The sequence below is a fragment of the Cannabis sativa genome, chromosome 1 (genome assembly GCF_029168945.1).
Source record: "Cannabis sativa cultivar Pink pepper isolate KNU-18-1 chromosome 1, ASM2916894v1, whole genome shotgun sequence".
Classification (NCBI taxonomy): domain Eukaryota; kingdom Viridiplantae; phylum Streptophyta; class Magnoliopsida; order Rosales; family Cannabaceae; genus Cannabis; species Cannabis sativa.
The window spans coordinates 34,535,101-34,606,455 of NC_083601.1; the positions used below are offsets into that span (position 1 = coordinate 34,535,101).

General features: G+C 31.1%; 6 protein-coding genes and 2 non-coding genes across 14 annotated transcripts in view; 4 read left to right on the forward strand and 4 right to left on the reverse strand.

Moving 5' to 3' along the window:
* Window positions 1-5,634: 5,634 nt before the first annotated feature.
* LOC115705996 (ubiquitin-conjugating enzyme E2-17 kDa) lies at window positions 5,635-8,519 on the reverse strand. Its single transcript, XM_030633490.2, has 4 exons — window positions 8,033-8,519; window positions 7,366-7,493; window positions 6,613-6,717; window positions 5,635-6,014 (listed from the first exon to the last, which is right to left on the reverse strand). Exons 1-4 carry the CDS (start codon window positions 8,100-8,102, stop codon window positions 5,871-5,873), a joined length of 447 nt encoding a protein of 148 aa, XP_030489350.1. The 5' UTR covers window positions 8,103-8,519; the 3' UTR covers window positions 5,635-5,870.
* A 2,520-nt stretch (window positions 8,520-11,039) lies between these two features.
* LOC115706401 (NDR1/HIN1-like protein 6) lies at window positions 11,040-12,978 on the reverse strand. Of its 2 annotated transcripts, XM_030634041.2 has the most exons (3): window positions 12,697-12,977; window positions 11,807-12,566; window positions 11,040-11,353 (listed from the first exon to the last, which is right to left on the reverse strand). In XM_030634041.2, the coding sequence occupies exons 2-3, from the start codon at window positions 12,532-12,534 to the stop codon at window positions 11,335-11,337; spliced, it is 747 nt and encodes a 248-aa protein (XP_030489901.1). In that variant the 5' UTR covers window positions 12,535-12,566; window positions 12,697-12,977; the 3' UTR covers window positions 11,040-11,334. The 2 variants fall into 2 exon arrangements, with proteins under 2 accessions (XP_030489901.1, XP_030489902.1); XM_030634042.2 differs by having other exon boundaries at window positions 11,807-12,978.
* Window positions 12,979-27,156: 14,178 nt separating this feature from the next.
* LOC115708113 (exosome complex component RRP41 homolog) lies at window positions 27,157-31,758 on the forward strand. The gene is made up of 13 exons (XM_030636309.2): window positions 27,157-27,352; window positions 28,992-29,200; window positions 29,321-29,367; window positions 29,460-29,520; window positions 29,619-29,657; window positions 29,906-29,973; window positions 30,059-30,137; window positions 30,249-30,285; window positions 30,478-30,594; window positions 30,739-30,824; window positions 31,136-31,225; window positions 31,340-31,400; window positions 31,483-31,758. Exons 2-12 carry the CDS (start codon window positions 29,147-29,149, stop codon window positions 31,385-31,387), a joined length of 726 nt encoding a protein of 241 aa, XP_030492169.1. The 5' UTR covers window positions 27,157-27,352; window positions 28,992-29,146; the 3' UTR covers window positions 31,388-31,400; window positions 31,483-31,758.
* Window positions 31,759-31,917: 159 nt separating this feature from the next.
* TRNAM-CAU (transfer RNA methionine (anticodon CAU)) lies at window positions 31,918-31,989 on the forward strand. Its single transcript has one exon. It is a non-coding gene; the product is annotated as a tRNA-Met (tRNA).
* Window positions 31,990-32,321: 332 nt separating this feature from the next.
* On the forward strand, window positions 32,322-32,393 carry TRNAM-CAU (transfer RNA methionine (anticodon CAU)). Its single transcript has one exon. It is a non-coding gene; the product is annotated as a tRNA-Met (tRNA).
* An 817-nt stretch (window positions 32,394-33,210) lies between these two features.
* On the reverse strand, window positions 33,211-36,878 carry LOC115706473 (putative glucose-6-phosphate 1-epimerase). Of its 2 annotated transcripts, XM_030634130.2 has the most exons (9): window positions 36,339-36,878; window positions 35,616-35,775; window positions 35,362-35,436; window positions 34,948-35,004; window positions 34,697-34,860; window positions 34,393-34,527; window positions 34,102-34,204; window positions 33,917-34,016; window positions 33,211-33,733 (listed from the first exon to the last, which is right to left on the reverse strand). In XM_030634130.2, the coding sequence occupies exons 2-9, from the start codon at window positions 35,727-35,729 to the stop codon at window positions 33,540-33,542; spliced, it is 942 nt and encodes a 313-aa protein (XP_030489990.1). In that variant the 5' UTR covers window positions 35,730-35,775; window positions 36,339-36,878; the 3' UTR covers window positions 33,211-33,539. The 2 variants fall into 2 exon arrangements, with proteins under 2 accessions (XP_030489990.1, XP_060969341.1); XM_061113358.1 differs by lacking the exon at window positions 36,339-36,878 and having other exon boundaries at window positions 35,616-36,193.
* Window positions 36,879-42,576: 5,698 nt separating this feature from the next.
* Window positions 42,577-48,151, reverse strand: LOC115705908 (common plant regulatory factor 1). Of its 4 annotated transcripts, none has more exons than XM_030633374.2 (13): window positions 47,891-48,151; window positions 46,064-46,236; window positions 45,856-45,918; window positions 45,664-45,759; window positions 45,480-45,560; window positions 45,101-45,136; window positions 44,852-45,012; window positions 44,615-44,663; window positions 44,442-44,490; window positions 43,865-44,085; window positions 43,689-43,766; window positions 43,345-43,470; window positions 42,577-43,244 (listed from the first exon to the last, which is right to left on the reverse strand). In XM_030633374.2, exons 2-13 carry the CDS (start codon window positions 46,124-46,126, stop codon window positions 43,008-43,010), a joined length of 1,260 nt encoding a protein of 419 aa, XP_030489234.2. In that variant the 5' UTR covers window positions 46,127-46,236; window positions 47,891-48,151; the 3' UTR covers window positions 42,577-43,007. The 4 variants fall into 4 exon arrangements, with proteins under 4 accessions (XP_030489234.2, XP_030489232.2, XP_030489233.2 ...); XM_030633372.2 differs by having other exon boundaries at window positions 44,442-44,493; window positions 47,891-48,146; XM_030633373.2 differs by having other exon boundaries at window positions 44,442-44,493; window positions 47,610-48,099.
* A 21,469-nt stretch (window positions 48,152-69,620) lies between these two features.
* The window catches only part of LOC115705905 (GDSL esterase/lipase At4g01130), a 4,088-nt gene continuing 2,353 nt past the window's right edge, over window positions 69,621-71,355 (forward strand). The window contains exons 1-2 of one of the 2 annotated variants that reach the window (XM_061113373.1): window positions 69,848-70,265; window positions 70,353-70,658. In XM_061113373.1, coding sequence (XP_060969356.1) covers window positions 70,385-70,658 — 274 coding nt within the window. In that variant the 5' untranslated portion in view covers window positions 69,848-70,265; window positions 70,353-70,384. Of the gene's footprint in view, window positions 70,659-71,355 lie in introns of both variants that reach the window. The other variant, XM_030633368.2, reaches the window with a different exon arrangement.

A 71,355-nucleotide genomic window follows, 5' to 3' on the forward strand; every position in this document is an offset into this window, starting at 1 on the left:
ATTTATGTATATTGATCCTATTTGTCATTTGTGATATTGATTTGCCATTTTGGCTTATCAAAATTTGTATTGGATTTGGTCCTTCAGTCAATAATGAAAATTTCACTTTGTAGTTTGTATACTCAAAAATAAATAAAATTATTGATAGATATATTATAAGTTATAACTACGTACACTACATCAAATATTAATTAACACAAATAAGATAATTTTTTATTTATTAGAAAATAATAATAATTAGGTAGTCTAAGATTGTTTGTATTTCATCAGCAGTAATACTTTGGTATTCTCGTTAGTAATTCACTTATTAAAAGTTGAAGCACTAACAACATATAAAGACCCATAAATGTAAGCAAATAAATTAAGGGCTGTAACGTAGTATACGTTTCCATGTAGTTAATCATGTTTGAGTAATAGATTTATATATACCCACGTCAGTATATTTTAATTAATGGAAAGGAAAGGAAGTCATATGACTTTGTAACAATCTTTAATTAAAAAAAAAAAGAGTATCTTTTGAATTAAGAAAAAAAATTAAAAAAAAAAAAAGAGTAAGTAATTCTCAACAAAATTGTACAGGGCCGCGAGCGAGCAACAGCGTGATTGATTGGACCGTAATTCGGTCTGATAAAAAAGAAATGGTCTGGACTGGACTGGACTGAAAGGTGTGGCTAGGGAAGATGAGAAGTTAGGTGGGAAATGGAAAAGAAACCTTCTCACACTCACACTCACTTTATTTGCTGTGACTCTTTTCTCATTTATTTCACCTGACTTTCCCAATTTTATATATTTTATGCTTCATTTCTTATTCCTAATTTTATAAATAGAAGAAAAAAATCCTTACAAGTTCATAGAAATGGTATGGCAATGGTAGAGTAGAAACCATTAGAAGGTGTCTGATCTTCAGTTAATGCTATATGACTCTACATTCACAAGGCAGTGGGCCTTATAATTGTATCATTTTTCAAAACTAATACATACAAGCAACGGGTGCTTATATATATTGTCGTTATTAATTGATCAGAAATATGTTTTTTTTTTCCTTACAATTATTCAATAGTATATTAAATTTTTTATTCCGTAGTGGGGTTTGGTTCAAAGTAAGTTACAGTTGATATGAACAGATCATACTTCTTTACATGCAATTGGCAACTTGCAACACTTGCTTTTTTGACCAAACTCCAAAGAGCAAATATTTGGGGCCCTGTTATAACGTCTAGTGTTACGTGATAAACTACTAGATTGTATAGGTATAAAATTTAAGCTGGGTGAACTAACTTTTTATAAGTAAGGGAAGAAAAAAAGAAGATAATTCAGCCTTATGCATGGGTTATTCTTCATGTCGTCAAAAAATAAAAATGGTAATATCAAAAAGCAATAAAAGAGAGAGCTACTTTTGCATTTCAATTTTGAGTTTATATTTCATCAAAAAAAAAAAAAAAATACACAAATTATGTTATGTTACTATTAATGTTTCTCATAGTCACAATTGAATTGCTATTTGAAAGTTGAACAGTTAACTTTACAACTACCACATTTTCTTTTTTTTTTTTTATAAGGATATACCATTTTCTTTACTACATATAAAAAAATTAACAAATAAATCACATTTCTATATTTCTTTTGGTTAACTAGTAATATCTTCGTATTCGTAAGCATAATTTAATACCTGAATTCACATATTTTCACAAAGAGGAGATCTCAAGTTTGATTCTCCTCTCTTTTATTATTACAAAAAAAAAAAAAAATTTACATAGTATACCAACTTTTGCTAATTTTTTTAAAAAATACTGCCAGATGGTATTATTTACTTTTTTACTGTGTTTTTTTATAAGTTTCATACTGCAGTATACTGTGTTAACTGTTAAGTTTTCACTGGTGTTCTACTGGTGTTTTGTAGTTGTTCTACTGTTGTTTTGAGTTGTTCTGCTTTGTGTTTTACTGGTGTTTTATAAAAACACAGTATTTTAGAAAACTTTGTCATGTGACAGTATTTTTGTAAAAGTTAACCCAAATTACAGTATTTTTATAAATTTCCCAAAAAAGAACCTAGTAAAATGGCCTACTAATAAACTTTAGGCTAATTAGGAATCTTTCCCCCCGAATTTTGACGTGTACCAAATCATGTTCCCTGAACTTTTTTTACCGTTAAAAATTCCCTCTGAACTATTGAGGTTGTTAGATTTAAGGACTTTTGTCTAATTTCATTCAATTTTATTATTTCAGTGATTGTTTATGTACGAAACCATGCTCCCCGGACTTTGATATCTATCAAATCATGTCCCTCAAACTTTGATACGTACTAAATCATGGCCCCTAAACTTTCATCCATGTTATAATTTTTTTACTAAAATTAGACAAAAGTCCTTAAATCTAACAATCTTAATAGTTCAGGGGGAATTTTTAACGGCCAAAAAAGTTCAAGGGGTATGATTTAGTACATGTCAAAGTTCGAGAGAAAAAATTGCTAATTAGCCTAAACTATGATGGTGCAGTTACCTTTTAGTTTATTGTCGTGTTTTCTCTAATTATTTTAGTTTAGTAAGTAGTTGTTTTATTATTATTATTATTATTATTATTATTATTATTATTATTATTATTATTGAAGCTTTTTATTACTAAAATGTTTAAACATTAAATGACAATTGTGCAGATGAGAAGCAGTTTTTTAAGGGAAATTTGAATTAATATGCTTAAATTATCTAATAATTTTTCCCCTAAATGTAAAGTTAATAAAATTGGTCATATATGACCACTTTACCAATTTTCCTAAACTACCCCTCTCATTTGAAACCCTCTCTCTTCCTCTCTCTCAACCGAACAAACCCAACACCCAAAACAACCCAGCCACCACGATTAGCACACAACCCACGCAACCCACTCCGACGAACTCGCAACCCATCTCAGCCCCCTTCTCTCTTCATCTCTCTAACCGAAAGAAAAAAAAAAAAAAAAAAAAAAACCCACTGTGCCCGATGGTCGGACCATTGGGTCCGATGGGGTCCGACCCAATCGGACCCATCGGACCCCAAGGTCCGACCATCGGCCTCTCTCGAAATCCGAAGAAAAAAAAAAAAAAAAAAAAAAAAAAAAAAAAACCCACGGCCCATGGTCGGACCTTGGGGTCCGATGGTCGGACCCTATCGGACCCCAAGGTCCGACCATCGAGCCTCTCCCCGAAATACCGAAGAAAAAAAAAAAAAAAAAAAACCCCACGGCCCATGGTCGGACCTTGGGGTCCGATGGTCGGACCCCATCGGACCCCAAGGTCCGACCATCGGCCTCTCTTCCTCCCTCCGAAATCCGAAGAAAAAAAAAAAAAAAAACCCACAGCAGATATTGGTCGGACATTTTTGCAACAAAGTTTCACAAACAAAAAACACATCTAAATCAATCTTTTAACACTTAAAAAAAAAAAAACAAAAGAAGAAAACCAAACACACCTTCGACATTTTTGCTTCGGGTTCGCCTGAGATTGGTCGCCGTGGTTGGTCGGGGTTGAGCTTCGACGGCGGTGGGTAGGTCGGGTTGAGCGTCGACGGAGATGGGTGGTTGTGAGAGGGATGGGTTGAACAATTTTTGGCTGTGATAGATGGGTATCGTGGGGGAGGGGGTTCGGCTGAGAGAGATGAAGAGAGAGGAAGAGAGAGGCTGATTCAAATGAGGGGGGTAGTTTAGGAAAATGAAAAAAGTTGGCATATAGAAACAATTTTAATAACTATACATTTAGGAAAAAAATAAAATGGCATTTTAAGCATAGAATTTCAAATTTCCCTTTTTTAATTACTATACCCCCATAGGTTACCCGCCCCATTGGCGTAGTTATTAACTATTAATTAATTGAGAATAATTATGATTATCTGTAACTATTTATAAAGCTGTTTTGAAGGGGTATCTCAGTGTGTCTCACACCCTCTTACAATTCTGAAGTTTCGAGCCTCAAATTGACTAGCAAACTAGTGTAGGATTTTCCAACCAATTTTGTGTAAATTTACTTATTATTTTATTGTAATTTAATTAAACCTCATTTCTTATAAAATAAGAGCTCCCCTAGTTTATTTTACACACTTTACTTTCTTTCTACAATGTTAGAGTTTCTCTCTCTTTACACTTTTTCTTTTTAAAAATTGTAGAGCGAAACTAGACTTAATCATTTTTTTCTTGAATTTTCTTGTAAGGCAATTAACATTTAGTAATAATAAAAGCTCTAAGTGTACTTATCTTCATTACTTTCGTGATACAGAGAATGAACTACTATAATTTTGGTGCTCTCTTTTTTATTTTCTGTCCATATATTCATTGGCCGCAATTGTTTATCAGATGTTATAGAGTTGATCGCTTTTTGTATCAACATGCATAATTGTAAATTAGATCCAATTAAAGGTGTTAGATGTAAAATGTCCAATTATTTATTAATGTGAGTTTGAATGTAAATATATAATTACTATGATATTAATTATTTAATTATATTATCTAATAATTATATTATATTTTAAAATGCATCATTTATTTAGATATAAAGATTACAATTACATTATTTGACAAAATAATTGGTTATTACATAGAAAAATCATATTATATGGGTGACTATTCAATGGTTATATTAAAAATGTAACTATGATGGTTACATTTTTTAATGACCTGCCAGGTTACTAACGGATAAAAATTCCATTTTTAAACTCAAATTAATTATATATTTAAAATAAATTAATTTTTTAATAAGATTTTTCATAACTAATTTTTATAAATATTTTTTATTTTTTATTTATAAAGAAATAAATAAAATCAGGTTAGTATCAGGTTACAGGTAATTTATTAATTATTTTTATTTAATTTTTAAATTAATCACAACCTTTTAGATCCAATGATTGAAAATAAATGTAACCAAAGTGGTTACAGATTTGATGTAATCATTAAAACCTCCTTCATATATTTATTATTCGAATTATAACATAAAGTTGTACAATAACAATTTCTTTAAAGTGAATATTAATGATTCAAAGATACCTTATACTTATATATAACTCCACTTTTATTATTAATCCAGTTTTTTGAAATTGAATGGAGCCATAGCCACTCCAACCAAAAGAGTACTTCCACGCCCTGCCCTGGGTCAATCCCTCAGTTGTAAGATCTGCTATTCAGAGAGACTTGCTTTTTTCTTTGTAATTTCTAGTTTGTTGAATGAAATCCACTTTAAAAAATAAATAAAAAGAAAAAATGGTAGGTAATAAATAACCTTCAAAATATATGTGTAATATAGTATTTAGGTTATGTAAATGTAAAAATTAACTGACCACGTAAAAGTGACATCGTTGGGGAAAAAAAAGTAATATAATTTTACTCACCTACTCTTGTAATAAACAATAATGGTAGAAGTGTCCTAAAATGAATTCTGCAGTTTAGTTTTAAGTTTAAGTGTTTCTTCTAAAATTGCCAAACAATGTAGAACATTTTGCACTACTCTTGTGAAAGAAAGACTGCCTAAGATTTGATCCAACAAAACGTAATTAATTACAAAGAAAGAATCGTAACAGTCAACTGTCAACAAAATTCAAGGCTAATTCCCCAACCTTCAAAGCAGTACTACCTGGTCTTGGAGTGGGACTACGAATAAGTCAAACTTGTACATAATTGAAAACCAAAAGGCTAAATATATGATAACATAAAGAAAAATACATCACTTGGTATATCAAACAACATTGAGAGAGGTCTACATAGACGTTCATAATTAAGAATACAGATAATAGTCTTAATTTCAAGAGAGCAAATATAAATCTATTGCAATATTAAAAGGTACAAACCACACTTCATTTTTATACATAACAAGGTATTATTCAACCTCCTAAATGCCCTCACCACTAAGCACGTTAGCCCATGGCATACTTCTGGGTCCAGCTTCTAGCAGTAGTCTCGTACTTGGCCCTATCCGTCTTGTACATATGTGCGATCTCTGGCACTAGCGGATCGTCTGGGTTTGGGTCCGTCAACAGGGAACAAATGGAAAGCAACACCTAAAATAGAAACAAGAACCCTTCCCACCCACTTAAAAACTACCATAAATGAAAAGACAGAAAGAATGGTGCAAAGCAACTGTGCATGAGACTGGAAGACTAAATTCTCTCTAAAGCTTTTTCCAGCAGTAGTTCAAAAGCTACTCAAGGAATATAAATTCCTTGATAGAATCTAGATGATATGCACATGATGACATTTACAATACAATATAATATACAGCAGTTCATTTGTCAACTCAAGTCAAAAAAATAGCAAGATTATGCACGCACAGACTATATAATTAGAGAAATAAACAACCCGATAGGACATTTTCTGAGCATGTTTGAATTGGACAGAAGGATTTCTTCTCAAGTAGATAACTGAAAGAAATTCACTATAAAAGGGAAACCTAAATCATGGTCGCATTATACCATTCCCAATTTGCAATACATGCTAATTGGCAGAGTAGTACTAAGACTTCTCAAGTAACTTCCAACATAGTACTCACTAATAGCCAATTCTCATGACTAAGCAAACTACAACCCTCCTGTGGTTATCTGGTTTGCAGAAATTTAAAACCCACGACATCCATAAATAAAGTCATTAAGAGATCATGACCTTGGATATTGTCAAGGCAGGGCTCCACTGTTCTTTCAAAATGTCAAGACAGATACTGCCATTGCTGTTGATATTTGGGTGAAAAACTTTAGTTCTGAATGCAACCTGCAAAAATTATATAAATGGATGATCAGAATTCAGAATACACCTTTATACTGCATTAAAGTTCTTTTAGTTTCATTACTGCCAAGAACAAGTACACAGTAACATGCCATGCTCCACAAACACAGAAACTACTGACAATATAACATAAATAATCCAATTTGAAATTTCAAGGTCAGAAACCTTGAAACGAAATGTGCCTACATGACATGGCATCCAATCATAATGGATCCAAATCTTTTCAAAACTATCTCCTGAGCAAAATAGATTATAGATAAACTTATTCAGATACCCTACGACAGCTACCAAGTGCCAACCCATTATAGCAAACTAAATGCCACATACAAAACTACACCAGGCCACTTTTATAAACTAAGCCTAATAACCACATCAGTCAAACCTAAAGTACGCCACTTGCCATGCATCAATAACAACATCATTTTCAACAAACCCAATTCCCATGACATCAGTATTATACCCAAAATTTTCTTGCCCAAACGAGATTCTTTTGAACTTCTTAACACGAGAGAAAATGAGAGGAACCACAAAAAGGAATTCCAAATTAAATTAACAGGACTCATCAGACTAATCAATCAAGAAACATAATAAATTCTTGAAATGGATAATAAATAATGGCACATGAACCCATACCTTTGGTGGTTTAAATGGATAATCAGGAGGGAAATGAATGGTCACTAGAAAGACTCCCCCTGCATAAGGACTATCCGGGGGACCCATTATCGTCGCTTGCCAGTGAAACATGTCTTCAGCTACAGGACCTGTCACCAAAACCAAGCTTATCTCAAACCAATTCATGTAGGAGTGCACATGACTAAAGTGTTAAGCAAATTTATATATGTAAGTATAACTGCTACTATATTGCACCAAAAAATTCACATGGCATTTCAAGCATTTACACAACCCCGTAAAAATAGCTCCCTTCAAGCAACAAATTTGTTTGCAGGTCTTACAAAAATTGTACGTAAATTATACAAAATATTACATAATCATCATGAATGCTCGTACAACTTCCAAAAAAATATATATATAAAATATCTCCTTAAATAAATAATTAAACAAGACCCATTTGAGCTAACCCTTTGCACCAAACCTAGTAAGGAACCATAACACCGTCGTCATTCCTCATACGGCATATACAAAAATCCCGCAAAAATATAAAGCACATATATTTACACTTACATCCAGAATACACGACTTTTTATGAATACCCAGATGCTCAAAAGAACAAAAAACTACAGATCATGTATTGGAAAGGGCTAGGAAAACAAAGAGCAAAGGTAAAGACTCAAGAAAATACCAGCGCTGCAAGATGTAGGCGGGTCTTTCTGGAGATCCTTGAGCTCCTTCAAGATCCGCTTTGATGCCATGGTTGAACGTCAAAGATCGTTACGGATCTAAAAGAAAGAACTTTCGAGGGATAGGAGGGAGACACAGGGAAAAAGAAAGAAGAAGAAGGAAATCTGAGGAAGCAAACAAAAAAGAAAAGAGGAGAGGAGCAAAGGAAAATAATTTCGCTTTTCCTTTTTATGTGAACCTGGTTCTGCAAGACTGAGATGAATTCTTAACCCTTGATTTTAATGACATATTTCAGTCAATCAGCATACGGTTCTGATGAGAGTTGAGTGGTGAAGAATTTCGACCGGTGATTGGTAGGTTTGTGGGGCCCTGTTGTACTTTTGAATATTCTGTATGTATATTATACTCCTACCATTTGACCACTTGAGCTTGAGCACTTCCCTCCTCCTAACTTTATAATTTCTTACCTTATAAAAAAACTTTATAATCTTTTTCTTTTTTTGATATAAAGTTATGAATATGTAACATTTTAGCTTTTATATTTTGTCCCATTTTTTATTGGTTCATGTATTTTGTCCATCTGAATTTATTCTATGTAACGCTTATTATATCAGTTGGTTTGTTCTTCTCAATTTATTTTATGCAAATTATAAAAAAAATTCAATAGTTGGCGTTCAAAATTGATGGCATGGTTCAAATTTTTTTTGAAGGAACTAGAAAGAGAACCGTGATTTGTTCTCAAAACGTGGGATAAACTTTGCCTCCTCAAGTCTCACAAGAGCTAGGCTTTCGAAAAACTATAAAGATGAATTGAGCATTTTTAATAAAATAGGGATAGAAATTCATTAATAAAGATCAATTCTTATGTTGCAACTGTCAAATACCTTAAGAGTACTTATTTTTTTCATTGCAACTACAAGAACTCTGATTCTTAGTTTTGTAAGAATGTGGTAGGCAAAAGAGGTTCTAAGGAAGGGTGTTTGCTATTTGTTGATGGGAGAGATATTAATGTCTGGAAAGATTCGTCGGTGGCTCATGGTACTGTTTTTTGCCCAACTTTGAATGAGGTTCTTACTCCAAGCTCTTTGACTATGGCAAATTTACTACTATAGACAATGGGGAGTGGGAGCTTCGCAAGCTGAATAGGTTGTATTATCAGGACACGGACACAGTTGAAAAGCCATTTTGAAAGTAGGAAAGCCTTCAGGGCAATGATTCGAATGGTAAAATTTCAATTGTATCTGCTTACCTGTTACAGGCTCTTAGAAACTAACACTGTTATGTCGTTCCTTCTTTGTGAAACAACTTTTGGAATAGAAAAACTCATGCCTCTCAGCCCAAAAGGCCCCTTATTTTTTGGGATAAATTAAAAAATAATTATTTTTTATATCCATTGATAAAAAATACTCTTATATTATATTTTATTATAATATACCCACTTTTATGAGTGGGTTGCCTAATACACTCCTACTATCTACTTAAGTCTAGTATATAATTTACATTAATTTAAGGGGTTTAATGGAGACATCATCTATAAAAGTGGATATATCTTAAAAAATACGAAAATAGAAGTAAAAATTAAAACAAATAAAGTAAAATGAGTCTACATTGTAATTTTCTCATTTTTTTTATACTCCCAATTATTTTGGCTTTTTCACTCCATTTTCATTTAGGAGGGGAGGCCTCAGGTAGTGTGTCTAATGAACAACCCAACAAAAAAATAATAATGGAACTTTAGTTAGACCCAACCTAACCTTAAAAGTCCTATTATGTTTAATGTTTAAATATTTATTAAATTTTTTTTAATGTCTTATTTTGAAATTTTGCCTTAGGCTTCTAATAGGCTTGAGACGATACTCGGAGGTGCCACAATAGTTAAAGACATTTTAAAAATAAAATAAATAATAATTTTTAAGAATTTTTTTATTTTTATACTTTAAATAGTTTTTATTATATGTTTACGGAAATTTACATAGTAACTAATAAAGTATTAGCCTAAATCTATATAACAACTCATATAACACAAATCGAACATTTAAAAAGAAAAATAAAATAAAAAATAATATATGAAGTAATTTTTTTTTTACATGTATATGGCCACCTCTTAGCTATACATAGGTTTGCCCCTGCTTCCCTTCATTTTGGTGACATATTCCATGTCTAACTTTTGAAATTGAGGGCCATTTAACACCTTTAATTGGCATTGCTTAAATTTTATAAGTTTGACAGAAAATAAGACACCAAATTGTAAGAGGAGATGATGAGCCTCCTATCCTATCCTACATCCAATACTAATTATTCTCTATCATAACTAACTATTACATTGCTATCTTTTCACATTAACTCAAGCTAACGCTAAACTCTACCCTAACACAATGTAAATCATCGACATGACATGAAGATGAACAAAACCATTATCGCATCAAATAGAGGAAAATAAATAAAGGTAATGACAAAATAGTTGGGAGACATCACATCAAAGCACACATGCATGCATGGTCCAATTTAATTATTTTTCATTATGAATTGCGAGTCTGTGATAAGATTTTCAGTTAAAATCAAAAGCATATGATTAAATTAAAAAGCCTTTGCTATTTTGCATATATAATAGAATGGATAAGTTAAGAAGATCCTTTCAAAGATCTCCTAATTAATCTATTCTACAAAGCAAAGTTCACTGTCCACCGACTCTTTTTTCTTTACGAGGCAGACACTCTTGGTAATCACCCCACTTCATTTCCAACCCAACGAATAATATGTAACACCTTATTCTACAAAAGAATTTTTTTAATAAAATAAAATAAAATAATTGTGTATTTAAACATAGTAATGAGATGTTACATTACATCTAATTTCTCACTAATTTAAGATTCGTATAATTAATTATCTTTCCCTCTTGTCTAAAGATATGTCAAGCTGGCAAGATCTAAGAGCCCCACTTAAAACCTCACAACCACTATAAGAATCTTACACTTACTATGTTAAAGAAAAAAAAAAACCTATAATAATTTACCAATTCAAGTTCAACCACCAAAATTCAATACATAAACAAATCCAATCCCACTTTTAATTACAATATATTTTTATCCTTTTGATTTTCCCAAGTGAAGAATATGTTGTATAGGTTTATAACATAAATATTTGTAATAAAACTAGCAACAACCCGGGGTTTGCATAGGTACAAATGCCAGCCGAAAATTGAAGCTCCAAAACAAAATGATATATATAATTATGTACTTTATACATTATACTCTTCTTCTATTAACAGCCTCCATATGTGAATGTGAACCATAATGCCATATATCAATAATGTAAGTTGATCCTGCATTCAAAATAACTTTTTATATTAAATAAATAGAAAGCAACCCCATTTATATATGACTCACAAGGCAATAGACTATTTAAATTATTAATCATTATAATATGAAAGATAACTATGTGTAGATTATATGTAAAAGCCAAAGTTTTCAGATCTTAATGTGAACACTACACATATTAGTTTTAAATGGTTATGATTACCCAAGAGTGTAATAATGATTACCCTTATGTTTTAAGCGTAATTGATTATTTTATAAGAAATCATTTAACCATGATTGATTATTTTTAAACAAAAGCACTACTTGATATAATTAACATTAAATTCTTAAACCCAAATCACAAATAAAAAGAGAGGTAAAAAAAAAGTAGAGAAAAGAATCAACACCAATAAATTAATATAATATTAAAAAGTAAAATTTAAGAAAAGTTTTGGTGTTTTTGTTTTGGTTAATAATACCATTTGAACAAATTGATAGAGCACTTGGGCATGTCACCGCTGTCAAGCTTCTTCAAGCTCACTCCACCACACAATGCATCCACTTCCACAGTCCCAACCTTCAATCCTTGAACGATAAACCCGACCCGAGTTCGAGCTTCCACGTCCACCACCAAACCCTTGTGTTTGAAACCATTTTTAAGCTTCGTCCCTAACCCATCGTCCACCAATTGGTTCTTCACCGCCGTCTCAATCTTCAAACTCGTCGTGTTCTTCTTCCCCTGAAGGAACCCACTAACTTGTTGCGACCCAAACAAGGTGTCCTCTCCCCCTGCCGTAACACTCACCTGGGTTTTACCATAGAAAATCTCCAATTTACTATTTGGGTTCTTCACCTCGATCCGAGTCACGGTATGTGCGTCGAGATAAGTCCCGTCGGACTTGACCGTGACATTGAATTTGGGTACCCGAAACGACTGGAGGTGGAAGACGGGTAGCTTCGGGTCGAACCAGAGGTAGAAGAGCCCACCGGCCATGGCGAGGACTAAGATTAGGAGAAGTAGGAAAACAAAGAAGAAGCAACAGCAAGTACGACACCAATTCCGACGCCGTTTCGTGTGGTGAAAAGAAGCCGGTAACACTGGTTTTCGAGGCGGCGGTCTGCTCATCGGGGGCTTTCCCGGCGTCGTAGTTGGGTCTCTATAGCCCGGTGGTTTCTGTAGCGGTGGCTTTTGAGGTTGATCTGCCATTGATATATCCTCAAATCGAACTCAGCGGTGCTCTGTTTTTTATTTTTATGAAACCAAAAGGAAGAAGAGATAGTTATTAAATGAACAAAGAATTAGAGAATTAAATGAAAAAATTTCCGTAAAGGTTTGAACTGATTTGAAGGAGAGAAACATGAATGCTACCTCAGAAAGAGAATTTTACCACAAACGACATTACAATGATTAATGTCGTAGAAAGGGGATAGGGCTTGATCCAAAATTATGTGGCTTGATTGGAGAAGAAGAAGAAGGAAAAAAGAAAAGAAAATGGATTGAAAGATAGGAGGAAAAAGAATAAATAAAATAAAAGAAAAAGAAAATGTGAAGAAATGGGATCACGAGGAGAAAGGTCATTCCATTTATGAAGAAGATAGAAAAGGGAAGAGAGAGAGAGAGAGAGAGAGTGGGTGTTGTTGTCTCTTATGGAAGGAAATGGTGGAGGGTATGTATTTACCGGTGGCACACAATTGAAGCGCGAGATTCACGCGCGGGGTTTTTGTGCTGACGTGGATCCAAGGTTTTTGACACCTACTCTTTACTTTTTTATTTTAATTTAATTACTTCACTTTTTGTAATTTCTTTTTGGAACTTTTTTCTTTTTACATTTTAACACATTTTTCTATTTTTACAAAATTCGATGTAAAAATTTCTGTAGCAACTAATAAAACAATTAAAATCCGTAAAGAAATTATGAAAGTAATTTAAAAAATAATATATAAAATAATTTTTCTTTACTTTTTAATACAATACTATTAAAGAAAACTAACTGAACACAAATTTTACAAAACAAATGATTAAACAAAACATTATGCTGATTACAACATAAAATAAAGTCCTCTTACCAAGGAACAGTACAGGATATTAATTAGTGTCATTAGCTTACCCTACAAAATTAAGCTAGCATTTGAGAAAATTTACAAGATGACACTCTAAACCATTGGTCACACATAGCAAATTAAGACACCAAAGAAAGGACGCAACACATGAACACATTGATTTAAATTTTCACGACATAGCATATGGTGACACAAACGAGATACATGTAAATACAAAATATAGTTCATTTTGTTAAAATTTTACTCCAACAGTAAAATTGTGATATAAATATGTCAGATAATATAAAATAATTCAAATTTAGATCAAAATAAATTTACATCAGAATAAATATTATATATTTACTATTATATCATTTATAGTATTTTATTAATAATTTTAGTTAACAAGTTCTTTTATATTAAATAATTTATATTATTATTATTAAATTTTATATTTATCTTTATATTATTAGTATTATTTTATATTTTTTAACAAATTATTAAGTAGACATTAAATAATATATTAAATTTTACATTAAAATTTATAATTATACATTGGAATACAATAGTAAAAATTAATTTAAAAATATCACAAAACGGTGAAATATAGCTTAATTTTTAGAGATGGTCTTAAAACTTTAAATAAAGTAGAAAGCAATTATACATATATATTAACTTTATAATAATAATAAACTTTATTTTCTAAAAAATACTTTATTTAAATAATAATCAAATATAATATATAAATTGAAATATACTATAAGTTAAGCTCCATCTTTATAAATACGAAATATTTGTTAGTTTTGTAATATAACTTCTAAAGTGTATAATTATTTTTTTTATTTTTTTACAATGGATGAATTATATATAATCTTAATTAATTTTTTTATATAATAGTTTTCATTGTAATTATTTAACATAATTTACATGTTTCCCAAAATTAAAATATATATACAATTAAGATATATATGCACAAGTGCTACCAAATATTTAAATTTTGATTTTGATATATTCAAAGCAATTTAAAATTCTATAAAATCTTCTAGATAATTATAATATGAGCTCGATATAATTTTGTTGGATTAAAAGTTTGTTAGGTACCAAAATAGTAAAAGATGCATTAATATATTTTTTTTAGAAGTTGCATGGAATTTTTTTTTTTTTTTTTTTTGAATTAGCATGGAATTTTTTTTTAATTTGGTGGTCATAAATATAGTTTCACACTTTTCTTCACCAATTAAAAAAAAGATTCTAAGTTCAAATTCCTCGTTTCAAAGTCAACAAAAAAAAAATTGTTTATTACTTTTTGTTTCCAAGTCTTTACATTTATTTCTAAAACAATTTTCATAGTGTACTAATTAAATTTACAGAGTAGATAAATTTGAATAATACTATTAATAATAAGAATTAATAATAATTTTTTTTATTGGTGAAATAATAGTAATCTAACAACATTGAAATAATAATATTTCATAATAATGTTTCTTAGTACTTATTTTTCATAATAATGTTTCATAAGTTTTATTTTTCTTATTTTTCTTAATCTAACGCACCCTTATTATTTTATTTTTTTAAGTTTTTTCCTATTGACTCAACAGTATTCGATGAGGTTTTTTTTTAAAAAAGAAAAAAATAAAAAATAATAGATATCACTATTTCATTGATACATCGAAAAAGGTGATATGTATACATGTTAGCAAGTATAGAATGACTGGTCTTCAACTATACATAATACATGTTACCAAGTTAGTGCATTACCATGTTTCAATTAATCCAAATACGTGTCTAATAATTATATAAAAAAAATAATAATAAAAATAAAAGAAGAGGAAAGAATGAATATTTGTCGTTTTCATATAGTAGCAATGCAGATTTGGCATTATTCCTGGTTAAATCCAGGTGTCCTCGTGAATGTTGCATGTTCGTCCACGTGGGCCTAAACCCTCTCACTGCCGTTATCCGATAACTTTGTCTTCTCTCTTCTCCCACCGAAGACAACCACCAGAAAGTGGCGCGCCATCTTATGGCCACGAAAATACTATTATACCCTTCTAAATTCTTAATGACAGTTTTGGTCTTCAGTGATCTCAGTTACTTGGTCATGTACAGTTACAAAATGCAGTTTACATAAATACGTACGTCTAGGAGTGTCTAACGACCGACGTGGGACTGGAACTTCCAACTCCAATGGACTACTTATATTATTGGTACATACTATTTAATTTACTCTCCACTATTTTACTCATAGTGTGTAGATTTTTTTTTTTTAGATCCAATCGATGCACAATAGTTCAAATTTAATTTAATTTAGTCTATAAAAATACAGATTAAATTGATTATTTTAAATTTGTTACTTTTTAATATTAAATTATTTAATATTTATGAAAAAAAATATTTTTTTTACATAAGTAACAATAAAATAAGATAAATTATAATTATTGTATGTCTCCAAGAGCACATTATAAAATAATAAATTCAAAAAAAGAATGAAAAAAATATGTATAAAGAAATATTTATTTTTATTATAAATTGTATGTAAAAAAAATTATATATGAAAATAGAATATACATTTAATTTATTAAATTTTGAAATATAATTGTATTATATGCATTAGACTTTTAAATTACTATTTTTTTTACATTAAAATATTACTTATACATATATAATTTTTTAATTTTTTTTACAAAAATGTATAGATTGGATTAGATCGTTTATTTTTACATGTCAATCAACATTCAGTCAGCATAATTACAAATTTTAAATTTTCTAATCTAATCCAATCCATACAAGTACAAATATTTACACTTTACGAATTAAATCGTGCAAATTGGATTAAATCGATTATTTTATAAACCTCCTAGTACATACCTATAAATTGATTTTGGTAAGTGGTGCTTTTATAGCAAATGGGTGGGTGAGATGTTCATATGTGTAGTGTATAATGAAAATAGTAGCTTGCACATAGTAAATGCCGCACCTAAGATTATTTTAATATTACAGTTGGTGTACTTTAGTTAATCAAAAAAAAAAAAGTTGGTGTACTTTGTAAATGATAAACTAAATGGAATTCACCACCTACCATTAAACGCCATAATTTATATGCTTTCCTTTTTTTTTTTTTAATAAGGAAATATGGGTTTATTTTGTCAAAAACTACAGGCATACGAATAAGATTTGTCACTAATTAATTTATAGAATACTAGAGTTAGATGCAAATTTTTACTGATCTAATCTCATCTTTTACTCTAATAAAAGTTGATAAAAAATTGTATGGTAAAAAATTTAGTTATATAAATCTTTACATTTATTTTTTATAATTTTATCTAATAAATTTATTATTTTTTATATTTTTAATAAAAAAAATTAAATTTTGCATTCTATTATTTTTTTTTACAAAATATAAGAGAAATTTAAATGGTAATAAATTGATACCGTATATTTATAAATTCAAAGGCTTTCCATTTAAAAGTTTGTCACAATTTATATCAAAATATTCTACAAAATTAGGTGATAATTTTAATATTAACCATATTGATATATAAGATTATGACAATTAATATGACCATATATAATGATTTTTTTTTTTATTATTATTGTTTTTATAAAAAGAGAACAAAAAAAACGAAATTTAATTAAAATAAATAGTATATGATAATTTTAATTAATTTTCGAATATATTTTCTTTAATTGAACACTAAGTACCCATTAACTTAAGTAAAGCTATGCATGAAATGAAATACATTTCTCCTTTAATAATAATAATAAAAAAATAGGTCATGAGTCAAATTTTAATGGAAAAATGAGGTCTATTAGACTAAATGTGGAGCAATATGAGCTTTATAGGTTAACCAATATGGGACGTTCCACCACTCGACTCGACTCGTTTTGTATTAAGGATAAGTCATTAATGACAAGTGCTTTTGCTTTGCTTTTTATTTTTCAAGGAGGGTGCTTAGTAGTAATTAGTTCTTTTGCGTCCAACACTCAAACTTTTTTGTTTGCTACTTCATCCATAATTAAGGAGACATGTAATATAAACAATCCAAGATGGTCAATACTCGAACGTTCACCAAAATCTTATCCTGCAAATTTTTTCCAATAACTTTTATTACTATTCTCAAATAAATAAGAATAATGACATGATACATTTTTGATAAATCAACTTAAAATGTACATAATAATTTTACAAACATCTTAAATTAATTAGTTTATTTAGGGCGAGTTCTGTTATTTTTATGCATGTTCATTTTAAGAGACATATTGTTTTATCATATGCATTTTGAATGAATAAAATAAATGTAACGTTAACATTGCTCACTCTTCGAGCTTCATATATAATCATAGGTTAAATAGAATTACCCTTGTTTACATCTTTGACTAAAATAAGTATTGTTATACTGCGAAATTTTCACCTAAAAACTCGAGATCAGTCTCTTATGAAATTGACACGTGTATTCAATCTTTGAGGGATGGATGAGCTGTTAATTAAAGACTCCTCGAGAGTTGACCTTGCTTAACCCAAATTCGCGAGATGATGTGACTTTGATAGCGTCTAGTCACATACTATGTCTCGCATAGAATAAAATAAGCAGGACTAAGAGGGGTTTATACAAATCGCACATATATCAAAATATATGCGATGATTAGGTAGCCTTCTCTTGCGATTGAGTAAAGATCGCTTCATTACATAATGAACTTGTTCAAACGACAAAGCGTATTCGATGACTCGATAAGGACTCTCATATCTCATGTTGTCAATGCGTATGAGGTGTCCATATATATGTGACTCAAACAAAACGCAGATACCTTAACATGAGGCTCGTTAGCCCTCCCAAGATAAGACACACCCAAAGTGTTGAGAATCATGGGGTTCCATCTCAAAACTAATTGGCAATGAGTGGAGTAGCCCATGTTCTTTATATATGGCTCAATACTATTACATTTAATCCATGTGGGACAATGTTCTCCAATACAAAGCCTGCGAGCTTGTGTGAGAATATGAACATGCAACTCGCACCCTACAGGTCGCATACGTTGCTATACTTATTGAAACACATTTAAAATTGTTCTTCATTTATTCTTATTACGTTTATTTTAATTTAATGTTGTTAGGAGACTTGTATCTCCTTGACATTGTTGCAGAATGAAGAGAAGCATAACCAAAAGAAGTAAAAGAAACAGAGCAACAAAGAACAGAGAGAGAAAAGATAGAGAAAAGATGAAGAAGACAAAGAAGTGTCTTATTGATTATACTGGGAATCAAGTACAGAATATATACACATGATACAAAGCATGGAAGAGAGTTAGTTAAGATCAAACAGAAATAACAGAATGTGACAGCTAATCTAACTAACTCTAACAACCATAACCGATTCCCTTAACACCTCCCCTCAAACTTAGAGTTGGAGCTATCGACAATGGTGAGTTTGGACCGAAATTGAGGGAAGTGTTGACTTGAAATTGCCTTGGTAAAACCATCTGCAAGCTGATCAATAGCAGGAACATGTTTGACAGCAACTTTGTGTTGCTGAACTTTTTCTCGCACGAAGTACAAGTCCACCTCAATGTGTTTTGTACGAGCATGAAGAACCGGGTTCGCAGTGAGCAGGACTGTACTGAGATTATCGCACCAAACAACAGGAGGTTGGGGCAGCTCAATGTGTAATTCGAAGAACAAGGATTGAAGCCAAGCTAACTCAGCCACAACATTGGCAAGGCTCTATTCAGCCTCCGTACTTGAGCGAGAAATTGTATGTTGTTTCTGCGATTTCCAGGCAATTAAATTTGACCCAAAAAATATGGTAAAGCCAGATGTGGATCTACGATCATCAATGTCAGTGGCCCAATCCGCATCACAGAAGGCCTTGACTTCAAAACTTGGAGACTTTTGCATGTGTAAGCCATAGTGTATTGTTCCAGCAACATATCATAGGATGCGCTTGACAGCAAGCCAATGAGATTGAAGAGGCTTTTGCATGAATTGACATACCTTATTGACACTATATGATAGCTCAGGTCTTGTTATTGTAAGGTATTGTAAAGCCCCTACAATCGATCTGTACATTTGAGGATTATCAAAGGCTTCACTGCCATATGCTGAGATCTTCTGGCCACTGATCATGGGAGTGTGAATAGGCTTTGCATCCTGCATCTGGGCACGAGACAGTAAGTCTCTTGCATACTTACTTTGACTTAGCAGTAGACCATTGGTTGTGGATTACACTTCGATACCAAGAAAGTATTTGAGTGTACCAAGGTCTTTGAGGGAGAAGTTTTGATGCAGGGACTGAATTAGAGAGGACACAACTTGAGAATCACTGCCTGTTACCAATATATCGTCGACATATACCAAAACCATTGTAACAGAGGTTGTGGTATGATGGATGAACAATGAGTAATCTGACTTTGATGAGACAAAACTGAAGGAGAGGAGGCAGTTATGTAGTTTGTCAAACCATGCCCTGGGTGCCTGTTTTAAACCATAGAGAGCTTTGTGCAACTTGCAAACAAGGTGAGGTTGTGTTGGATCTTCAAAGCCAGGTGGCTGTGTCATATATACTTCTTCAGTCAAATCCCCATTTAAAAATGCATTATTGACATCTAGTTGCCTTATTTGCCATCCCTTGGATATTGCTAGAGTGAGAACAACTCGGATTGTTACAGGTTTAATAACTGGACTAAATGTCTCAGTGTAGTCAAAACCAGGTTGTTGGTGAAAACCTTTTGCTACTAACCTGGCTTTGTACCTATTAAGAGAGCCATCACTGTTTTCTTTAATGTGAAGCACCCATTTGCATCCAATAGGTTCTCTTCCAGCAGGCAATGGAACCAAAGTATATGTTTTGTTTCTCACAAGAGCAAGAATCTCATCTCACATGGCTTGTCTCCATTTCTCATACTGTAGGGCAGTTTTGAAGGTGGTTGGTATTTTTTCTGAGAGATAAATCTTTGGTTTGTGAATACCAGCTTTGGCTCTTGTGGTCATGGGGTGAGAATTGGTGGTTGGAATGTAGGTCGAATTTGATACACTTGGTGGAGTAGTGATGGGAATAGCAGGGATGGTAATATCTATAGTAGCAGGTGTTGGATTGGAGTTGAGAGAAGAATTTGAGTGAGTTACTATAGTAGCAGGTGGATGATGGGACACGTGTGGAGGAATGGGAGACACAGAAGTAGATGACTCACATGGTTCATTCCTTAAAGGATAAGAGTGAGTGGATAGAGGCCTATGACTTGTATCAGTTGATGAGTTAGGTGAAATGGGAATTAGTGCAGAGGGCAGATAACTTATTGGTTCATCTGACTCTACAGACTTGGAATTTGCATGAGGAAAAACTAACTCATCAAATATGACATCTCTAGAGATGTAGACACGGCCATTGGAGTCTAAACACTTATATCCTTTATGGTTTATGCTATAACCAAGAAAAGTGCATGGTGAGGATCTAAACTGCATTTTATGTTTGTTGTAGGGTCTTGTATTGGGAAAGCATTGGCATCCAAATGTTTTGAAGGTTGTATAGTCAGGTGTAATGTTGAACAACACTTCTATTGGGGATTTATTACCAAGAATTGGTGTAGGAAGCCTATTGTGGATGTAGACAGCTGTGCGAAAAGCTTCATCCCAAAATTTTAATGGCATAGAGGCTTGAGCAAGTAAGGTGAGGCCGTTCTCAACAATATGTCTATGCTTTCGTTCGGCCAAGCCATTTTGCTCGTGGGTTGTGGGACAAGGATGCCTATGAACTATGCCACATTGGTTTAGGTATGGTGTAAAGGATCGGTATTCCCCCCCCCAAATTACTCGCAAGACTTGTATTTTGGTGCCTAACCGAAGTTCCGGCTTTGGAATTACCGAAAAGTCTTTAGTGCATCAGACTTGTTTTTGAGTAAATAAAGCCAAGTGAACCTAGTGTAGGCATCTAGAAAATGGATATAGTACTTGTATCCATTGAGAGATGTAGTGTGGGAAGGACCCCATAGATCTGTAATTACAAGTTGCAGAGGTTTATTGTATTCTGTCATGGAAAATTTTGGAAAGGGGAGTTTGTGAATCTTACCAAGACAGCAAGCAGAGCAAATAGAGAATTGTTCTTCATTATTGACAGAAATATTACAAGTTTGAAGAACTTGCCTAACAACTTTTCACTAGGATGACCTAGCCTATTGTGCCATAAAATGTACAATGAATTGCTAGGTTTATTACAATTAGAACATTCAGAACTCAGGACATTGGCTTGAAAAGAACAACACTGATTGTTGTCTGGTTGATCAGGAACAGAAGTTGTGTTTGAATTGGGAGAGGGCTGGAGCTGAATATGGTCAAAAGAATACAGGCCATTCCTGTGAACACCAGTCAGGAGAGTGGTTCGAGTTACCTGGTCCTTAACAAGACAGAAATCAGGGTGAAATTCAAAGAACACTTTGTTATCCTTAGCAAACTTGGATACACTAAGCAGGTTTTTTGTGATTTTTGGGACATGAAGCAAGTTGTTAAGGACTAAAGAGTGATTAGAACTAGTAAGAATTGAAGAATTACCAATATGAGAGATGGACAAACCTGTGCCGTCGCCCACAAAGAGATTCTCTTGGCCATCGCCTCTATGCATCAGATTTTGCACATCAGGAGTGCAATGATTTGTTGCACCAGAATCTGGGTACCAGTTTGGATCTGTAGGTGCAGCAGCTGAATTTTGAGCCAAGTTAGCCTGAGGTTGTTGTTGAATATTGGTATTGGCACCTGTGAAGCTTTTATCAAATCGATAAAAGCAGTCTATGGCACTGTGGCCAAGTCTGTGACAGAGCTGACATTGAATCCTAGAAGGTGGAGGGGGGAACCTGGTTCCTCTGCCCATAGAAGCTCCTCCACGAGAGTTAGAACCTTGCTGATATGATGGAAAACCAGTTCCCCTGGGAGTTCCAGCAGTATATCCACTTCTAGGAGAATTAAAAAATGGCTGTGAGAAGCTTCGATTTGGCACAGGAGGCTTCATATTTCGATTGAACTGAGCATAATAGGCTTCAAGACTCGGTTCTTGTTCAAGAGAGAATTCAACATCACTCTTGACAAGATTAGCACTCATTTCTTGTTCAAGATCAATTTTCTCAATTCTTGATTCAGACGATAGAAGCAAAGCTTCGATTTCTGCGACAGTATATCCCTCTATTCTAGTGTTGGAGGAAATTATGAATGTGTCATATTCACTTGGAAGACCTTTGAAGATTGCAGATATATGATCACGATCATTAAGTTTCTCTCCTACACTGGCAAGAAGATCGACAGTTTGTTTGACTTTCAGCAGATACTCATTCAGCGACATCGATCCTTTGCGAAGATTTTGAAGCTTCGTTCGAAACTCCAGTATCTTTGATGAGACTCGCAGAGCAAAATACTTCTCCAAGGCGCTCCAGATCTGACGAGCAGAGTTGCATCCTACCATCCGAGTTAAGAGACTTTCAGTCATTGACGACAGAAGCCATAAGACTAGGAGTTGATCTTGCACCTCCCAGTCAGTGAAGGCAGGATTGTAGTTGCCATTGGCTTTGTCTGTATCATTCAGGAACTGTGGAGGAGGAGCTGAATCTTGAATGAATTTCGTCAATCGATTTCCTCGTATGGCTTCCAAGACCTGTTGTTTCCAAAGAAGGAAGTTATGATCGTTAAGTTTAATGGAAATCGAGTGATTAAAATGAACAGGAGCGTTCTCATCTGATGCTCTGTTTTGATTTCGATTTGAGGCATTGATCGAATTTCCACCATTTACATTCGATCCAGGACCAGAGGTTGCCATATTCGCCAATAATGGTGGAAACTCTAGCTCTGATACCATGTTAGGAGACTTGTATCTCCTTGACATTGTTGCAGAATGAAGAGAAGCATAACCAAAAGAAGTAAAAGAAACAGAGCAACAAAGAACAGAGAGAGAAAAGATAGAGAAAAGATGAAGAAGACAAAGAAGTGTCTTATTGATTATACTGGGAATCAAGTACAGAATATATACACATGATACAAAGCATGGAAGAGAGTTAGTTAAGATCAAACAGAAATAACAGAATGTGACAGCTAATCTAACTAACTCTAACAACCATAACCGATTCCCTTAACAAATGTCAATATTAATTGTAAAACGGTTCTATAATCGATCAGTTATGTGTAATTAAATGGACAGTCTTGTTTTATATATAAAGGAGTGATCCAACATGAATAAACGAGACAGAAATAATTTACAACAGTAGATTAAGCAGACCGTGATCTGACTGAACTACTATACATATTTGTGTTCATTATACTTTTCCATTTTCGTTCTATTGTCTGGGTAGTCTTGTTCAAATACTCGCTGTTCTAGGTTGAGTACTCGTTGTTTTCTGTTAAATATTTGTTATTTATTTATTTTTTGGTGTTGTCCAAATTTCTTCGACAATAAATATTGTGGTTTTACATATTTTTCTACTTTTACAATCATATAGAATATTAGCTCCATTTTTTTTTTAGTGAAAATTATGAAATTCTCATCAAACAACCATTGCCAAAATATGAGTCACAAGGACTCAAACAAAAAGGGATAATAAAAGTAATGTCAAGAGTTCAAGAGTTAAAGTAAGTTTAACCAAATTATGAGCAAAAATATTAGAACGATTATAAAATTGAAGAATCTCCAATAATGTGTCAAGAATCAAAGAAAATATCTCTAATAGTAGTAAAAAAGAAGTAAATACTGTTTTAGATTTTATGTTTTGCAAAAGTTACCGATTGGATCCTGTATTTTTCAAAATAGTAAAAATAGGACATTGAGCTTAATTTTAGATAACTTTTTTTTAATATAACTAATTTGAAGACAATTCCTAATACGAATAGATACAGAAAATGTAAACAGTTTTGTCATAACTCTTTTAGATCGGATTATAATTAAATTTTATTTTGAGAAAAAATTAATTTAGGGTCCTATTTACTATTTTAGAAAATACATGGTCTATTTTGTCATTTAACAAAATAGAGGGTTCAATTAATAACTTTTACAAAATACAGAGTCCAAAATGATATTTATCTTATTAAAAATGGTGTCAAAATTCTTCCAAAGAAAAACAAATTGTGTCAAATTTAAGACATAATAATTTTTTCTTTTATTATTTACTATAGTAATAGTATTTCGTTTTTTTTTTTGCTAACAGTTACTTACTATACTATTATACTATTAAAGTTTCACATTTTTTATTCATAATATTATAATAAAATGACAACATACATATAAAATATTTTTACTGTAGTGGCTTGGCCTCGAATCCCAAATAGAAAGAGTTTAATTAAGGGATTATTTCACAAATACACAAAAATAACAATAAAAATTACAAAAATACGGTTTCACAGAATCTTAAATATTTTTACGATTTTTTTAATTTTATTTACAGAAAATGCAGTCTTTTTATATTGTACTCTTGTTAATTTATTGTTGATTTTTTGTTATTTGTATGTTAGTTTTTATTGTTGTTTTGATGTTATTTTCATATTGCTTTTATGTAATTTACTTGTTGTTTTCGTGTTATTTTTATGAAAAACCGTAAAAATGTAAAAAAAAATCTTTTAAACATAAAAATGTAATTTTTTTTACAAAAAATAGTGTCTTATGTAATTATTCATTTAACTAATAGAGGAGTTATAATTACATCTTATAGAGCTCGTTTAGTACACCGTAATATATTGGATTGTATTATATTAATAATTCTTTCATACAATATTATGTTTGGTATTGACTTGTACTAATAGGTTATGTAAAATTATAAATTCTTCACAATAAACTCGACCCCAACGTCAACCGCAACCTGGACTCGGACTCGAACCCGAACCCAGACCTAGATTCGAACCGGGAACTAGACCCTGGACCTAAACCTGGACCCTAGATCCCAAACCCGAACCTCAAATCCCAAATTCCCCAAATTTGAACCAAGACACGGACCCATGATCCAAACCCAAATCTCGAACCTAGACCCGAACCTCAAACCCAAAATCGAACCCAAACCTAGACCCTAGATTCAAACCCGAGTTTGGGATTCAGGGCGGAACCTGGGTCTGGGTCCTGGAGCCCGAATTCAAACCCAAAGGCTGACCGTGACTTAGACCTGGACCTCAGTCCCAGTCCCAAATGGGATCAGGTTCGGGATTCGGGTCTAGGTCTGGGGTCCAGGTCCTAGTCCTCGTCTTGGTCCAGGTTTGGGGTCTGGGTTTGGGTTCGGTTTCGGGGTTCGGGGGTCGGGGTTTGAGGTCTGGGTCTTGGTTTTGGGTTCGAATCTGGAGTCTGGGTCGAGGTTGACCCAAGACCCTTTTGTAAATATTACAATACAAGCTAATACATGTCATTTGTTATGTATATATTAAATAATATGACTAACATTGTATTAAAATTTATGATCGTAATAATTAATATAATACAATATTTTATTCAAACATAATGTTATTTATTATTTAATATAATACGACATTTGTATGATCTACCAAACGAGCTCACATAATTATAAATACACTCTAATATTTTAAAAAATTAAATTTTAAAATCACTCTTAATATATATATTTTTAAATTTTTTTCCACGTTGTTTTTTTATTAAATTTAATAATTATTTTAATTTTATTTTCATATTTTTTAAAGTTATTTATAATTATTTTTATTATGTATTAATAAAATTTCATATAATTTTTATTTTAATATTTTTAATATTAAAAAAAAACAGACTTTATTTTTATTTTATATTTATATTTTTTAAGAATACATGAAGGAAGAATTTTTTTTTTTTTTAAAAAAATAGTATAGAGTAAAAATATAATTTTTTTTTTTATAAAACTCCCCAATTAATATCATTATTTTTATTTTTTTGAAAAATTAATATCATTATTTTTAAAAGGCTAATTAGTAATTTTTTCCCCTGAACTTTGACATGTAGTAAATCGTACCCCCTAAACTTTTTTGGCCGTTGAAAATTCCCCCCGAACTATTAAGATTGTTAAATTTAAGGAATTTTGTTTAATTTCATTCAGTTTTACTATTTCAGTGATTGTTTATGTACTAAACTATGCTCCGCAGACTTTGATATCTACCAAATTATGCCCTTAAAACTTTGATATGTACTAAATCATGCCCCTTGAACTTTCATCCATGTTAGAATTTTTTACTAAAATTAGACAAAAGTCCTTAAATTTAACAATCTCTATAGTTCAGGAGAAATTTTTAACGGGTAAAAAAGTTCAGAGGCACGATTTAGTACATGTCAAAGTTCAGGAGGAAAAATTACTAATTAGCCTTTTTAAAATATCATTATATGCACAAATGTTTTAACAATAGCAGAAGTTACCTTTGGACCAAAGCTTTCGGGCCAACCCTGAACTTATGGCAAAAACCACAGTTGGATTATCAGGGAGGCCCTAATTGGATGGTGATACTCGCCCGGATTGTAAAAATACCTTTAATTAAGGAAAATTTACATAGTATACTAACTTTTGTTAATCTTTTACAAAATACTGTCAGGTGGTATTTTTTACTTTTTTACTGTATTTTTTTATAAGTTTCATACTGCAAAATTTTGTGTTAAGTTTTCACTGGTGTTTTTTAGTTGTTCTACTGTTGTTTTGAGTTGTTCTATTTTGTGTTCTACTGTATTTTTTTATAAGTTTCATACTGCAGAATTCTGTGTTAAGTTTTCACTGGTATTTTTTAGTTGTTCTACTGTTGTAATGAGTTGTTCTATTTTATGTTCTACTGATGTTTTATAAAAACACAATATTTTTAAAAAATCAGTATTTTTATAAAACTTAACTCAAATTCTGGTATTTTTTTTTTTAAGTTTCCCTCAATTGAATAAATAATCTTGAGCTTCTCCCACCTATACCCGCGCGAACCCCATAGCTCTACTCGAAGATTCTGAAGCTCCAACCTGGTCGCCGCCACGCCGCTGCCGATTCTACCTACGCCATCTTTTCCCTTTGTCTTGATTCCAGAGGTGAGTTTTCTGGTTTTTCCTCACTTTCTTTTTCCATGCCATTGCTGTTTGTTTGCTGAAAAAAAACACTCTTAACTTTTGGTTGTTTTTAAAATTATTTCTGGGTTAGTTTCTGGATTATGAGTAGTGTCTGTGTTAGTTTTCTGTGTTGGTTGTTTGTTGAGCTTCAAGGTACTTGTAGGGTAACCGTAACGTGTTACTCTTAAACTAATGGTTGATGTCTATTAAGTGTTTGATAAAATGATGCAAAGAAACTATAGCTAATAATTACCACGACGACATGAATTTTAGGACCTTAGAGGAAGAAATCACAGTGCATATTATGTTTAAACATTTTCATAAACCCTTTTGGGCTCGTTTGGAACGCCGTATTAGGTCGTATTGTATTGTATTGTATTATATTGAATTGTATTTTATGCAATATTTTTATGTAAAACTATATGTGGTAATAACTTTTATGGACACTTAAATATATAATATTTTAGTATAAATTAAAGTTTAACATAGTATTATATAAAAATATGATATATAATCCAATTCAATATAATACAATACAATACAATACGACCTAATACGGCGTTCCAAACGAGCCCTTTATGTCTTTTTTCTAAAGTAATCCAAACCCAATACGGGGGAACAAACTCTTTTGTAGTGAATCTGTCATTTGATACTCTGTCAACATGTTACGCAAAATTTAGTTTTCCATATGAAAAGGCTTTTTGTTAGCTAATGTGGTGAGGGATCTACTGGCTGAGCTTTGGCCTATTATTTTGTTCCAGTTCAAAGGTAATTAGCCAACGAAGCAGAAAGCATTTTATCAGTGTTTAATTTAATTTGGAAAGAAAGTTGGATTAGAGAAAGGAAAATTGAGGCAGGCCATTTTCATGATATATTTTGTATAATTTGTGCCAATCATACTATCATAGTTTAGGGCCAGATACGGACATGATTGCCAGACTATTATATTTTGGCACTCAATAAGGAAAGAGATAACTTAGCAAGAAGATGGGCTAGATAGTTAGCCATTCTCTTATAATAAACAGAACATAAATATCAATGAAATTCTTAGATTGGAGAGCTATATCTCTAAAACTACTCCAAAGGTAGAGTGCTTCACGTCGTTATTGTTAATGGCTTCACACATTCTTTGGCAATCCATTTCCATAATCACAAAAATATCCCAAATGCGTACATAGAAGAATACACTACCAGATTACACTATCAATACTTGCAACATGAGGTTTAGGGGCCAGACCAAGGGATAGCTGATGAGCCACCATCACACTTGCATCATCTCCTAAAACCACTTTGATCTTTCTTTTCAGTGAGTTAAATCGTGTCCTACATTAATGTTGACTTTGATTCTACCAACCTGAGGTGAATGCCAATGACAATCAGCTCCAATGCTCTCCTCTTTTGTCCTTTTTTCTTTTTGTGACGAGTGATAATAAGGATTTTGATTTTTTTTAACTAGCAATACATATTTGTTTTAGAGTATATAAATGTTAATTTTGTAAGTGTCTCTTTTCATTTATTTTTACTGTTTGATAAAAGTAGTGTATGTTTATTTTATATAACAAACTAATATTACTTAAAGAAATAAGATTAAAAAAAAAGCTAAACCCTAAATGTCGTATAGGAAGGAGGAGTTTCTTCTTCCAAAGTGAAAGTGTTGGACTTGGAGTTTCTCCTTACAAACTGCGAGGATTTTGTGAACAAAAACAGCGGGTTTCTGAATTTCTGTAAAAGCCATTCCACGGCGTCATCAGCTTCACCTTGTAAGAGTTGCCTTTGATGGAGTTTGTCAGCCCTGAAGGTCTCCGATTAGATGGACGCCGTCCGACCGAAGTACAGCTCTCTCTCTCTCTCTCTCTCTCTCTCTCTCTCTCTCTCTCTCTCAAATATTGCTTTTGAATCTTTAATTTATGGCTTATAATATTTATAAAACTGTTTTTTCTTTGGTATCAGATGAGGCAAATTCGAGCAGAACTCGGAGCCGTGGCTAAAGCAGACGGGTATTAATACTAAACATTTTTGCTGTAATACAAACTCAGTTTCTGGATTGATAATAATAACAAGAATAATGTTGTATTTATTTTTGTATCAGTTCTGCCGTTTTTGAAATGGGGAACACCAAAGTTGTGGCTGCTGTTTATGGCCCCCGAGAGGTACTACTCCCCAAAAATGCTGATTATCGTTTCATTTTTATTTCTTCATTTTCCAAATCGATGAAGCATATTTGAGGTTATTATAATTTCTTTTACAGGTCCAAAATAGAAGCCAACTACTAAATGACCAAGCATTGGTAATCACTCACACTTATTTGTTTGGGTTATTCATATAAGCTGGTAGTGAAATGCTAAGAAAGCTGCTCAACTTATCTGACAATCAGAACCATGTAGCCATCAATTTGCAATTATCCTACATTAACTTGTAGTTTTTGTCATATAATTGATTATTATACTTGCATAGGGTCTCGGAGTGTGAACTACTGTTAGCATTTGATGAATGTATGTTTAATGAGGTATTGATTATGTACTTTTCAATTTACAGGTGCGTTGTGAGTATAGTATGGCCAATTTTAGTACTGGAGATCGCATGAGAAAACCAAAGGGAGACAGGTTTGGACCTTATTTCCTTCTTTATCTTGCAAGTGTATGTTTCTCTTGGGTTTGGGAGATTGATGTTAAATGTTGTTTTAATTAGGCGATCAACAGAGATATCTCTAGTAATTCGTCAAGCCATGGAATCTTGTATAATGACACATTTAATGCCTCGTTCTCAGGTTTTATTCCAACTAATAATTTTGTTTACCCCTTTTTTCCGTCTCTTAATCTAAATGATTGTAAAGTTTGTTATTTGTTAAAAGCATTTTTGTTTTTGCTCTATTTTGCAGATAGATATCTTTGTCCAAGTTCTGCAAGCAGATGGAGGTAATTGACATTCATAAAATTCTATGTCTGGTCACTCATAAGCTCTCTCTATCTGTCTCCTTTTTTTTTTTTCACTTAGATGCTGTTTAGTGTTGGCAAATATTTCCAGGAATGTACAGGATGTCTCATTGTTTTGATATTATAGTTGAAAAGGTTTGCTCTTAAATTTTGAATATGGTTTCAATTCTGCAGGAACTAGATCTGCATGCATCAATGCTGCTAGTCTGGCCCTTGCAGATGCTGGGATCCCAATGCGTGAAATTGTTACTTCTTGTAGTGCAGGCTACCTTAATAGTACTCCTTTGCTTGGTAATCTCTTTGTGTTTCTTGTTTTAGTTTTATATTTTCGCAATTATTCTTTCTGAAGCAAAATTCTCTCTCGCTTTATCTTGATATGTATTAAATAAGTGTAGTAAAAATTTGATAGCTTATAGTTATTTGCTGTTACAACAGATTTGAATTATGTAGAAGATAGTGCTGGAGGACCTGATGTCACAGTTGGGATTCTTCCAAAGTTGGACAAAGTGACTCTTCTTCAGGTTACATAATTTTTTTGTTCGTTTTCTATTCACAATATTAAGTATATTATTTGTGTAATTATATCTTATTTTCTCATGTTTATATTACAATTCTAACATTATTGCTGGATTGGATATGAAACTGGCTGCATAATATTGAGCTTTTCTCTGTTTCAAAGCCGAAACCCTTTGCAGGTTCTGACATGAAGTGTTACATAATGAACTATTTTAAGGGCTCCATATATCAAGATGTTTTTAATTAAGCACAATTTCCTCTGGAGTCATGCCAACTTTCTTTGTTAACAACCTTTTGTTGACTTCTGCTAATGCAGATGGATTCTAAGTTGCCATTGGATATTTTCGAAACTGTAATGCAATTAGCAACGGAAGGTTGCAAGGCAATAGCAAAAGAACTAAGAGAAGTAAGTATATAAACACATACAAACCACACTAATATTGCAACCCAAGCATAAAACAACAATGTTTTTGTCACTTTTATTGTTTTGGTATAGTTTTGTGATGAGTTTTTATGACAGATACTGCTGGATAATACGAAGCAATTAGAATTTCGACGTGGAGGATAAATCGTAATGAATGGTAAGGAGACTATTTATTTGTACTCTTCGAAAAATAGCATTGCCAGGCAAAGTCTAACTCTCAGGTGTTGTATTTTTCACAGGGTTAAAGGCGATCACTCTACCATGGGGCCTTCCAAATCAGGAGAGACTCAGTTGCATTCTTCCATACACATCTTTGAAGAAATCATTTTGGATTCTAGATATTTTTCATTTAGATGAATTTTAGGAATATTTCTGATGTAATCAACAAACCATACTGGATGCCATCTTTTAGCATAGGCACCAGGCACTACTAAAGTTGGAGCCGATTGAGGATAATTGTGTTGTGTTTGAACAAAATATTTTTCAGTAAAATTCGAATTTATTTTATTGAAGCAGATAGGAAGTTATTTGTTTATTGATTTTTAATAGTTACAATTCTCGGTCATCATTTAGTTATGTGATAAATTAAAGGTGTACCTATTGGCAACGCAGTTTATTAATTAAAATAAGGGTAGTTATTAGTTATTACCATTAACCTTTAAACACCAAGAAGCATCAGAGTGGCGCAGCGGAAGCGTGGTGGGCCCATAACCCACAGGTCCCAGGATCGAAACCTGGCTCTGATATTTGAATATCAGATTGGCTTCCAATTTTTAAGTGATTTTTTGATGACATTTCCTATAATTTATCAGGGTATTATGTATGATGATGTTCATGTTTGTGGTCATAGTTGTGTGAAGCTAAAATTCAACTTATTACTTTTTAAATTTCAAATTGTTTGTTTATGATTCCAGGTATTATTATTTTGTAGGGAGGTAATATTAAATTTAAACTAATAAAGAAGCAGATTTGGAGTTATAAGTTTGAATGTTTGAGTAGTTGCACGCTCGTTCCTGATGTGATAAAATTACTCTGACAAGTCAAAATAGAATCTTATTAGTAGCAAACACCATCAACAATCAGAGTGGCGCAGCGGAAGCGTGGTGGGCCCATAACCCACAGGTCCCAGGATCGAAACCTGGCTCTGATATTGACTATCAGTTGGGCTTCTAATGCTTTATTTTTTGTGATTGACATAAGGTGTTTTTGGTGGATTTTTTTTTTTTTTAAAAAATAATTTGTATTTTTATATTCTGTATTGTGTTAAATTTTTATTATTGTTCTATGGTTTTTTTTTTTTTGAATTAATTAAACTCATTCAAAACAATAGAACGCACTTCAGAAGAACAATCCTCCAACTGAAGCACATAACCTGTAGAGAAACAAGAGTTTCTTGCCAAGCAATAAGCCAATTTGTTCGCAGATCGTTTAACAAAACATAACTCAATAAAAAATAAATTCAAAAGTAAATTCCTAACATCTTGAACAATAAGATCAAACTGCGAGGACATAAAAACTTTACTTTGGACTGCTTGGACATACATCAAACTATCCGTTTCTAATACTACATTGTCCCAGGGATGAGTCGCAATCCAACTCAACGCTTCTTTGATGACTACGATCTCAGCAATTTCGGGTTGTAAATTTTTATTATTGTTCCATGGTTGTTTTTTAGTTTTTCTAATGTTGTTTTAATTATTCTGTTTTGTTATTTTACAATTATTTTATAAAAAAAATAATATTTTTATAAAAAATTATGTCACAATAAATTATAAACTTTTATTCATAATGTAATATCTTGGTGCTGACTCCCACGATCATTTTTCTTTGGACATTTTGGAAAAAAATAATAATAAGCAAAATCACTTTTTACGCTATTTATTTTTTTTATTTTTCCAGTTTTTTGCTGCTACAGTAATTACTTTATAAATTGTTATGTAAATTTTCTTAAAAATTACAATAAAAACTGCCAAAAAAATATAAAAATAATAAGCTGCAACAATTACTATTCAGTATTCAGCAAAAGAAAATAAAACAAAGGAAAAGAAGGGACATGCCATTTTTTAAAAAATTACAGGCTTTAAGATTAGTTTCATCCCATATCCTGGACGGGACCAAGACTTGACAACCTCTACGTAATCACTAACCATATAACTTTACTATTTCTAAACATTTGAACATCCTAACATCAACTCAACATCTTATATTCCCAAAAAAATAAAGAAACAAACAACAAACAAATTGAGGCTCTCAATCTTCATCCTTGGAACTGTCTTTGGCCTTCTTCTCTTGAACATCAGAAACCGAGATGGTCGCTGCAAAAACTTGAAGGAACAACCTTGAGCTGCATTCGCCCTGTCCATTCCTCGCCAGGCTTTAAAGTTATAGGTCTAACAATTGCTGCTCCATCAACACAAACCATCTGTTTGTATTCCTCATCCCCAAGGTCCCCCATTGCTCTTGATTTTTTCTCCCATGGATTCCAAACCACTGTCCACAAAGATCCGAAAGATTAGGATTATGAACTTTCAAGAATTAGCTGAATCTATTCTTTTTCACACAAGGAAAAAAGAATTGTCTTAACAACCTATGCATCCATTTTTCTGTTTAGGTTGGCTTAAAGTGCTCCAGGGGTCCCAATTTCTATAAATGTATCTTAAAAAAACAGCTTACCTATGTCTGGCAGTCCCTCCTTTCTTATCACGAATGTCCTCTTCTTTTCATGATCAAGGATAGCAATTGCGTTAGGCGCACTGACATAAACACGATCCACCTAGCAGGGTAACGAAGTGTTTGTAAGAAAAGTTATTGATTTCTTCTGCCATGTAAAATAAAGAAAAAAAATATTGTGGCATTACTTCAGACTCGAATGTTATGGCGTTCCCTTGCTCAGTGAATCGCTCTTTTTGACAAAGGTTGTCTAAATAGTCAAGTGTCTCCAGGCCTTCTATCCTCACTTCACTATGAAGAGATAATAAAGAAAAGGTAGAATTAGAATGGAGTCAATACCCAAGTAACAGTTGGGAAATCCTCTAATTGAGGTTGTTCTATACACAAGCAACTTGGTCTCTAGGATATATTCTCTAACAAATTACAAATTTTATGATGCAAACGGGAAAATTTAGACCAGTTTGAACTATTTTTCATACCTTATGTCAGAGACTGAGAAGTACGTGTGGTAAGCAAATGAAAAACTAAAAGGCTTTCCATTTACATTCCGAATACGTGATATCATATTCAAAACTCCATCAGCTGCCAGCGACACTCTGAGACGAAATTCAAAGCTGGAAGGGATAGCAAAGATTCATTCTGTTATCAAATTCAAAGGAAGGCATTTCTCCACAACAATGCTTAGCCAATGACATAATACACTTGAAGCAAAATTTAAACAAATCCATAACGAGTGCTGTCCATTCAACTCAAAACCAATGAAAAGGCAGATAAAGCTAATACCTATGGGGCCAGCATTTCATGTCATCGTCAGATGGTTTGAGTAGAAGATCAACGAAAGATTTCCCATGGGAATCATTTAGATGCAGAGGTGGAGGGCTATCCTCGATCATCCAAATCTTGTTTCTTGCAAATCCATGCAGTTCTGTTGATCCACCATTCCCAAACTTCAGAAGCATGAGTGCAATAAAAATCCATCAGCAAGTTTATAATGGATACTGAATTAAATCAATTGCAAGTAAAGTAAATGATACCTGAGGGAAACAGATAGGTATTCCTCCCCTCATTGCTTTTGGGGCCTTGAAGATCGCCTACAAAGGATGAAGAACAAGCTAGAGAATAAGTAAATTGAGCAACCAAACTCACCTCAGCCATCACACCATATAAGAGTACATTTAGTTATGACATGGATTAGATCATGTACCATTAGTGAAAAAAATAATAATAATAATTACAGCTAAAAATCTGGTATCAGAAACCAAGCAAGTATGCCAAATTCATTGTTTAAAATAAACAAGAAAAATCATGAACAGAACAGAATGAAACTCATGGACCAAACAAATTGATCAGTCAACTAAAGGATACATTCCAACCACATAATATGTCAACTATAATTATATGGCCTATCTCAATCATTGGCAAAGCAAAATTGTACTTTTTCTTTTTACCTTACTACTAGTGAAAAGAAGTTCTTCCCCATGGTCATTCCTCCATGAAGTGACCTGTCCTCCGTACAAGCTTACCTATGTTATCAACAGAGATTCATTAATGTCAAATCTCATAGATATATAACTAAACAAAACATAACATGTTATATAAAGGGGAAGTCCCTCTTTAAAATGAGGTTTAGATTCTTCAATTTTGAAGACCATGTTACATAGAGATGTTCTTTTCAGGCATAAAAAAAAAAAAAGATTCATACCCTTGCTGAAGCTCCATGTGGGCTCCGAAGCACAACTTGATCGATTCCATTCCAGTCTTTTGTCATCTCAGTAGCCGCCTTATTATCCCATACTGCTGCTGCTGGATGACCCATTTGGAAAATAGGTAGAAAAATCTTTTCCTTAACTCTCGACAAAGACCTTTCAAATAACAAGCAAAATTAAAATGGGACTACAAGCCATATTTACCGGTAGAAAAATCTAAACTTGACCCATCCTTCATTTCATCTAAGAAAAACTGTGATCTAGGACTGAGTAACAAGGGGAAAAGAAAACCCAGTCACCAATTTGATATCACCAACCTCTATACCCCACAGATCTAGAAAATCCTAGCTTGGGATAATCTGAAAATGCCAATTCAAATAATAATGTTGTTGAAGCTCTAAAACCCAAACACACAAAGTGGAAACATTTGGCACTCGCTAAGGAATCTCTCGACACCTACTTAGAGTTCATAATTAAGTTACAAGAGATTTGTCACATTCATATACATGTGAAGACAAAGTAAACAAAATAGCCATAAGGATAAGATAGCAGGCAAAAGTTCTCCTTTTTATTTCAAAAAAATAAGCATTTATTAGTAAAGAATATATATGAAAACTCATCTCCCTAATAAAGAATCCCATTTTTGTTTTTTAATCTTTTTTAAAAGGAATAGTATTGATCAAACTTCTATACTTGTATATAAAATTCACTGTACCTACCTTAAAAAGAGTTGAGCTGAAACTTGAGAGCCCAAGCTATGACAAAACCCACTAAGATCGCATACAAGCAAAGCCTTAACCAAACTCCTCTGAGGAAGACCAAACGAATTGAACCAAAAAACGCTCAAAACTTAAGAAACAAAGCAATGCCCATTTAAGAACATGCAAAAAGGCTCAGAACTCTAAAGTTAAAGCAACCCTTTTCCAAGAACCATTTCTATATTCTGAAGTTTACATTAAACAATTAAAAAAGGGAATATAAAACAAGAACGTGAAGGTTCAGCTGAGGAGGCAAAACAAAACTGAGGGAATCATTAAATGGTGGTAATGAGAAAAATGAGGAACAAAGTGGAGAAAAAAAAGGGTGCTTGTTTATTCAGTTGCAGAGAGATCTAGGAGCAGGAATAATAGGACGTGGATTAAATATTACGAGAAGAAGTACATGTTGGTTGTACAAAAACAGTCAAATTTGAAATCTGAGAATTTTGGTGATGGATATACAGATACTATTACTATTAGTATTCATTTATTTAACATCCCTTATTTTAATATAGTAGCCTAGTCGGAGTAGGGTCATCTCATCTTCCCTTTTATTATATTATATTGGTCCATCCAAATCCAATGGAAATCAAAACACATGACCACGTGGACCAACTACCAAAGATAATGACAAATTCAGTCAAGTCGCCTCCTAACACCTGCTTTTGTTTATCAACCGTCTATAATGCTAATTCTTTTTCATCTTTTTTGTTTAGGTAAAACGTGTCAACGTATTAAAACAGAGGACAACTCATAAAACAAGATTAGTGTTACGAAAGAGTTCAAAATGCACAAAGGGCCGGATAAAAATCATCATTTAAAATTTTATGGTAAATCATTGCTTCGAAGAATGAGGGAAAAAAAAAGCCAAAACCATAGTGGTTAAAGAAAACAAATTTATCCATGATAGTAGGTGCAGAAAATTAACAACGGTTATCAAACAAACAAGAATAATCCAAAAATGAGGAAAAATTTTCAAAAATAACTGTGGCTTATAAAGTATGCGGATTAGCATTCCCTACTGATTTATTGAAAGAGCAACCCACAAAATCACAAAGCAGAGAGCTGTGGCAGCTTAAATTGGACTGGATTTGCTTATGAATTAATCTAGTATTAGAAAATAATATATTTTATTGCTGCTATAAGCAATTATTGACAATAACTCCAATCTCAATTCTACTATAATTTAGCAAAAGCAAATAATACTAATATATTATTTAGTAACGACTAACATCAGAGTCACCAAGTGTTGCATTATTAGAATTCTATGCTATTTTTTAATGAGATGATAAGTTTTTTTTTTTGAAAAAAAATGGAAAATCAGAAAGTGATGGCTAACTCATCTTCATACCAAATCATTATATTACAAAGCCATTCTATCTTCTTCTTCTTTTGGATGTAGCATCTAATTAATTTGTAGTTTATATTATCTAAATATATTCATGTAATTTTTTTCCTTACAAAAAAGAAAAACCTGATACTTGTTTGTTTTGAAATCGTGTTATAAAATAAATTTTAAAACTAAAATTGACTATATATAATTGTCAAAATGAACAAAAATAATCAGAAACAAATTTAGTTCAACATAATTTTTATTTAAAGAAACTAATCAAACTAGTTCAATTTTGGTAAAATTAATTTTATTTATAATAAACATAATCAGATGTTTAGTTAATTATATTCAGCTAGATACAAACTGGATTATTTTATTCTGATTAGGAATTTCATATGCAGTTTTGTTTTTTTCTTCAGAAAAAAATTATACCTTATATATATATATTAAACAGTATAAATTATGAAATTTATAAATATATATTTGTGTAAATTAATATGAACGTGAACTAATTTTAAACATTTCTTTATCAATAATGCTAATACTAGTAAATTACAAATTTTATTATATATAACTAAAATATAGTTACACATATTTACAAAAACAGTACTCGTAATGCCGAACAACACCCACCTTAACAAATTACAATTGTATAACCAGGATTGTCTGAAGGAACAAAATTTTTTATTTACGTACCTACCGATATATAATAATATATTTAGTGCTATAACTACGTATTAGGTCGTATTGTATTATATTAAATTGTATTTTATATAATATTTTTATGTAATATTAATTTTTATGATAATACGATACAAACGACGTTCCAAACGAGTCATTAGTATTTACTATTTCGGCGCATGACAAAATGTGGATAATTACTTATAATTTTGATTTAATGACAAAAAAAAAAATATCTGACAAAAAAAATGATACAAATAAATAAATATTTTGAATTTTAATATTTCTTATGTTTATCACAAACCTACTAAATAATAAAGCATTTGTCTTAAACTTTGATAATGTATTGAATTGTGTAAATTTTTTAAGGTGATAAAAATTCTTTCAAATTATAGAGATTGTTCGATTTAAAGACTTCGTACTATTTTACCGAAAGACGTCTAAAGTGGATGAAAGTTCTAAGAGCACAATTTAGAATATATTAAAGTTTAGGGAGCACGATTTCAATTTGGTACATATATTAAAGTTCGAGAGACCTGATCTGTACACTGTACACGTCAAAGTTTATGGATAAAAAATCTAATTAATCCTTTATTAAAATTATTTAAGGATGAAAGATAAAGTTAGAGGAGCCCTTTTAAATATTTTTTTATGTTCCACTGTATTTAATAAGAATGTTAACTACTTAAGCAAAATGTGTCAAAGCTGCTGAATGAAAATGTCAATCAGCAGTCAAAGAAAAACTTGCTTTACAATAGTTAAGCATAAGAAAAAATAAATATCCAATAAACTTAATATTACAAGCAAAAGAAATTATTCTCTTTACGATCGACAAATAATAATAATAAAAAAATACACAATAGAGGACCAAGTAACCAAAAAAAAAAAAGACAAATAAATAAATTCAAACAACAATATTACACGCAAGGCAACAATAATACAAAGTTTAATATTATAATTTAGTAGTTGCACTTAATTTAATTAGAGAGTTATGTTTTGAGAATTGAGATGATAATAATATTATAGCTTAGGTGACGAAGTGAACGATCATGTGGCCAACGTTGGATTTCGATGGCCCCCTCCCCCCTTGGCTACGCGCTCATGGTAATGTGCGCCACATGCATATCCTATCATTACCCACATATTCATATTATCATCAGCTCATGGATTTTATTTTAAGAGGAAATTACACTTTATACCCTTTTTATATTGTCCTCTTTTATTCTTACCATCTTTTTTAAAATCTATCATTTTTACCTCTTTTTTTAAACATTGTACCAATTTTGCCCATGTCACTTCAAGATACTCTCCATGTGACTCTCTTATGTCAGGGTATTTTAGGTACAACACATATAAAAAGAGGTATGTTTCAAAAAAATATAAACTTAAAGGCAAATTTAGTTAATTGATTAATAAAAGAGGCATTTTTCAACTTACCCCTTTATTTAAACTCTCCCCTTTTGGGCCTCTGGTACTACTCAAAGCTACCCATTCAAAATGTAATATTTTCTTTAGCTTACCACTATTTTTTTTTAGCCATCATTCTAAATGGCAGATCCACTTAGAAGCAAGGCGGATTAGTTGCCCCTTTTGAAAATAAAAATAGGAAAAATAATGTATATGCAATTTAATTAATTATGATATATATTTATAATAAAAGATGATATTTATAAATATAATATTAGTTTTAGTGTAATACATAAATTAGATTACATAGGGTAGTCAATTAGATTACATAGGGTAGTAGTCAGTTCAATTTTATCAAAATCATTCTTTTTAGTTTATTTTTGCCCCAGGTTTAAAAAATAAAAATTACGATCCCTCACTTTAAATTCTAAATGCGCAATTCATTCTCATTTTGAGCAATACACACACAATAATACTTGATTTTTATTTTACGTACTCATGTGAGAGAAATATCTCCTAAAATATCTTGATATTTTTAAGTATTCATGTAATCTCCAATAATATCTCACTTAAACAAGTAAATCTCAATAAAAATCATATCTCAAAATGTCACTTTAAAATAATATATAATGCTATTTCCAACACTTTTGATATTACATGATAATATTTATCATCCTTAATATAAATGAAAAAAAAAAATTATAAATCTCCTCTATAAATTAAAATAATTGATCCATCCAAATAATCATTATCTAATATGATACTATGCTAAGCTAAAACATGGACCATTCTTTATTGGAACCAATAAGCGTTCTTTTTCGATTTGTTTTGATGTATTTACTTGGTTAGACAAATAAATGATATATATTTATAATTTGACCAATAATTTATTTATGAGATACTATTAACTATAACTTCACACATACAATAAATATGAGAAGTTAATGTATAAAATGTACACACAATACAAAAAGAATAATTTAAATACGGGGAAAATGGGAGAAATATATTTTAAAAAGGACGTGTGCCACCATTAATAATGGTGAAAGCTCAGTTCCAAAGGAAAAAAATCCCCTCCTATTTTCTTTTTTTTTACTACTATTAGTATATATACAGGATATGAGTATATGAGGGTTGTTTATAAAAAAGAAATCCGATGTTGTTATCTTTTAAAAGGGAGGAGAATACAATTCAACAAAACACAAATCATAATATCTCAAGCCAGATCACAAAAATACAAAATTGTTTTGACCTCTTTATTTAATTAACACTAACTATATAGAGCATGGAAGAAGGCTTTATGTGGTGTGGCAACTTTGATTGTATATGTGGGCACACATATAAAGAAGAGATGAATAATTAGGATGAGAAGAAAGGGTTCCATTCCAATTGGCATTTCGAAGTTTTCCACTCCCTCCTTTTGACTTCTTAAAAAATATGGCTGGCCGCACAAGGAACACGACACACTAAAACTCTCCCACCAAACAACTATATAATGCTTTAGTTTCTTTAATAATAAAAAAAAAAAAAGAAAAAGGAAGAAAAATTCCCACCCAAACTACCACTCGTACGTATATGTCCTTGCTGAAAACCTTACTGAGTTTTGCAGCTTGCACGTGTTTGAAAGGCAGCTACAGCCTACAGCACCATTTGTTTTAGTGAAACGTTTTTGTAAATCTCTGTGAAATCTATTCTCCCATGAAATATATGTAAATGAGAAATTGTTATCTAAAATGGGAACACGTGAGATTTATTGAAATCTTACATGAAACTAGAGAAACAAACAGATTAGTATGTGAATGGACACATGGAGATAGGATGGTAGTTGTCCCTCACTTCTATATTTTTTTTACAATTTTCATTTTTATATATAATAATTTATTCTCTAAATTATTATTTTATTTCTTACCCAATAAACGATATTTCTGAATTGGCCATGAAGCTTGTAATGGATCTCTTTCATCGTACAAATTATTTTTTTCTCCTCATGTTTAAATTTCAATGAGACTTTTGGAAACACATTTGGCTTATGAAATTGTAAAATCCTAACACTCCCATTTTATAGATTGTAACATCCAAAACTTCAGTTAAATTTTCCTTAAAGTCGACTAATCTTGTGGTCGAACTCCCTTTAGTCATGGTAATTGAGTTTTAAATGCTTGAGGTCGAGGGAGACATCAAGGGCTCGTTTGGAACGCCGTATTAAATCGAATTTTATTGTATTGTATTATATTGAATTGAATTATATATCATATTTTTATATAATACTATGTTAAACTTTAATTTATACTAAAATATCATATATTTAGGTGTTCATAAAAGTTAATACCACAAATAGTTTTACATAAAAATATTGCATAAAATACAATTCAAGATAATACAATACAATACAATACGACTATCTAAACGAACCCCAAATGTGCTTTGTTGCTAAAGCAACTACTTTATTTCGAAAAATACACTCCAACAAATTTTCAAACTCCCGAGGAAAAAGTCAACTATCTTTTGGTTGAACTTCAATAGTGATATTTCTAATAGAATAGCATATAGATTTAGATTTTAGACTCAGTTCTAAGAGTGACAGCAATTATGTCGATACACAAGAAATAGTTTTTTGATATTTTCTCGAATTAATTATTTTCTTTTTGGTCACTTAACTCTTGTTCCTTTCTACATTAATTTGCAAAATGTATTACTTTTTCTAACAGCATCATCCATCTTAATAAGAAAGAAAGTCTCCTTATTTGTCATCAAACATCAAATGACACAACAGTAGAGTTTGCCAAAAATACCCATTAATTATTGTTTAACTAAAAACAGCCAAGCAACATATCCTGCCACGATATATATTGCATGGCATGGCCTTCAGTTCAGCCTTTCAGACATATCATCACTAAAATAAAATAAAATTACACCACAACAAGACACATCCAAACAGTTTCTTACCTACTCTATTCTAAATCTTTATGAAGTTAAGACTCTCTTCAATGTACAACTATCTTTCAGAGGCCATCTCAGCACTCTAAAATTCTAATAATTAGAAAAGCATCAGTTCTTGTATGACACCTAACTCGCAAGTAAAATTAGAGAAATTAGTTTTTCTGTTGAGCCGTTTCATTCTCCTCCTGCTTATTGTTAGCAGTAATTTTGGGCTTGAAATATGCCAAAACTACATAATTAAAGAGACCACCCAAAAACTAGCCCCTTGATCAGCCCGCCACCACAGCATCAGCTCTCGGATTTGCATCCAGGAGTTGATGTAGCTTAGTCCCTGGTTTTGAGTTTTTCTCATACATGCCATTGTCTGTCTCGGCAGTCCTATCAATGGAACCAGAGTTATTAACTCGGGACAGTAAATTTTCTGTACTTATAGGTTGAGTCCTCTTGTCGACCTTGTTCATTACAATCTCTTCTGTACGCCCAAGTTTTGCGTCTTCCAGCTTACCCTGTTTATCAAAACGAGACTCGAGTACTAAGCATTGATATAGTTGGAAAAATTCATCAGTTCTTTGAAGAAGTAATTCAGGAAATGTATGAAGAATGTACCACTAGTTTAGTGTTCTCAAGCCTCAGCTTCTCCGAGTTCTCTGTTAATCGATTTAATTCTACTTTAAGTGTTTCGTTCTCAGAAGTCAACGATTCAACTTTGCGTGCAAGATCTTCAGTCTCAGCCTGAGCATGAAAAATGAAAAAATTGAGTCCGGTAAAACAGAAGAAGTTGTATCTTTCTTTCAATAAAGAAACAATTTATCTTTTTTATATTTGGCCCTGGCAGTTCGACCTGGCAAACTCCCAGTGGAGACGCTGTTTATGTCTTTCACGAAAAACAATAGTCATAGAAGACTACAACATATATTCATCAAACAAGCCAATTTCACATTATCTCATACCTGCTTCCTCAACCTTGATCTCCTAGCAGATTCTCGGTTAGACTGTTTCCTTCTTTCACGCTTCAGCTCCCGATCATTCTGAACATATTCCAGTAACCCCAATTAAGATTTTTCTTGAAAATGTGCGTAGAACAATAAATATATTGTGACAACAGAAAAGCATATCAAGGCAATACCTGCACCCAGGAGTCCGAAGGCAAAACTGTACAGGCTTGGTTGAAGCCAGAAGGACTTGTCTTGGGGCTCAAGTTAGTAGGGTTTCTGAGATCAAATGCCGTGGTCATACCAGGAGAAACTATAGGTCCAACCAACTTTGCTGGTACGCCAGCAGCAGAGAGAGATGCACCCATTGTCTTATCAGAAACTGAGTTGACCCGCTTCTCAGTTTTCTCATCTCCTATTGTTGTATATTAACGGATACAGGTATTAGAGCATAATCCAACACAAAAAGATTCCAATTTCAGTACAAGGTTCAAGTACTAGTATAAAAAAAACCATCCTTGTGGACTTGGGTATAACCAACTAAATCCCCATTATAATGCCGCGGGTTCAGAAGGACAAAAATTTGATAAAAACTGCCACTCAAATGCAAGGTGTGATTTTATAAAAAAAAAAAAAAAAATGGAAGGTATGATAATAATTTTTGCCATTGCACCAAGTGATAATTCGTCTTACTGGTTAGAAAGTAGTGATAAAAGACCCCTTATGTCATTATTAATAAAGATATAACTGCTTAGGGGAAGAAAAAAATACCTGTAGTTGGTGTCTCCTCACGACTTCTTTTTCTTCTGATTTGATTTGCCTGCTGAACACAACACAATTTAATTAGTGTAAAAAAACTCAATCCATCACCAAAGTATATATGTTCTACAACAATTGATAAAGTCAACATGACAGAGATGTTAATAAAAGGGGAAATCCCTCACCCCAGAAGTATGCCCATCACTGCCATCACTTGAACCTTCTGTCTCCGTACTGCAAATTATTCATAATTTCAAATTAGCAGAGTAAGATAGAAGAAAAACATCCTACAAAGTGCCATTTGAAAACGAAAAATCTCCCGGACATGTGAAGTATTCTAGTACATTGAACGCCAATAGATTAGTCCACAACAAATCATTTAGGCTATCAATGATTAGGGAATAAATACTTTTTGAACAAACCTTTGTGACAGCATCTCTTCAGCCCTACTCTCGACATTACCATTGCCTATCGACATGGAAAGTGAATCAAAACCTTTCATCTTTTTCTCCAACTCTTTCTCTGAATTTCCAGACGATTTTGTAGGCATTTCCACACTCACAGTCACAGGAGTAACACCCAGCTGCATCATATAACAAGTAATTGCACATTTACTAAGAATGCATTCAATGTACAGACATGAAGGAACTAAAAGATGAGGATATACTTACAGCAGGCGATGATGGAACCCCATGACCATGTGCTCCCTAAATGGAAAGGAAAATTGCTAAGTAAGAGGAACTTGGGATACAAATGCTTGAAGTTTATTAGGCGGAAAAGAAACCAAAGGAACAAAAAAAATGGAGTGAATCAACAATGAGGGAACCAAGCATATATCTATTTAGTACAGCAACCAAAAGACTTCTGGTAGATAATAGATATGCTAGTTTTGAGATAGAGAAGGTGAAAGTTACAGACTTTTATACTCAAACTATGAACACCCGGGGGATAGTGTCTCACCCTTAATTAAAGAAAGAAAACAGAAGTCTGATATCATTTTTTTTCTTCTTTATGAAAAACTCTGTTTATTAGAAGAGCATAAACACTTACAAGAGGGACTCGAGGATGTGCATAGACATTGCCATGTGGGTAGATTGCCGCATAAGGCGTCCCAAAAGAGGGCATCATAGGCTGGAAAAATTATTGAAGAAGTCAGATGATAACACAAAGAAAAAATGAGAAACACAACATTCAAGGAGAGAACTTCTTAATGCTTTGATGCTATGGAAATTACCTGTGGTGGACCCCATAGATAGGGATGAGGAGCATGGCCAGAAGCTACAGCTGAGTTGTAGTATTGGGGGAGAGCAACTCTTGGACCATAATATGCCTGAAAATGCAATAAATGTTATTGAAATGATTACAAGGACCAATCCACATAAAATCTGCATTTGATTAAGCGAAACATGAAGGGTAGATAGGTAACCTGCATAGCAGCCCAATCAGGGTATACGTGAACATTGGCCTGATTAGTAGGAGTCGTCTGATCCTGGAGATACAAAAAGATATACCAACAGTAAGAAAAAGTCTCAATTAATGGTGCACCTAGAATAAAAGAAACCTACATAATAATTAAGCAAACAAGACTGATGCTTTTTGTAAATCAGAAAAGAAAATTTCTGCCCTCATCTTACCGGAGTTGCAGGCGGAGAAGTTTTCTCGAATTTAGCAGACTTTCCCTCTTCGTCATTTCCCATAGTCCAGTACCGACCTGGATTGTTTCAAATACAATTCAAGGGTATGCTGGAGATTTCTTGATAGATGAATCACACTATTATACAGATATTTTGAAGGCCAACTTAGCTTCCTACATCAAATTGTACACAAGCCAAATTGTAAGAAAGAACAAAACCAAAAACAAATGATATTAGAGACTAGAGTTACATTTTTTTAAACTGATTTATTGATCAATATTAATTCATATGCTAAATTACTGTTAATTTATGTTTCGAAACCAAACGACCGGACCAACATAATAATAAGCTCAATAATACCGTGACAAGCTTAGAAATGCTTGAGAGAATATATCATTACATCAAAGAAACATGAAACGATCAGGTGTTTCTGCTGTAAACACAAATTCACAGCAGAAACAGCTGATCATAATGTTTCTGCAAATTCTCAATTGGTGCCTCAACACTAAATGCATATCGAAGCTTATATCAGTGCCCTATGAATTGATAGACACGCCCCACAGATTCGAAATCACAAGTAATAAGAAAATTATTTAATTGTCTACTGTGGTTTGATGCTTTTAAAACTTAGAAAGTCCTTTCTAATATACTTTACCAATGGATTTAAAATTAACAGACCCAAAATTATTTTGGACCAAAAATCAAAAAAATTATTTAGACCAAAAAGGCCCAAAGCAACAACCAGTAAGGATTTCAAAACTAAACGATATTCTATCGCGTCAGCTATCACGATTCACTAAGGAATGAAAACGAAACTCGTTATGCAGCACGTGGACACCAGAAAAGTTCCACAAGAATCAGAACACAAGCCTTCATCTTTTTTTTTTAACATCCTACTCATGAACCAACAAAAAATCATCATTATTATTTTCTAAATTTTATTTAACTATTAGCACATCATTTTCCTTGAAGAATGCACAAGTATTTTTCAATGTTAAAAAAAAAAAAAAAAAAAAAAAAAAACAATTTGTGCCCCCCAAATATTTTTTTTTTCTAAAAAAAAAAAAGAGAAAAAAGAATCTGAAAATTACTGAATCACAATACACGACAAATTCAAGGTCAGTATAGTCTTTCCGCCATCTCAGTTGATAATAAGGTGCCAGTAGGGTAAGAAAGTTTAATCTGAAAGACTGAAACGGGTAGTCTGGATGCTGAAAGACAAAAACACCCTCGACGAGAAATTTTTTGACAATATATTAATTTTTATTTTTTTTGCAAAGAGACAATATATTAATTTAACTCAACCCCTTAATTTATATAATTATTTATCTCCAACTAAATCTAAAGCAATCAACGTTTAAAAATGGATTAAGTTTCACAAATATAATTGAATTTATTCGAGAAGAGACAGAAATTGAGGAAAACATAGACACTGAATCAGCTAATGAAACTGAGCTTTCCAAGTAAAACGATCCAGTTATGTTGAAGATCTAATTAAGCATCAACTTTAATCATCCTTTTCTTCTTCTTCGTTAAAAATATCTACCTATTTCTTGCACTGATAGTACTAGAGATTTCTGTTCCTTTGATTTCTAATGACAAAACATCAAAGGCATAATTTCTTGCTCCCTGCATTTGTCCTTGAAAGATACCAAAATTCTGGAATTTAAACTCTTCCACATACTTTCCACCTCACTTTCATCAAACTAAAAAACACTCAAAAGGAAATAAAAAGAAAAGGCAGAAAATCGCGGCAACATTATACTAAATCTACAAGAAGAAAAAATACAGGAAAAAGGAAGAACTCCGATAAAAAATTTAACATACCTCTTGACTCTAAATTCCGAAAACCTCCACCTCCAAATTAAATTTCCTGAAAAATATTATCTCTAAGAGCTTCAACTATCGTCAATGGCGAAATCACCGAGCTTCATAGCCTCAGCATTTCTCTGTCTTTCTCTCTCTACAACGTTGTGGCTTTCTTTTCACACATAAAAAATAGAATGAAGCGAAAGAGAGAGAGGTGGGGGCTGAAGAAGAAGAAGAAGAGCGCCAAGCCAACTTCCACGTCATCGTACACGTGTCTTCAGCGTAAGCGGTTTTATACGGTACGCCGTATATACGAGGGGCGTGGTGGTTGTTGATGTGGCCCATCGATATTCGCGCTATTAAAATTGTTTATTCCAGTTTATTTAGATCCGTACACGTGTTAGTTGATTAGTCGATCTACGCGTCCAGGGGTCTAGGGTCCAACATATTCCCACCCGTCATGTGGCTGACGTGGTCCTTGTCATTAAATTAATCTCGTCTATTAAATAGTATTTATTTCTTTTTCATTTTGGCAAAACAAAATACTTTATTAACTGGAATTAATTTGCCCTTTGGAATCCATGTCTGGTCACCCACCACAGCCACCATCCAGGGACTCTTTCGATATTTTCCGTAAATCCTCTGCCAAATTTTTTAATTATTTATTTATAAACATCTTTATTAGCAGCGAAGAATGATTTGGCGGATTTTTTTTTTCCGTGATCTGTAGCATGATTTGGCGGATAGAATTTTAACACAGTAGTGGAATATATCTTTATAAAGTCTTAATTTGCATGTATGGTTTTGACACGTGTTATGTGCCACAGTGCATGTACCGTCAAATTCAATATTTATTGTTCTTTCAAACAAAAAAATATTTATTATATATTTCCGTGAAATCTTATGGATAATTAAATAAGTTACAGTTTTTTACAAAAAAAAAAAATTAAAAGTTTTACAATTTTTTATAAAAACAATTAAAAAAAAATACATAAAAATAAAATTAAAATATCAATAAAAAATAACATATAAATAACAACAAATGAATAACAGTATAACATAAAAAGACCGTATTTTTTTAAATAAAATTATAAAAATTATAAAAATATTTAAAATTTCCTAAAATCATAATTTTATAATTTTTGTGTATTTGTGAAATAATCCCTCTAATAATAGGATAAAAAAATTGTAAAAAGAAATAATTAGTTTATCAATACAATAAGGGATTTAGCTAAATAAATAAATACTATTTTAGATTAGAATCAATTTAAAATAATTTAAAATTTTCTATTTATTAAATTAAAAATTAATAATAATCTAATTAAAAGTGCTATGATATGCATAATAATCTTTTCATGTTCGAAATTATCTTTTTAGAGAACATTAGAAACTATTTTTAAATTGGTAAAAAAAAATTAATAAAAGTTGAATTTAGAGTTTGTTTTATACCATTTAAAAAAAATACATAATCTAAATTATCATTTTACAACATAAATAATCCAATTTATATCTTTTACAAATCATAAAATTTAAAATAATATTAAGAAAACACACACACACACAAATAAAGGGGAAAGTTTCGGCTTGATATCAAAACGTGTTCTTGTTATCATTTAAATAAATACATATTTGATATCAGGATCTTAAGGTATTCCTTATTTATTTGAATGAGATGAAAATTACACGTAGATCATTTGTAGTGTAGTGTATTATTTTATTTGCAGTACTTGTTTTTTTCTTTGGAGAAACTTATTTCAATACTTAAAACGACACACCGCATTTCTTGTCACTAACTAGTCTCCAATTTAAGTGCTCCAATTTAAATTAATCAAGATAACGGGAATTGTATTAAGTTGATTACAACCAATCCTTACAATATATATAAACCTTTTTATTTATTTATTTTTAGAGAAATGGTCCTAACATTTTCACTTTGTTAGAGAAAATCTCTAAGAAAGGGAAGAAGAAACAAAAACCCACAGGGTCAAGATTTTAAGTCGGTACGATAACCCATTGATTCACTAGAATAAAAGCGAGCTGCATTGGGGTTAGCAGCATTTTAAACCAAAAAAGTGATTCACTTGCTTTCAAGCTGTATAGCGATCCTAAGAGATCAGATCATAAAATTAAAGAGCTGAATTAATCACAAATTAGAATCTCGTCCTACCAATAATAAAAATAGCATTGAAACTACCACTAGAACGATCAAGTTGTAGTTAAACAATCTCTAGTGAGAGATTCGGTCAACTGAGTCGGTCAAATGAGATTTACATTCTCAATTGTTTTTATAAAAGATTCTATTATAGACCTTGGCATTTGTTGCTTGTTTTAATTCATTAATCAATTCCAAATAGTGAACTAAGAGGAGAAGGTATATAGACTGCCATAAAGATTTTCCTCTAATAGTGGTGAACATATGCAAGCTTAAAGTGTCTATCTATAGATTAAAACAAACATCTCACAAATTGGTATTATATCATCTTTTCCTTTAGGTTTGAAAAGAGAATTATGGAAATAATTATATACCAGAAAGTTAGTGGGAGTAATATTTGTTTTATACGTCGACAATATGTTACTTGCAAATGATGATAAAAGTTTTCTATATAAGTTGAAATCATTCATATCTTAAATTATTATTTTGAGATAAGGAATATAAATAATATATATAATTTTAATTAATTAGAGAGTAGTCACAGCATCTCTGATTAAATAAAATTATGTATTATTCATCAGATATAACTTTTATCTTTAAGTGTGATAAATTCAACTCGAACCAGCATCTGAAAAATGATCTGGAGTGAGAATAAATTAAGAACATTCATTTGCTTCTATTTTAGAAGCCTAATGTATGCCTAAGAGTCTGAATAAGACTTTGCATTACATTTGTTTCAGGATCGTTAAGTAGTATCAGAATAATTAAAGTTAAGACCACTTTATTTTTCATACAAAGTGATGAGGTATCTTTAAGATACTAAAAATTATATTCATACATATTTTAAGATGAATTGACCATCTGGAAATATAGTTAACCAATTAGATTCTAACATACTTCACTGGTTGTATTTATTCACGTAAATCAATATTTTATTACGTCGTTAAGATTACCTGTAAGTTATATTGTAGAGAATCTTGATTGTTATTTCCACTATAGAAGTCAGATTCATTTATTGTTTTGAGGATACATCTCGTATGATGTATTATAGAGTTTCATAGTAGGCCTAGAGTTCAGAATTACAGTTTCATTGGGCCATTAAGAAAATTTTGCGATAAATTCAGCTACAATATTTATGACTAATAACTCTAAGAGTACTGGTCGAAGCTAGCATATCGACATTAAGTATTTAGCCATAAAAAGGCGTGATAAGTGGTCATTAATCACGCAAACTGAATTGGGTGATCGCATAGATCCTTGACTAAAGGCATGCCGCAACACAAATTCAAGGATCATAAATTAAATATGGGATTCAGTTAACCCATATGCAGTTTTTTTTTATTTGTACAACCAAAAATTATTTAATGAAACTCTAATTTCGATATTTTCTCATATTTATGTGCACCTTAATTTCATCTGAGAAAATTATCGTAATAGGACCTGAATAAACATAAGGGTTAGGGTTTATTCACTTAAGTACATTGCCACATAAAGTACATTGTTATATAGTAAATGTATTGTAATACATGGAAGATAATACTCGATTCATAATGAGGACATGTCGCTATGATTCGTATGTTTATTATATAATGAGGAACGTTGGGTTTGAATATTTTAGTTTAAATGCTGACCAAGTGGGAGAATATTAGAATATTTTATTTATGGAAATTATTTTCTAATTAAGGAAATGATTTTCTATTTAAGGAAATAAATAAATAATTGATTTTCTGTTAAATGAATATTTTATATTCATTGAATCTGAACAAAATCAATTATGTAATATTCTATATATGGTCAGATTTCTATATTCATTACCTGATTTGATTTCCTGAATTAATTGTCAAAATATTCTGACAATTAATGTGGCACAGATACTGATGGAGTATCTCACCTATAAATATAGGGTCTCGGTCCCCGAACTCCTCACTCATTCTGTTCATAACAGCAAAATCCATCTAAAGAGAGTTGAGAGAGCGAGGAAGCCCGATTACCCACACCAACCAGTTTCCTTTGCAGATCAAAGCTTATGTGGGTTTGAAGCTCTAGAATCAATAGCTGGAGGTATTTCGATCCTTATTCATAATATATATATGTTTGATTTAATTCTGCATTTTATACATAAACATATATATTTCAGTTTATACATATAAATGTCTAACAGTGACGTGGGGCGTAAAAAAGGAAAGAGAGTGATGGGATTTCTATCATAACATATCCATTTGAAAAAAAACAAGAGAAAAATAGATAAGACAGAGCCAGCTGAAAGAAAGTTGCATTATCGCCTTTCTTTTTAAATAAGCAACAAGCGAGAAACTTGACTTTGAGAAAGAAGTGCCTAGCTAACTATTAAAATATTAGTAAAGGTGCCTTAGTCTATCTATAGGTTGGGGCTATTTTTTCTCGTTAGCGCCCCTACCCTAAACTATTAATTTTTTTTTTTTTGAATGGCCCTAAACTATTAATTTAGTCATACTCTTCAAGACCTTCCTTTAACAAGTAAGCAAGTAAACTACCTTTTGAAAACCTTACGAATAGTGTCAAGGAAAAGATGCGCAAAAGCATACAAAGACTATCAGATAACCTTATATTATAGAAAGGTTTGTAAAAAATCTTTAAATATCCCATAAAAAAGTAGGAGTTTCAAAGCTTGTAGTTTAGGGGTGCACAGGTTTGGAATCCTATACAAGAGCGTGCAATTTCTCTGGTAGGGGCTCGTTTCGTCAAACTCCGCTTGCTATTTTTCATTTTGTTATGAGTAGTGCTTATTTTCTTTTTTATTTTAAAAAATACATTTATATCAAATTTCTTATTTAATTTAATTTTTAATATAATAGTATTAACTTACCTATTTATGAAATTTAGTATCAATTAAAATATTAAAAAAAAATGTAGGAATTAATAATATAGTGTAAGAGTTAGTGGTGAGGGAGGGAGGGATGGGAAAAAAGGAGAGGTCATGGGTTCGAACTTAGGACCTTGAAGCTATTAAGCTATTAAATGATTGTAAAATACCACTACGCTACACTCAAAAAAAAAAAAAAGAGTTACACTTCCACTTCCATTTAGCACAAGTACCAACATTATGATGGTTACACTAAAAATATAATTTTAATATTAAATTATACTAATTGCAATATAATTTTTTAAACTATATACAATTTGACACACTTTTATGATTAATATAAAAATGAGAGTTTTAATTATATTTTAAATTAATAAAGACACTCTATATTAATAATTTTTATTTTAAAAATGACTTTTTTTCATGTATATATTAAAATAGCAAAAGTATTACACAAATACATTAGACCAGCCCTATAAACATTTATAAGCCCAACAATAAAAATATACGAAAAATACCTCTTGTTCTAACCATTCAGCCGCACGAACCACATTCTTTAACAACAACAGCTTCCAGCAAGCAAACTAGTAGGCCAACCGTAAAGAAACCAAGCCAGACGAAGAATCACCATAAATTCCGGTGACTTTACATGAGAAGAAAACCGTAAGAAATCTAAACACATAATTTTGGATTTATGAAAAATCGAACAGAAAAACTAGTTCGAAACTAAAATTTAACCCTGAATTACGATTAAAATTAAAGAAAATTAATCCTCCTAATATCAATTTTAAATTCATAAAATGTGGATCTGTCTGAAATAGACCTAGAGTTCTTGACCAATTCAAATCAGGTATAAAAAAAATGTATCAATACACTAGCTAATATTTCTCCCGTTACATTAACGTTGTTTTTTAAATTTTCAATGGTGGATTTATTCATGACAAATCACGAATAGAAAAAAAAAATTAAATTTATCTAAAGCCACATACATAGAAATATTATTCTAGTTTTTAAGTTTCTATGTAGTTGCATTGCAGTTGCATTAATATTTTACTAATGCTCTCAAACTAGACATATCAATGTTTACAAACTGATAACGATACAATAGTTTTTATGATATTTGCAAGTGTTTCATATCGACAATCTAACACAAAGCTCTTTAAAAAAAAATTATAACATGGTTAGTTTTATTGATATATTCATTTAGTTATTATAAAGTTGGTTTACATGTTCTAACAGTTGTTTATCCACATAATATTATTATTAAGGTACAATTTTTTTTGACGCGGTGATTAAAATCACACATGATTAACAAAGCGACAATCCATAATCGGTGGCTCCACCTCCTTGAACCAGGATAGCTCATCGTCTAACCGAAGGGCATACTTTGCCAAACCATGACCTGCAGAATTTCTTATCCCAAGCCACATGGGACAAAACTGTCCCAAAAAATTTAGACAATTGATTGTTGATCAATGACAAAAAAAAAAAAAAAATACTAACAAATTTTTCATGATAATGCTCATTTACATTTTCTATTTCTAGTTGCATTTAAGTTGTATATTAGTTGAATAATAGTTGTTGTGCTACTACAATATTATTATTTTTAAAAAAATAGGGCTCAGAATTGGCAATATACGACTTGTACAGAGAAAACTCAATTGTGGTAAGTTTTGTATGTATTACATAAGGGCATTATATTAGTTGTTTTAAGGTTTAATCTTAGTTGTCTCGCAACAAATATATCTATTGCATTACAGTTTCATGACAGTTATCACATAGTTGACTTACAATGTTTAAATTTTCAAATTGTCAAGAAAAATACACAATTCTATTTCTCATATTTTGTAATGAATAGTTTGATCAAGAAACGAATTATATAAATTATGAAGCTACTGGCTAATGCATTTCAATAGATTGGAAATATGAAGACAGGCCCGTCTCAAGGTGTTGAGAGGCCTAGGGCGAAATTTGAAACGGGGCTTTTTTTACAAAAAAATAAAATAAATATTATATAATTTTATTTATTTTTACTTTGAGATTATTATTGAAATTTTGACACAATATAATTTAACTTTTTATCTTCATATAACAAATAATTTTTCTCACCATATAAGGTAACTTAACGAAATATTTAATTATAATTAATAGCATCATTATTGAAGTGTTATATATTTTAGGACTTTTGTAAAAAAAAAAAAATCAATAGTATGTCAAAAATTATGTTAATTTTTTTTAATATATGTAATAAGTTTTTATAAATTTTAAAAAATAAATAATAATTAATAAATATATTTTTTATTTAAATTATAATATTCTTGTTAGTTATTTTTTAAAATATTTGATTTATTTATTAGAATTACAATAAATTATTTTATCCGTTTGATTGCATCAAGAGTAATTTTTAAAAAATTGTTTACTAAACATAATCTTTGCTCCTTACTAAAAATATTTATAACATAATATTTTTTTTTAAATAATATTTTTTTAAGAAAAAAAAACCCCAACAATTTACTATAAATTTATTTCTAAACATTATATTATATATATATTTTTAAGTAATGCATTGAATATATCTTAAAATATTATATTCTTATCAAATAAATAAAAATAAATAAATAAACATACATATCTTTTACAAATTTTAACCATACCTTTGAATTTTTAAAACAAATAAAATGTGAGGGAGGCAGGAATTGAACTCGGCACCCACACCTCAACTTAAAACCCCTCTATTACCAACTGTGCTATAAGCCATTTTATGTAATTATTGAACCAAAATTTATATATATACATATATTATATTTTTATTTTTATATATATATATAATATTAATTTTAATTTTTTCGGGGCCTTCGATATTGTGGGGCCTGGGGCCAAGGCCCCGGCTGCCCCACCCTCTGGCCGGCCATGTATGAAGAATTAGTATACAAGTTGAAATAGGTGCTGGAATGCAACCAAGAAAATACTCAACTGCAACTGAAATACTGAGTGAAAGAATGATACCAACCGTTGAAGATAAATGACGATCCAAGCCTATTCTTCTACATACAAGTAAAATTAAAAGAACCTTCATAAGGTATCCATTGTGTGAACATGGTCATCAACACAACAACAACCAACAACGTCTCTTTCTTTGCAATGAGCAACTCATTATCCAAAATATTAACAAAAACATAAGGCATTATCAACATCATATTTGATACATTAATGTAAAGTTTCAAATTTTTTCTTATTACATTGACTATTCTCTTGAATCTTCAAAAGTTTTTTATAACTAAAATAGCGCAATTTTTTAAGGCCCAAGGTAAGTGTTACCATGGGGACTCGAACTCTGATAAACAATCAAATGAGGAATATTTTGTAAAGCATTCTAGCCAACTAGACCACACACTCGGTAGTACAATTAATCAGTCATTTAAAAAATAAAAAATAATCAGTACTTTTGTATTAAAAAAAACATAATCCTTAGAGATATTTAAAAATAAAATAAATAGAATTTTCGCCCCCTAAAGAAACTAGTAATAAGAAAAGTTAGGGTAGTGTTAGGGCAAACTATAAAGAAACTAGAAAGAAACATTCGGCCTCTCATCAACTTGATTCTTTACTTTCTTAATTTTAGGGACAGAAATATTTTCAACAACATTAACTTTTAATTTTTTCTTAACAGGGTGATAATCACTTTTTTTGGTAGGCGAAGCAAAGTCTGAATCATCGTCTTCAATAACAGGTTGTTTTCTTTTAATTTTGTTGGCAAGAGATTTAACACCTACTTTTAAAGGTTTTTTCACCAATGGCGATGGGGAAGATGAAGACCAAGTAATGACCATTTATATAATAGAAAAAAGAAGAAAAAAATTGGAAAAATGTGGACAGGTGATGGAGGAAGGCAGTTGAGGAAGATAGTTGAAATTAGTTTTTTTTTGGGTAAAAAATAGTTTTGACTCTAGAAGAAGTTTTTAAAGAGAAAGCTACAATGAAAAATAAAATGAAACTGAAAAAAAAAAAATAGAAAAGGAAGGAAAATAGATAGTATGTGAAGGTAGTATAATGGAGTAGCATTGTAAGTATAGGGCTAATATTTTTGAATTTTTGTATTCTTTATGTAAATTTTCCTAAGAAAGTTACCAATAAAATAAAAATAAAATATATTTGTAATATTATGACAAAAATAGATATAATTATACATGATTTTTTAAAAAATATATCAAAATAAAATTAAAATAATTATTTAAATTAATGTAATATAATGTAAAAAAATATTAGCAGTAATTTTAAAAATTAATTTAATTTTTTTAATAATAAAATTTACTTATAATTTTGTGAGGTTAGAAAAAAACTACCAATAAAAAAATTCATTAGGCTTGAATTGTAAACGAAAATGTAACATGTTAAAAGTTACTTGCTATTGTAAGATTTGTGTCTTAATCCAAATATCAAATTTTTGTAAGGTGAATTATCTCTAGTTCTTTTTGAAGAAAAAAAAATCAAGAAAATTTGATAATTCACTTCCTATATCGAGATATATATATATATATATATATATATCTATCTATTTTAATATTTGAAATAATTTTTTAATTAATTTTTTTTTTATAATCATGTAAATTATAATTATTTAAGGTATTCTACAAAATTTTAAGAAATTCAAAAAAGTTTAACACGCCGAAAATTGTGTTCAAATAATATGGTGCACGCGTAACTATTTTATTTTATATACATATAAAATAGATTATTTGAATATTATTTTTTGTATTGTAAATTATTTTAAATTTCTTAAATTTTGTAAAATATCTTATGTCTTGGTCCGAGTGGGGATAGCATTTCTCTTCTGCATGTCCATGGAGTTTTGAAAAATCCAAACATCTCAGAGATAGATAGAGATGTAGGAATTTATCGAACGAACCGCACTCCTTCGTATACGTCAGGAGTCCATTGATGAGAAGGGGCTGGGGAAAGCTTGAACCCAATTCCTAATAGCTATAACGTATATGAATATGAAAAAAAAAATTAGACTAAAAAATTTTTTTTAGATGCCGAAATAAATAGAGGATACACAGTATCTCCTTTTTAGGTGGTGTAGTGTAGAATCACCAAATAGTATTGGGAAATTCTATAATGCATCCCCTTAAAAGGAATACACCGATACATCTCTATTTGTTTTAGTATTCGAAATAAGTTTTTAGTCAAATTTTTTCTCATGGTAATGTAAATTATACTTATTTAAGACATCCTGCAAAATTTTAAGAAATTTAGAAAAATTTAACACGCCGAAAATTGCGTTCAAGTACTGTGTTGCACGCATGATTATTTTATTTTATACGCGTGTAAAGTAGACTGGTTGAACATTATTTTTTATATTGTAAATTATTTCGAAAATTTTAAAATTTTGTAGGATATCTTAAATAGATATAACGTACATGAATATAAAAAAAAATTAGTCCTAGATACCGAAATAAGTAGAGGGTGCATCAGTATATCTCTTTTGAGGGTGTGGTATTTATATAAAAAAATATTATAATTTTTCATTTAAAAAAAAAAGAAAAAAAAATTATAAGGGCGCGTGTAATGAGTGCGTCAGAAGGAGGGTAATGGAGTAATTTCTCAATTGCAAATTTGTTCTCCCGATCTATCCAACGCGGAGTGCACTCCTTGTCTGACGTACCCTGTTTTGACTCAAATAGCACGCTATATCGAATCTGGACCGTCCATTAGGCAGTGCTGACTCTTTGAACTTTTCCAAGTCACCCCATCAACGGCCCGCGTGTAGGAGCACAGGTCACCATCCACATCTTACCCAACAAATCAAAATTAAATCCACTCAGTGGGACCGACTTATGATGTAACAATCAAAACTAACGGCTACGATTTCATTAATCGAACGAGAGAGAATCAGCCACGCGAGAGAAAACTCAGCAGGTATTATGACAATTGCCAACCAGGCATTTCTTGGCCCTGAAAAGTAACCTACCTCTGGTATCTGCCACGTATACACTTTACTAAAAAAAATATTACTCCAGTGATATAATATGTCCTTTGTTTGATGATAAATAGCAAAACTACCATAATAGTTTGAACTTGTGGGGCAGTGGGTATGGCAATTGTTTGTTATTTAGCTCAAAAGGAAGGGCATATGTATTGAAAGTTACCAAAGTTTACAGTTAAAAGTAAATTTGAAAAGTAAGAAGCTGGGTCCTGAGTTGGGTTTGCGGTTTAGCTAAGTTAGCATTTCTGAAATAAAAAAAGAAAAAGAAAAAACAAAGTATGCAGACACGTACACAGAGACCCACCCGCTTTGGCAGATGTCGGTGAGTGTGGTCCCTAGTAAATGACGTGTGCCACGTAGGTGGCATCAGAAATGGTGGGGCCCATGGGAGACAGAGGTTGCGTAGCCAGCTCATTAGCACGTCCCTCAGACTTTCTAGAGATCCTTGAAATAAAGGAGCCCTCGTGTCAGCACCAAACTCCACGTGGGAGTATCCGCGTGCTTTATTGCCATTGGTTAACCACTCATCACCGTTGATTATTTAATTCATAACATGTTTACCCATCACGGGGCGTCTTTTTAGCCTCACACATAAAAATAAAATAACAGAACCGTACAGAACCTTTTATTACTCATATTTTCAAATAAGTTTTATCTTTCCTCAAAAAAAAAAAAAAAAAAAAACAAAAACAAAAATCTATCCTCCACCTCATAACCTAATCTTTTTTATATATTCATAAGCTAAGTTTAAAAAAAATTAGATTTTTTCTTTTCTAAATTTATAACTATAATAACTTTATAAAATAGAATTAATTTTCATCATAAATCATTTGAATTTGCAGTAGTTTAGAGGCTTTTAAGTTTATTTTCATATGTTTAGTTTTTTTATTCATTTTGTTTAGTTTTAGTATTAATTTGTTATTTTGGTATTTTTGCAAACTTTGGAAGCCTAAATTTGGTCATGTTTTGATCAGATTTTTTAAAAAGTATAAGTTTTCAATTTCTTTATCAACTTTCTCGCATCTTGAATTAATACATTTGGAATTTTTTTATAAAAATTATGCTTATTTTACTAGGAGAGGTCTAAGTAAAAAAATACCTAAACAACAATCAATCCGTAAATACAAACTTTTTCCACACAAGTACAAATCTGTATGGTTTGGGCCTTATAGTTAGGAGTTTTATAGTTAATTAGGATTTTTAGACATAGGTTTTCAGCCAAATAATCACAAGAAAAGTGAGAAATTAACATTAGAACATAAAAAAATACCAAAGGGTGATAGAGATGAAGGATTGATCAAGATTGAGGACTTAAAACCAGTTTTTTTTTTTTTTTTTTTTTCTCTATTTTTTATTTTGATGTCTAATTCTCATTATTCAAGGGATGTTTCTACCATGATCATGAATTAAATACTTTTTCAAGGGTTTAAATGGAGTTTCTTGAAACTTTGATTGTGGTTTAGTGTAATTTCTTGATTTTCTTCTTCATTATTATGGTCTATGCAATTTATGTTTAATGTTTGCAAATACTTGATCATCATGTACATGATTTAAGTTATTGATTCAAAATTTGAAAAGCGATAATTAAATATGATATAATTGTTTAGACATAAATTTCAATATTTGATGAGAATAGCTATATAATTTGTGTAGTATTTATGATTTTTTATGCTTAATATCTTCTACATGTTTAAATTTATAGAAACGTAAAAAATTTATATATAGATTAAGATTTATTAATTGTGAAATGTCAAAGTGGATAGATGATGAAATTAAAAGCCCTAATTTTCATCTATTGAAATATTTGTCAATTTTGTTATCTCTTTTAGATTATGAATTTTTATTATTTACTTTTTTGTTTTGCTTTTCTTGAAATCAATTAATTGTTAATCAAGTAGATATAGGAATTAATTTTTGGTAGCTAGTAAATCCATTTTCGTGCGAACGATCTTTGTTTATTATTGTATTACTTATTTGATTGCATATACTTGCGTACTGAATTTATAGAACAAGCTACAAGAGGTTATCTTTTTTCTCTGGCTAGGCCGACAAGCATAAATGCGGCTTAGTCGGGATAGTATTTTGCTATTGCGATTTGATTTTTTACTACTGTGATTACTCTTGTCTTTGTGTGATGGTTTTGAGTGTTGTAGTCTTGTATCTGTGACATAGTTTTGAGTATTTTAGCCTTTTACATGATTTTGTTTTGCTTTATTTCGTTGTTGGTTCTTCTTTGTTTTTTGATGGCTCGCCATCAAATCGTTATTAGTGGTTGAGAGTAACAAGTTCTCTGGGACTGAATAAGTTGTTAATAGTGCAGTGCGTACCTTGCATAATAGTTAGTGCTCAAGCTACAAGGTTGAATGAACTTGCTGCAATAGATTCAGTATTGTTGTGTGCTAGGTTGTTTTTAGTATTAATTTTAGGTTAATTTTTAGTGTGTTTTTAATTTAGTTCTACTCTTGTTTGGAGCAATTTTATACTTTTTATCTTTTATTTTTACAGATTTAAAATAGAAGAAGATTAAAAAATATCAAAGGAATAAGATGGAAAAAAGATAAAAAGATCTCACAAAAAGATGAACTATAAAATAGAGAAAATTGTGCAAGAAAATAAAGCTAAAACTTCAAGCATAAATTAGACTATGTTCTGATCAGAATTTGGAGAAATTTAGAACATAAAAGTTCTAGATCTCTCTTTTATCTTATCAGAACTTCTTGAATCGTCTAATTCGAAGTAATATCAAGAGAGTTATGATCAAAAAACTATCAGTCAACGTAGTAGAAAATTCACTGCCCCTTCTAATCTTAAGCATAATAAGTTTTTTTAGCGTTTTTTTTTTTAACAATTTTTTTGGCTATAAAAGAAGGACTTCAATAGTTTTCAGGAGGAATTTAGAATGGAAATCAAACCAGTCAGCTGTGTACGAATTTTGGGGATTGAAGCCAATACTAGAGGCGTTTCTCAGAGTGTTTTCAGCATTTTCTTATTCTATATTTTCTTATCTTTTCTAAAGTTAATATGCGTGAATTTGCTACGATGAACATGAGTAGCTAAACAGTTCATTAGGATCTGGATGAAGATTGCTTGATATTGATTTATGATTCTAATATGATTTATTTTTTCCTCAATTTCTATGTATTTTATTTTATTCGCACTTAATTATACTTTTGATTGCCTGACCATCAATTAATTATTTTATGATTTCGATGCGAGATCTGAGAAGTGAGTGTCAATTATGCTATAGTGAAATAGAACTGAAATTCACTATAGGACGAGAGTACCTATATAGTTTAGATAGCTTATATGGTTTTTGTGTTTAATGCATATTACATATTTAATTTATCACGAGAGTAGAAAATTTGCATGTAATTGAGATTTATATATCTAAGAAAACTACAAATTACCTTAGTAAACCTGCTATTACATAGAAATTAGTAATAGGAAGATAATCATATTAGGCCATAATTAGTAGATATAGTTGAAATCGAAAGCCCTAACTTTTATTCATTGTTAATTTGTCTATTAATTTACTTGCTTCCTAATTTTTATTGTTCTTCTTGCTTTCTAGTTTAATTTTATCTCAAATTTTATTCAACCAAATAGAAGTAAGAGTTTAATTTTAACGTACTTAACTACAATTCTCAAGGGATCGACCTCACTCTTTGTGAGTAATACTTGTTAAAACGTTACATATACTTGCATGTTGCAATTATCGCAACATTATGTCTTCTGAACAGTAGATGAAAGTGAACATATATATGTTTTTAAGATTAAGTGTAATTCTGTAAATTTTTTTCATCTGATTTTATTTTTAATTTTTTTGTTAAACGATTTGAGAATTAAATGACTGATTATTTAACTTTTTTTTTTTTTTTAAAAAAAATTTTAATCATGAACGTGTCTCCAATGAAAAGATATCTCAATTAGATTGCATGGTATTATTTTATTCGCTAATTACTATTAATAAAATTGTATAATTTATTAAAAAAAATAAAAATAAAAATAATTTGCATGGTTAAAAATAATATTCAAATACTTTGTTAAATGCATAAATAATTACCATTTTTTGTTATACTCATAAATGCTTTTTCTTATATTAGGTAATTGTTATGTGCAATATTGTACCTATACTTAGTTATATTTTTAGTTTTTATTTTTGTTATATGTATTTTTAAAATTTTATAAATAAAAAAGAAACCACTTACTTATATTTTATTTTTTAAATAATTAATATTTAAAGTTTTAAAAAGTTAAGAAAAATAAATATAAAATTTAAGAATATTAAAACTGAACATACTCCTAATAATGATATGAACGTTGGTGCAGAAATTGAATGGGAGTATTTTGAAATTTCAGATAGACCTCCTGCTAATACTGTAGTTATTTGATGATGCTGGATCTAGCTGGGTAGAGGTGGAAGATAATGATAGTCATGACAGTGATGATATTGATGATGATATAACTGATATGTAGTAGTATTTATTTTATTTTAGTTGAGAAAATTATGCTTATACTGCACTACAAAAAAATACCACTTTTAATGATAATTTTTTAGTCACAACATAAATTTTTTGTGACTAAATGTGACTTTTATTCACAACAAAAAGTTACTTGTGACTAAAACATAGTATTTAGATACAAGTTATCATTAATTTAGTTTTAGTCACAATAAGTAATGTGACTAAAAACACATTTAGTCACTACAAATTGTGATTTTTGTAACTAATATTTTTAGCCACAAACTTTTTAGTCACAACGTGAAAATGATAAGTTATGATTAGTCATAAGTTTTTTACTTTTAGTCATAAGTTTTGTTGTAACTAAAAGTAAAAAATTTTGCAGTGTTGATATTTTAAATATATGTTATTTATTAATTGGAATAATTACATAAGACACCATTTTTTGTAAAATATTTACATTTTTACGTTCAAAGAATGTTTTTTTTTATATTTTTACGGTTTTCTAAAAAATAACACGAAAACAACATAAAATCAACAAGAAAACAACATAAAAGTAACATGAAAATAACAACAAAAAATAACATACAGATAACAAAAAATTAACAACAAATGAACAAAATTTCAACTTAAAAATACCGTATTTTATGTAAATAAAATCAAAAAAATCGTAAAAATGTTTAAAATTCTTTGAAACCGTATTTTTGTTGTTTTTTTTTTTTTTTGTTGTTTTTGTGCATTTGTGAAATTATCCCTTATTAATTTTTAGACAATTATAACTATATTAGGCATGCATGATTAGAATAATTTAAAATTATATTTTATCGTGTAATGATTTATAATTTAGCTTTCATGTTTTCTTTTTAAATTAAATAGAAAAATGGGAACTACCCCATATATTACTTTTTTTTTTTTTAATTTATGGTTTAGTTTTCTAAAATAGTTTCTCCAGTAGTTTCTATGTGGTTTGTTATATGATTTTTGGTTGCGATTTAGGTTGTTCTGCTAGTTGCAATAGGGATTTCTATGTAGAATTCCGTAAAAATACAAAAAAAAAAACTATTTTGAAGTGTAAAAATAAAAAAAAACCCCAATAAAAAATTACAAAGTTTTATCGGCGCAAAATAATGCGCAAGGAAAACCTTATTATGTGACAACTACAAGCGTAAAATTGTATTGGAAAAATTTAAATATTAGTATATCAAAAGTAAAAATTGTCTTAATGCGTTAATGTACTGGCAAAAATAAAACTCTTCCCAAGGCGTTAGTTTTGTTGGCCGTTTTTCATTTTGGACCGTCAAAAGTTCTAGTACCGACCTCTTTTGCCAATGGAAAAATGCATAGGCAAAGAAGATTCTATTTTATTAGCATAATACTCAAGTTTTGCTAGCGTAAAAATATGCTGGAAAAGTATCAATTCTTGTAGTGTGACAATCTGATTCAATGACAACATGTGGAAAATCTTTATATTTCAACCAACTTAAAGCTTCTTTTAACCCAATTGTCTCTGCCACTGCTAGATCCACAATGCCTTGTTTGAAAACAGCTGAAGCAAAAAGCAAGCTTCCTTCTGAATCTAGAGCAAGCCATCCTACACCAAAGGGTCTACATTGATTTTCACCGTATTAACACAAGATAATTTCCAGTGCACTTCAACCACAACATCAGAGGATGAAATGACACCGAATGAGATAATAAATTTGCACTTTTCCATTGATAAAAATAAGTCAACACAGATGACACTACTGATCTAGCAAGACCCTTACCATTCTACAAAATATCATTCCTTTGCTCTTCATAAAGCCCAACAAATCATAGTAATATGGCTTATTAATTGCATGATCTCATGCATGGGCATATGGCTTCATTAATTGCTGTACTTTTATACCTGTCAAAATAAAATGAGAAGAGTTGATCCACGGATGGTCTTATGGCTGATCCAAGACATCCACCAAAGCAACCCTTCCTTAATCAAAAGCATCACTTTTAAAAAATACTTCTGTTATCCTGAATTTTATTCGAATGATGTGGCACGTTCCTTCGGGTGACACGCATAGGCGGACCCACATTGTACCGAGGGGGGGCAATCGCCCCCCCTGAAAAAAAAAAATCGAGAAAAAAATGTATATGTATTTTAATTAGTTACAACATATATTTGTATTAAAAGATGATATTTATAGACATAATAGTAACCTTGGTGTAATGGTTAAGGTAGGGTGTAAATAGGTTAGAGGGTAAAGGTTCAAACCCCACTAACTACACTTTATATTTTCTTTTTAAATTTATTTACGCCCCCTCACTTCAAATTCTGGGTCCGCCACTGGTGACACGTATCATCATATTAAGGCATGGGTGGAGAAAGAGTTTGACGAAATGCCCTGCTCAAGGCATGTACTAGGACTGATGTAATAGCAGACGAACCAAGTATAATTTACTGCATAGAATAAGCATAGGTTGATCTGGTCGGAGAGAAATGGTCTGAATCTCATACAATTCGATATAGTTTTCCATTTTATATGTAATCGAATCCTAATTTAAAGGAATTTTCATATATTTTTTATTTTCGTGGGTTAACAGATTTTTGAGGAATTGTAAACTTCTCTTATAAATTAAGGAGCAATTTTATTGTAAAATTAAGGATCCGAAATTATTTGTTTAAAAGAGTTATTGTGCTGCTCATTTTTTCTGTAAAGCTTTCAAGAGAGATCAAGTTATTTTTACTTCTTTATTCAAAAGTTAAATATAATAAAAAAAAGAGTAATTTATTACCAAATAATAATGGAATTGAACCTCTTAACATGTATTGTGTTCTTAATCTACTTAATATTGATTACATTCTACATTGACTTTAATATGGTTAGAATCTGTTTTTTTTCTTTTTCTTTCTAAGTTGTACCTTAGAAGATTGAAATATAGAAGAATTTTTATAATCTAAAAAATATTAAATGGTAAAATAGTATTTCTTAAGAATTAATGTATAGCAAATTAATATAACCCAAATTACAAAGAAAATATTAATAGTAGTATACTCTTTCAAAATCAAATTGCGCAACTAAAAAAACAATTGAGTGAAAGCAATTATGAGACTAAAAAAGATGAACTAAAATATATATCACAGCAAAATTATTATGCATATCTATTCTAACTCATCTTTTTTGTTAATTTATAACGCTTAATTAATGCATTACGTGAAGATAAGAATATTATATAACTTCTAGGGCTTGTTTGGTATGTCTTAGTGTAATGTATTGTATTATATTGTATTATATTAATATTATTTAATACAATACAATATTTGATATTGACTTGTATTAATTGATTGTGTAAAATTATAATATATTTTTAATACATTCGATCTCAACACCAACTACGGGTACGGGTCTCGGGTTCCAAGTTCGGGTCGGAGTCCGAGTCCCCAGTCCCGAGTCTAGGTCCGGGTCCAAGACCGGGTCCGGGGTCCGGGGTCAGGACCAGGTCCGGGTCCCAGGTCCGGGTCCGGGTCCAGGTCTGAGTGCAGGTCCGGGTCCGGGTCTAGGTCCGGGATCCAGGTCGGGGTCCGAGGTCCAGGTCGGGATCCAGGTCCGGGTATGGGGTCTAGGTCGGGGTCCAGGTCCGAGTTTGGGCCGGGGTCCCAGGTCCGGGTCCGGGTCCGGGTCCGGGTCTGCGGTCCGGGCCGGGATCCTGGGTCCAAGGTCTAGGTTCGGGTACGGGTCTGGGTCGGAGATTGGTGTTGACCCCAAATTCTTTGTAAATATTATAATACAAGCTAATACGGACCATTTATTATGTATTAAATAATACAACATACAGTGTATTAAAAAATTTAGTCGTAATAATTAATATTATATAACTTCTATAGGGCTCGTTTGGTATGCCTTATTGTAATTGTATTATATTGTATTGTATTAATATTATTTAATACAATACAATATTTGATATTGACTTGTATTAATTGATTGTGTAAAATTATAATATATTTTTTAATACATTCGATCTCAACACCAACTACGGGTACGGGTCTCGGGTTCCAGGTCCGGGTCGGAGTCCGAGTCTCGGGTCCCGAGTCTAGGTCCGGGTCCAAGACCGGGTCCGGGGTCAGGACCAGGTCCGGGTCTAGGTCTGGGTTCGGGTCCTAGGTCCGGGTCCGGGTCCAGGTCTGAGTGCAGGTCCGGGTCTAGGTCCGGGGTCCAGGTCCGGGATCCAGGTCGGGGTCCGGGGTCCAGGTCGGGATCCAGGTCCGGGTCTGGGGTCCGGGTCCGGGGTCCGGGGTCCTGGTCCGGGTCCAGGTCCGAGTTTGGGCCGGGGTCCGAGTCCGGGCCGGGGTCCGGGTCCGGGTCTGCGGTCCGGGCCGGGGTCCTGGGTCCAAGGTCTAGGTTCGGGTACGGGTCTGGGTCGGAGATTGGTGTTGACCCCAAATTCTTTGTAAATATTATAATACAAGCTAATACGGACCATTTATTATGTATTAAATAATACAACATACAGTGTATTAAAAAATTTAGTCGTAATAATTAATACAATGCATTGCTTAATCTAAATATAGTATTATTTATTATTTAATACAATACGACGCTTATACGGCGTACCAAACTAGCCCATAATAGTTTATTTATCAAATTTTAGAGTGTTGAAATGACCATATTAATATTTTTCTATATATAGATAAAAGTAATTTAACAAAAATATATATAACAGTGATGCACCCATTTAAAAGGGATGTACTGTACACCCTCTACTTATTTTGGCATTTTAAAAAAAAATAGTCTAATTTTTTTCATATTCATGTACGTTATATCTATTTAAGATATCCTACAAAATTTTGAGAAATTCAGAATAATTTACAATATAGAAAACAATATTGAAATAGTCTATTTAGTCACGCGTGCAACAGATAGAGATGTATCGATATATCCCTTCTAAGGGAGTGCATTATAGATTTTCCCTATATAACCAAATTAATATTTATTAGTAATATATATGTGTTGATTTTAAAAACAGTATACGTTCCAAGGAAAAGAAAAAAAAAAGTAAAAAACAACAAAATAGATAGAATTTTTTTTACGTTTAAACCCTCGCAACTATCATTTTACTTGCAATTAACTCTCTAAGTTTTAATTTTGGTGATAAAACTCTCTAAATTTCTGAACTGTTAGTAAATTTAAATTGTCATAAATAGCTAACTGCCAACATAAACAGCTTATGTGTACACTCTTGTATACGTGGCACGTTTATATATTGGTACACTCAGTGACGGACCCAGGATTTTTACTTTGTGGGGGCTTATTTATCATAAAAAAATATTTATAACTACATTATAATCACTTTTATTAAATTTATCTAATTTTATGGGGGCTATTCTACTATTTTGGTTTATAATTATTAAATTGAAAAATTTATATTTAATTTTTTAAAAGACAATATTTTTAGTGGGGGCTATAGCCCCCACATTATTGTGAATGGGTCCGTCCCTAGGTACACTTAATATTATTATTTCAAAACCATAAAAATCATTTCAATTTATAATATTTTTAATTTTTTAAATATTTTATTTTTATTTTTATAATTTTAAAATGAATTTTGAAATAAAAATGTTAAGTGTATCAATATAAACGTCTCACATGTATAAGAATATACACATAAGGAGTGTATGGTGACAGTTAACTGCATGTTTTCTTAAATTTGCTAACAGTTCAGTAGTTTGAAAGATTTTACCGCTAAATTTTGAGCTTGAAAGATTAAGTGCAAGTGAAACGATAAGAGAATTTAGTTGCTAAAAGTTTAATAGATAATAAGATGGTATGAGATTATATAGCATTTTCTTACTTGAAAAATTATATATTATATATAAAAAATCATATACAATGTTGTATAAAAAAGAGAAAAATAGAATATCAAACCTCTTATAAATATAAAAGATGTATAAATGAATTGTAACTATGAAGAAAAGAAGACGTGATTAATATACCTATGATAAATGATGAGCGATGAGAGACTGAAATACTATTCTTCCACTCGAGAAGAGTTGATAAGTGATTAGCGATAAATTGTATTTATAGAAGAATTTTTCTTAATTTAATATTTTTTAATAATAAATAATTATTTTGAAGTAACTTTATTTAAAAAAAGAATAGTATAGTATATTAATAATATTGTATTATCCTTTAATAATAATATTTTAGTATTTTTTAAATTGTAATTTTTTGGAAGTATAAGTATATACTTTTTTTTTTTTTTTTTTAATTTTGTATTTTTAGAAAAAAAAAAAGGAAAATAAATAGAGATTAAATTCAAACAATAATTTTCAATAACCAATTCAATTTTACTATTGATGTAGCGGTCTCACTAAAAATTAATTCCACATCATATCATATCTTGTAGTGGAGGATTGCTCACCTCACTTGCCAATGAAGCTCAATGATTGAACTCCATTAATGTTACCTCCAAAAATTAGTAGTGTATTAATTATTATGAGGTGTCTTAAATTATAAGGGACCATTTGTTTGTGACTCCTCACTCTTATTTATGCAAATATGATCTCATCCCAATATCCCATCTTGCTCTTATGTTGTGTATACACAATAGTATAGTATAGTGTGTGCAGCACATTTTGTCAAATCATTGAAAATCTTTTTTTTTTCTTCTTCTTTTTGGTTCTGAAAGTGTAGGGGGACCTCAGCTTGAGCCTTGAAGGTGAAGGATGTGAGGGGTGCTTTTTTTAAAACCACGGATTTCACAGTTCCTCTTTCGAAATCGAAATGACAACAGGCAATAAGGATTTTAAATTACTTTTACGGGAATAATGAAATGATAATTCTATATATAGGTGTTTACAGTTTTGAAATATGATCATAAAATATAAATAATTTTACATATATGTGCTCTGTCTGTGCCAGCTGTATGGAACCGTAAGACAATGGCACAAAAGTTCAAAGCACGACCGACACAATCTAATAGTGAGACTTGCACATTAATTTTAGTTTCATAAAATTTGGACTTATATATATTAAAATAGTAGAAATACTTTATGTCATTTGTCATAGTGATATACACTGAAGTCTCTCTGAAGTAGCTGATGAAGAGAAAAATGAGTTGTGTGAAACTGAAGTCAAGTAGTGTTGTAGTGGTTTTATGCATGTGGGTTGTTGTGTTGGTGCCAAGTTTTTGTGGTGCAACTTCAAGCTCTTCAAAATGTGAATTCAAAGCAATCTTTAACTTCGGAGACTCCAACACTGATACCGGTGGCTTTTGGGCTGCTTTTCCAGCTCAGTCTGGGCCTTTCGGCATCACTTATTTTAACAAACCTTCTGGTCGAGCTTCTGATGGCAGGCTCATCGTTGATTTTCTAGGTAACTAGTTAACATATATATTACCATTTTTTATTTGTTTTGTTCAAAACACAAAATTCGTATTGATTTTGGTTATTCTACTCTGCATAGTTAGTATCGACCATTTTCGTCCCAACATAATTAAGTGTAACGGCTAAACTTATTTACATATTTATTGCAAAATTTATCTATTTTTATCATTTCAATGGAGCCAAATCTTCTGTCCCAATTTTTCTGTGTCTCTCTATCCCAATCCAATTAAAATGCTCCACCTCAATTAAATGTATATTTCCTAAAAGAGTGAATATATTTTTCTTTCCAAAATAAAGAGAATTAATATATTTAAGGACCATTTTATTTTATTGTTAATAATAATTTATTGTCATGTCATTATTTTAAAAAAAAATAATGAAGACACTTGAATAAATTAGATTTTACCCTAATATATTATTAATATTAACGTAAATTGTAATACTAATACATTTTAAAAAAATAATATATTATTAATATTAATATTTAAAAAATATTAAAGATAACATAGTTTAATTTTTTTAAGAAAAAAAAGAAGATTCTTAATAAAAAAAAAATCTGAAATAAAAGAAATAGGTCTATTTTTTTTATATAAAATTATATTATTTTTTAACTAAAATGTTATTTTATTCTTCTTCTTCTTCTTTTTTCTAACGGAATTTATTTTATTTTATTCAAGTTTCTTTAT

What these genes read in the sequence shown, in the direction of transcription:
- LOC115708113 (XM_030636309.2), top strand. Translation starts at nt 29,147, where the DNA reads ATGGAGTTTGTCAGCCCTGAAGGTCTCCGATTAGATGGACGCCGTCCG. An exon ending in CTGTTTATGGCCCCCGAGAG is followed by an intron (nt 29,521 to 29,618) that starts GTACTACTCCCC and finishes TTTCTTTTACAG; the next exon opens with GTCCAAAATAGAAGCCAACT. An exon ending in TAATAGTACTCCTTTGCTTG is followed by an intron (nt 30,595 to 30,738) that starts GTAATCTCTTTG and finishes CTGTTACAACAG; the next exon opens with ATTTGAATTATGTAGAAGAT.
- LOC115706401 (XM_030634042.2), bottom strand. Translation starts at nt 12,534, where the DNA reads ATGGCAGATCAACCTCAAAAGCCACCGCTACAGAAACCACCGGGCTAT.
- LOC115706473 (XM_030634130.2), bottom strand. Translation starts at nt 35,729, where the DNA reads ATGGGTCATCCAGCAGCAGCAGTATGGGATAATAAGGCGGCTACTGAG. An exon ending in TTCTTTTCACTAGTAGTAAG is followed by an intron (nt 35,005 to 35,361) that starts GTAAAAAGAAAA and finishes CATCCTTTGTAG; the next exon opens with GCGATCTTCAAGGCCCCAAA. An exon ending in GGAGGGACTGCCAGACATAG is followed by an intron (nt 33,734 to 33,916) that starts GTAAGCTGTTTT and finishes CTTTGTGGACAG; the next exon opens with TGGTTTGGAATCCATGGGAG.
- LOC115705996 (XM_030633490.2), bottom strand. Translation starts at nt 8,102, where the DNA reads ATGGCATCAAAGCGGATCTTGAAGGAGCTCAAGGATCTCCAGAAAGAC. An exon ending in GCCTACATCTTGCAGCGCTG is followed by an intron (nt 7,494 to 8,032) that starts GTATTTTCTTGA and finishes TTTTGGTGACAG; the next exon opens with GTCCTGTAGCTGAAGACATG. An exon ending in CTGCCTTGACAATATCCAAG is followed by an intron (nt 6,015 to 6,612) that starts GTCATGATCTCT and finishes TTTCTATTTTAG; the next exon opens with GTGTTGCTTTCCATTTGTTC.
- LOC115705908 (XM_030633372.2), bottom strand. Translation starts at nt 46,126, where the DNA reads ATGGGAAATGACGAAGAGGGAAAGTCTGCTAAATTCGAGAAAACTTCT. An exon ending in CTTCTCCGCCTGCAACTCCG is followed by an intron (nt 45,919 to 46,063) that starts GTAAGATGAGGG and finishes TTGTATCTCCAG; the next exon opens with GATCAGACGACTCCTACTAA. An exon ending in GATCAAGGTTGAGGAAGCAG is followed by an intron (nt 43,471 to 43,688) that starts GTATGAGATAAT and finishes TTTCATGCTCAG; the next exon opens with GCTGAGACTGAAGATCTTGC.